Source organism: Odontesthes bonariensis, chromosome 21 (genome assembly GCF_027942865.1).
Source record: "Odontesthes bonariensis isolate fOdoBon6 chromosome 21, fOdoBon6.hap1, whole genome shotgun sequence".
In the NCBI taxonomy this organism is placed as follows: domain Eukaryota; kingdom Metazoa; phylum Chordata; class Actinopteri; order Atheriniformes; family Atherinopsidae; genus Odontesthes; species Odontesthes bonariensis.
The window spans coordinates 28,678,077-28,750,165 of NC_134526.1; the positions used below are offsets into that span (position 1 = coordinate 28,678,077).

The 72,089-nt window shown below is 43.0% G+C and overlaps 1 protein-coding gene across 1 annotated transcript; it reads right to left on the bottom strand.

The window, feature by feature from the left end:
* Positions 1-589: 589 nt before the first annotated feature.
* On the bottom strand, positions 590-44,810 carry rarab (retinoic acid receptor, alpha b). The gene is made up of 9 exons (XM_075453876.1): positions 43,610-44,810; positions 25,434-25,588; positions 24,828-24,969; positions 16,151-16,311; positions 15,823-15,999; positions 15,470-15,674; positions 14,826-14,893; positions 2,926-3,016; positions 590-2,725 (listed from the first exon to the last, which is right to left on the bottom strand). Exons 1-9 carry the CDS (start codon positions 43,806-43,808, stop codon positions 2,490-2,492), a joined length of 1,434 nt encoding a protein of 477 aa, XP_075309991.1. The 5' UTR covers positions 43,809-44,810; the 3' UTR covers positions 590-2,489.
* Between the last annotated feature and the right edge of the window lie 27,279 nt (positions 44,811-72,089).

Below are 72,089 nucleotides of genomic sequence, written 5' to 3' on the forward strand. Positions count from 1 at the left end.
ATTTTTTATTATTATTTTTTTAAGAGTTCAAAATGTGAATAAATAAAATTCATTTTCTCTGTAGCACTTCATGGATTTCGTAAGTAACACAAATTGTTGTTTATACAAAGTGTGAATGTAAAAAAAGAATATCTTCATTTTAGATGTCAAATAGTATTTGCGGCTCTCTCTTTTCCGTGGAAACCGGGTCAAAATGGCTCTTTGAGTGTTAAAGGTTCCTGACCCCTGATCTAGAAGAAGCAGAATGTACAACACTGACATGTGTGGACTAATTAACACAGCAATAAGGTTTATGCTTTATGTTCATCGTTGAGTCATGAGCAGCCTCTACTGATAATAAGGTTAATAATACTTAAATGCAAGCAGCGTAGCAGTGGGATTCAGACTGCTCTACTAAATCCCTGTGTTTCGTAAAAAGATCAGCCAATAACTGAATTTTGTGTTGTGAAATATCACAGAATATATTGTTGAGTACGAAATACACATTTAAATCCGGTTTTAGGATGTTTTTTCTCTGACTTGTAGAAGTCATCAATATACATGCAGCATGTCACGGTGAACACTGCTTTAAACAAACTGCAGCCGTAAGAAGAAAATCACACGCTTTTATTGAACTCCCTGTATTCATATACTGTCCAGTGAACTTTACCTTGCCACACATTAAAAGAGACAACCATAAAATACTTACAGACAACTTGTACCTGACAAAAAGGGGATGTTGCAGTGAGGCAGGGAAGCTGTGTAGACTGACTTTGACATTAAGTGGTGCGGGTTATAAAAACAAAATACATTTAGAGGTTTGGCAATGGAAGAAATCCCTGATGATGCTTTATGACATTTTAATTCAACCTCCTTCAAACCAGGACTTGACTTTGGTTGGACGTGCCCACCATCGTATTTGAGCAGCAGGAGCTGTACCAGAAGTCCACATCATCCCATAAATAATGCTGCAACGTAACACACAGAAATACACCTGCCTAAAGCTTTAAAAACTCTCCAGGTGTTCATTAAATTGATTCGAGTGATGGAAACTTGATGAAGGATTATTTTTTCTCCTAAGTCCTGATGTCTCTGTGAGGGGAGAGAAATTGGGAAGCTGGGAAAGTTGTGTATGCGTGTGTGTGTTTGGTGGGATGTAAATGGCAGGGGTAGCTGCATTTGGGAAACAGTATGGAATAAACACATGTACATTTAGGAAAATAACATTGTGTTTCTGTCTTAGTCTTAACTTCTTTCACAGCCTTTGTTATATTCAACTATATTACATGTAAGGGTTGTGTATATGAAACTTTTTTTTTTTACATTAAAGGTGAGGAATCGTCTTTATACACATCTGATATTTAATATAATTCATTCATCCCATAGGTTTGCTCATAATCAACTGCTTCTGATGAACTTTTTCATCAGCCCAAAATAAGAAAATTGAGACTGTATAGAAAACACAAAAAAAGCACCGAAATCAAATGATTCCTTCACTTACTCTGATTTTTGCTTACATGTAAACAAAGAAACCCCAAGACATTTCATGTTTTGCCTTGTCGATGTCGTTCAATTCATTCATATACATCCATTTTTTGCATTTAAGGTCTGCAGAATACAAGCTATGACCGGGGGGGGATTCAGGGCTAGTGCTGAGTTAAAAAAGAAAATGTATAAATACTTTTTTTTGTTTTTATAAACAGGTGACTTTAATCATGAATTGGTACAAAAGGAGCATGACAGGCTTTGAGGAAAAAAGATGGGTAGATGCTCCAGCTTGTCACGTGTGAGAGAATCATTGAGCTAAGTGAAAAATATGAAAAAACAAAAAGATTGGAAGGGATTTTCAGAATCTCATTAAATGATGAGAATCATTTCAGCGTCTGTGCTGGACCGCTGTGATTTCTGATCCCTCTGAGGAAGAAGAGGGCACAGGTAAAACAGACCCATCGGTAGTCCGGACCTGTTCCCAGTGGAGAACGTGTGGTACATTCAGAAACAGAAAGCTGATGCTGTGTTTGCAGGATGAACTGGACAAAAAGACACCCAGGACTCGTCATCACTTGGTATCCTCGATGCCTGAACGTCTTTTCAGAGTTGTGAGAAGGAAAGACAACATAACAAAGTGGGAAAAGCTTTACTGTCCCAACTGTTTTGGAATGTGTTGCAGACCTGAAATTCAAAACCGGGATGAAATTAAAGGAAGATGACAAGAATAAACATGAGATATGTTGGGTTTATAATGTCTGCAATGAAATAAAATAAAAAAGCAAATGAAAAATCTTGTCCCAGCTTTGACTGATTTGGGGTTGAACGTAACGTGTTTTGCATCTGAACCATGACAACTGAGCATAATTCAGTCCTCACAGTATTGTTGCACGCTGACAAAACATGTCGCCAATATTCCGTTACCAGTTCGGACATCTAGACTCCACAGATGACTCACTGTCGTCCAGGAAATGCTCTGTTTTGTCCTCTAGTTCTCTTGTAATGAGCCTCTGAGAACAGATTCAGCTGAGAGGGGAACGAGGAGAACATGGCTGGGGGCTCGGTTTGGGCGACGGACTCTGATGGCAGCGTTCAGGTTCCATTTTGTCCTCTTCTCTGCCTTCACCTCTTCCTTTTCCACCTCCTTTCCCTCCTGATCCATGCCCCTCCAGCCCCTCAGAGTTCTCCAGCATCTCCTGGATGAGAGGAGGCATGGAGCCGGGGATCTCCATCTTCAGTGTGATCACTCGTTCTGCTCCTGGGAGAGGAAAAGGAGAGTCAAGAATACAGGACAAGTTCATGTAATTAAGTTTAAAAAAAAAAAGCAGCTTACATCTTAGAATGCTTTTACAAGGCTCCCATAAAGAGTCAAGCACTTCAGATAAGAAACACGTCTTCCGTGTCTTTCACTGTATGTATGAGTGAGACTGTGTGTGTGTGTGTGTGTGTGTGTCTCACCCTTCACACTGATGCTCCTCAGGTCAGTGATCTTCATCAGTATTTTGGGGAACATGCAGGGCTTATCGGGCCTCCTCCTCCTCACATAGATCTGAACAAACAGTGATTGTTGGAATAAAAAAATGAATAATTCTAGCTTTTCATTCACTGCTTTGAGAAACTAATTGTAATTCTAATTCACTTCAAAAGCACACTGACCGAATGTGATAAATTTGCCACTTTTCATACAGTTTCATACTTTTCTGACTGTTTCTCAGATAAGGTCCTGGCTTGATATGAAGACCGTCGCGTGGTCACACCTCAACTGAAGAAAACTAATGACAAGTACCAGTTTTAAAACCAACCGTGGCACAAAAACTGTTGGAATCAAAGTCATTTCAATATCAGCAGTGACTCACACAGAACTTCAGTTTTACAACAGTTGGGACGCTGGGTGAAATGGAAATAAAAACAGAATGCGATGATCTGCAAACCTCATAAACCTAGATTTTAGCTGTTTGGTTTTGGAAGGAAATGCTATTATGATTTCTTGTGACCTGAAGTTCTTTTGCCTACCGATGTAGAACGCACTTATTGTAAGTCGCTTTGGATAAAAGCGTCTGCAAAATGACCGTAATGTAATGTAATATTCACAATAGAATAAAGGAAATGTATCAAATGCTGAAAGGGAGATATATTACAGGTGAATGAAAAATATCTTCTCATCTTGAATATGATGGCGGCATCACATTTAACCCTCTGGGGTCAAGAGTATCATTGTAGTATAATTTTTGACTACTTTCTCCTTACCCTGCCTTGTTTTTTCCAGCCTAACCTCCCACATGTGACCTTACAGTTTTCATTTTGACATACTGTGTTGATATATTGCACCGAAGAACCCACAAAAAACATCAAATCCGAGAAGGAAAATGTTCGATTTTTTACTGTGAAAAGCACAGCAAGCACTTTCCGTTTTTTCCATTTGTTCTCGCACCAAACATCACAACAACGTTCAGGACAAAGCACGGAATAAATCATTTATCACAAGTCTGCTTTTACTTGGCCTATCAACACAATTAAAAAAATGGTATACAGATTGAAGCGTCGTGCTGCCACCTCATCTTAAATCAGTCATGTGATTTGGACGCGCTGTCGACTCCAGAGGTTTAACAAACAAAAAGGATGGAAAAGTAAGTGGTTCTACAAAGACAGCTGGAGGAACGTGGCAACTAATTAGGTTAATTGGCAACAGGTCAGTAACATAACTTGGTATAAAAAGAGCGCCTCGGAAATCACTGAATGGGCTTAGGAGCACTTTCAGAAATCATTGTCTGTGAACAAAGTTCATCATGCCATTCAAAAATGCAGGTTAAAGCACCATCATGGAAGGAAGAGGCCATATGTGGACATGATCCAAAAACACTGCCATCTTCTCTGGGCTCATAGAAGAAGAGTTGAGATGCTGGACTGACCTGCCTGCAATCTGGACCTCTCAACAACTGAAAGCATTCAAAGTAACAAAGAAGACCCAGGACTGCTGAGCAGCTACAATCCTATTTCAGACAAGAATGGGACAATGGGCCTCATGCAAGAACCACTTGTACAAACAGATTTGAGTGATTTAAGAGAACTTGCCGCATTCACCAATTTTTTCGTATTTTTCGTAATTGAATCGTCACATGAAATAGTTAAGTTTGCTTGACTAATGGATCGTACATTTAATTACTTTGAAGATATCATAAATAAATATATATATTATACCCCATAATTATGCTGACATTATTCTGTTTGACTTAAATTATGGACTAATTGAAGGTTAATTTGACTCTGTATATAACAATGCCTTAGAAGAGAGTATGTGTTCCGACAGCGTGTAGATATCCTTGCTGAGACAGACGAATGACTGACATTGCAATTTAGGACTGTGCCAAGGACTGTACTGCTGCAAATATGCAGCTTGCTAGAGCCACAACTCCAGAGAGAAACACGCCGATCAAACCCAATTCCACCACACGTCCAGGTCCTCATCACCCTTGGGCACGGCAACCTTTCAGAGGGAGATTGGAGACAGATTAGGTGTGTCCCAGTTGTCACAGCCCGGCTCTAAGGCTGCAACTAAGATGGGAGACAGACAAGAGTTATTAATTTCGAAAATAACTTTTATTCACATAATTATCTAAGCTTTTAAAACATAATCCCCAGGTGTGGCTCAATCAGCCTGATAAGCACTCCACCTTACTCCCTGCAAAAAGGAAAAAAACAACAAAAAAGACAGGGACAACTAGTGGAGCGGAGGGGTCGTCACCCCCCCAACCCAGCACCTGAAGAAGCGAGACACAGCGATGGAGGAAGCATGAAAAACCAAAGTATTAACAATAATGGCACAGTACAAACTTAACAGCAAGGTGCTCTAGATAAAGCGTCCCCCACAATGTTATCTGAGCCTTTAATGTGGCGGATGTCCAAACAATAAGATTGCAAAAATAACACCCATCGCATTAATCTGCGGTTTGGATACTATAACGAATGCAGGAAAGTTATTGGACTATGGTCGGTATAGACCACCAGAGGAACACTGCCAGAATCTAGGTACACTTCAAAGTGCTGCAAAGCCCAGATGAGGGCAAGTGTCTCTTTTTCAATAACAGAGTAGTGAAACTGAAACCGGTTAAAATTTTTGGAGTAAAAACTCACAACACCACAATCATCACTCTGAAATAACACCGCACCTGTACCTAAATCACTCCCATCCACGTGCAGTTGGAAAGGTGGTACACCATGCGTGGAGCTGCAAGCACAGGAGGAGAACAGAGGACAGATTTCATAGTGACCCTATTTACCTTCCGGTAGTCCGTACAAAACCTGGGACTCTTGTCAGACTTATCTACCAACAAGCAAGGTGACGCCCAGCTAGATGAAGAGGGTTAGGCAATACCATTGTCAAGCATGTACTGTATCTCTCTGTCCATCACCTTACGCTTCTCTTTCGACACCCGGGAGAAATGTTGGTGGATCAGCTGCACCTCACCGACATCAATATCATGCTCAATTAGGTGAGTTTGACTTGGTACGTCACCAAACAAACACAGGTACTCATTTATCAGAGCAGACAGCTCAGCGCACCCTACCTCAGACAAATGCCCCAACAGAAGTTTCATATTGTTCAGGGTTTCAGAATTGTTTAACCTCCCACGCTATACAAACTCTCATCAGGTTGGATAACACAGTTAACCTCTGGTACAGACAAAAAACTCAAACCTCCTACTGCAGCAGCCACAGACACGGCCTTACCAGTTGTTGTCTGTTCCTCACTTTTGGATGTGTAGACCTGCCGAGTATAATAAGGTTTCAATAAATTTACATGGCAAAGTTGTGTGGACTTCCTATGCCCTGGTGTTGACTGCAAATAATTTTGGTCTGACAGCTGGCGTATCACTGTAAACGGGCCAGTAAACTTAGCCTGGAAAGGGGAGCTGACAACTGGCAACAACACAAGTACCTGATCACCAGGGCTAAACTGCCGCTGCTCAGCTTTACGGTCATAAAGACACTTAATTTTCTGGGAAGAGGTCAACTTCTCTCTAGCCATCTCCCCTCCAGCATGGCAAAAATCATTAACATAATCAACCAAATTAGTAGGATTAGTTCCGACAGCCCCACAGCATCATGCAACAATTTGAGCGGCCCGCGCACTGTGTGTCCAAATACTAGCTCATTTGGACTAAACCCGGTGCTCTCCTGCACCACTTCATGAGCAGCCAACAGAAGCCATGGCAGCCCATCCTTCCAGTCCTGGTTTAGTTCAACACAGTAGCCACGCAACACAGATTTCCGGGTCTGGTCAAATCTTTCCAGAGCCCCTTGACTTTGAGCATGGTACGCAGAAGCTTGATTATGCTTTCAAAACTTGAGCGAACAGATGAGAAGAAAAGTTTGATCCCTGATCACTCTGGATTATTTTTGGAATGTCAAAGATGGAAATGAACTGCGTCAGAGCCTTTACCGCAGACCTAGCAGTAATGGTGCGCAGCGGGTACGCAGCTGGATACCTTTAGCTCTGACACATTACTGTCAGCAAATAGTTACTACCAGCCTTGGAACGAGGCAAGGGACCATAATTTAAATGTTCAAATGGCTGCAAATTGCTGGAATAGGATACAGAGGAACCGGCTTAATACTCTGGTTCGGCTTACCGGTCATCTGACATGTATGGCATGTTCTAATGTACCTTGACATATCCTTTTTTTAACCAAGGCCAGAAAAAGTACCGCAGAATGTAATTATAACTCTTGTGGACACCCAGATGCCCAGACTGATCATGGGAAGCCTTCAGCACCTCACTGTGAAACTTGGAAGGAACAACAATCTGTCAGACCAGGTCACCAACACAGTTTTTCCCACGCAGCAACCATTTCCACACCAACATCTCATCCTTCAACACGTACCCACTTGCAACACTCTCTGCCTCCTCAACAGTGAGAACCTGGTCAAACAACTGACTCAGAGAGGGATCTGCTCTCTGCTCCACCAGCAGGTCACTGCGAGAAACAGACAAAAGAGACTCAGGGATGTCTACAGCAAAAACCTCACTCAGACTCAACACGGCACATAGCTTGTGTCAACGCACAGGCCATGAAAACTCCAGGAAAACACTGAGCACTCTCATCTGGCTTTCCTGTAACAACACGGGAAGATGTTACTATGGGTGGAGGTGGCAGACCATCAGCCCACACGTCTCCCAGCAAGTTCATTACCAAGAATAACATCCATCCCCTTAAGAGGAAGTGCAGGACGCACCCCCATGACAACCTTACACTGAACCAACCCTCGTGCAGCGTCAGTTTATGCAGTAGAACAGGCAACACTGTTAGCCCCATTCCCCACATCAAAATATAGTCTCCAGTATTAGATTCCTCAGAAAAAGGCAACACAGAGCTCACAATATATGAGTCTCAGAATTTTTAACGGCACAGTGGCATCACTCCCAACCAAGTCTTCCAACAAGTCTTCACTTTATGTTCACTAATGTACACAGCTATATGACCAGGAACAGAGTTCTTAAACTGCTCTAGAACAACCAAATTACAAAGTACACCAAAAGTGCTGACCTCCAAGGATGCACACCACCGATTGAAATGAGTCTCCAGACTTCTCCCAGCTCCTAAACCTTTGTTGGTAAGCTTCCGGCACCAACTCATAAGCTGTCAAAACATCATCCTTCACAGTGATGTAAACATTACTTTCAGCTACTGTGAGAGCAGAGTACGCTTCCTGCGCTTTACCTGTTAACACACATTGTAGCAACAGTGTTCGGTCTGAATCTGTCCGTCCCCTACTCTCAGCTCAAACAGGGAGAAAAATGTGTCCGGATCTTGCTCATCAAACTGAGGAACCAAGCGCAGGTTGCTGGCAGCATCAAACGAACCAGAATTTGACCTACCAGAAGCATAGCCAGCACCCTCTAAACTCAGCCTACGCTCCTCCACTTCCAGCCATTTCACTTCCAGCCTTTTAAGTTTCACCTCAGCTTGCAGTAGAAGCAACTCACGCTTCTGTTCAAAAGTCAAACTGCCATTACTAGACACAACAGCTTCCGAAACTGTACCAGCAGCCTACAACTCACCAGGTTTGATAACCTCTGACTTAGCCTTGATAATAGCTTTGATACTTTCCTTAGACCACCTATCACTGACCTCCAATTCAAAATGATCAGGAATCCTCAGCAACTGATCGCGTGTGTAGCGCTCCAGCCCCTTCTCAGACGGATCACTCAAAAAATCCTCCACACTAGCCAGGTAACACACAATTACCTGTCCAAAACACACTACACCAACCAATGCAACTGAACCAGATTACTATAGCCTACTTACCTGAGTTGAGCCCCCACAAAGACAGCCACAACGTCACAGTTGAACCGTCCCTCTAAAGCCTGATTTATACTCAGAAACCAGGTCGTCTGCGTGTGTGTCGCAGTTAACGCAGACACTCTGGTGCACCTCCTCAAAATTGTAACTCACCGCAGACAGTGCCGCAGACATCGCCGCAGGGAGGAGAGAAAGGAGGCCTCTGATTGGTCAACTCTACATCCGCTCTACACTATGCGTATTTCCGGTTTGCTAACCGGCTGACGCTAACCGTGACGATTCTTTCGCCTCTCTGCCAGCTCCAGTAGTAGTAATATTTCTTCTATTTCTAGATCGATCAGCTGCATCTCAATCAAAGTGCTCATTCGTCCAGTCGCCATTGTTGTTGAATGACCTCCGTAACCGTAACACCCACAATCCTAGCTTGTTCGTGATCGTCCCTCTTGCGTTGTGGCGTGGGATTAACATAGCGCAGACATCGCTTCAAGGCATAAATCAAAAATAACTGCGTCGTGTCTGCGACAAGCTCACTGCGACACACTGCTGCGAAGTATACACGAGCCTTAACTGCCTCACCAACATCTAGCTAAGCGCCCCCCTAGTCTTCGAATGTTACTTGTGGTAGCTTTTTAATGCACCAACGCCCGCGAGCCCGGTAAAGCAACTGATATATGGCGACTAACCTGCAGCTCCGGATGTGCTCCCGAGACAATTGCTCTGACCACGTTCACAACACCATAAACCCCCACCCCACGAACTTCAAAAGGGAACTTGCTCTAAAGCCTAACGGGGACAGAACAACCGTGATTTACTACGGCCGCGTACGGGACCCAACAACTCGGTGCCGAACAAAACACACGATCTCCAAACAGACTTACAGCAGCTGCTTCACTAACCAAAACAACCAACAGGCTAATCACTTTCGTCAACTTCTCCCAAAAAAAACCAAAACAATCTCACCTTAATCCACAACAGAAGACGTACCGCTCACTATAGCTACAGCTGATCTCTAGCGTCACAGAATAAGCGGGACGAACGGACGAGCCCCCATTTGTCACAGCCCGGCTCTAAGGCTCCAACAAAGATGGGAGACAGACGAGAGTTTTTAATTTTGAAAACAACTTTTATTCATAAAATTATCTAAACTAAGGAAATGTAGAAGTCAATTGTCAATAGTGTATGCATGCATGAGTGTGTGGATGTGTAAGTGAAAACAGAACAAAACAGCAGCCGCCCCATAACCTGGTCTAACCAAGTCAATCCAAGAGAGGGACCATAACTGGCAGGGGAGGAGCTTTTAAAACACAAGCCCCAGGTGTGGCTCAATCAGCCTGATGAGCACTCCGCCTTACTCCCTGCAAAAGGGAACAACAACAACAAAAAAGACAGGGACAACTAGTGGCTCGTCACACAGTCCTCTGTGAGTCGCGCGCTCCCCTTGGTCATCAAAGCTCTCATTAGTTTATCACCCATGGTACATCAAATTTCCATACACCGCTGTTGAACAAGTACAAATTAAGATGGACTTTCATGCCATGGCTGAACTGCCAAACATAATTGGAGCAATAGACTGCACACATATGCATCAAAGCACCTTCACCTGACGCGTTCCCTTTCCTCAACCGCAAACAGTACCACTCCATCAATGTCCAAATCATATCAGATTCCAAATACAACCTTGTTGTTGCTCGATGGCCAGGGGAGCACACTTTGTGTTGCAAAATAGCGCAGTTGGCACGTGTCTTGCGCATGGAGATGGCTGTCTTGTTGATAATGACTTGTCTGATTGTTAATAGCAGCGGCTGGCAAATAGAGGGCGCTAGGGAGCCGCCCTCCCAACAGAAAGCATCATTCATAAGAATTTTACGAAAATGTCAAAATTTCAAATTTTTGTGTTTAAAATATTTATATACCTAGTAGCATGTGTAAAATATAATTAAAAAAAAATACAAACTACTGTGTAAAATCTGTTCTTCCTGCACATCCACTATGTGTATGTCTCAAGTTCAGCTCTGGGGCGATGGAAAAATCGCCCAGAGGTGGGGTTTTGTAGCAGATTTGCCAATAGTATAATCACATTGTCAAACATATGATACAAATTCATCCTATCAGCGCTTTCAAAATAATTCCACGAAGGGCGAGAATATTATCGTCAAGCCTAAATAGGCGGCATCTTTCTACATGACAGCAAGCAAAATGACAACCCGATAAGACCAAGACCTAACTCTGTAAGATCTCTCCTTCAAGACCCATTTGAGAGGAGAACTTTGATGGAAAAGCTGTGGGTAAAAGAGTTGGGCCCGGATCAACCTAACCTTGCTATTAAACAGCCGGCAAGCGAGAAGGTAAAGCGATACGTGAGAGGCTTCTCTCCTAACTGGTACACCAGAAAGGCTTGGCTATCTGGATTTTCCGTGTATGCTTTTAGAAACAACTGGGACAGATCCCGCCACAATACTATTATTATTAATATTCAGAATTTTCCTTTGTGAGTTACTAAATTAAGATGTTCTGGTATTGGTCAGTGTTATAGTGTTATTTCATGATGGAATAAAGTAATTGTTGAATGCATGAACGAGGGTCTCCCCCTACCTGAACCAGCCCAGGCAGACAACATTCCAGAAGAGCCCCCACATGGACCACCCTATCAAAGTGCCATCAAGATGAGGCAACAACTGATTGGACAGCCTTAGGGTAGGCTATCATGCTGTAATTAATTGAAAACAATCAAGAACTTGACTTAGGCTATGTACACACGTAGCCAGGTATTTTTAAAACCGAATATTTCCCTCCCTCCGTTTATAAAATAATTTGTATCTACATTACCTCGTTTTCGAAAAAAACGCCTTCCACACATAACCGAACATCTGCGTTTTCACCTGTCTTAACAACCCAAATGCATTTGCTGTTTTGCGCAATCTGCCCTCGTCAGCTAAATAATAAAGTGTGCACGCAACTTTTTTGAGCACACTGACAGGTGATCGCATGACAGTGGACTGCCCCTCGATATGAGGACGTAATAATTCCAACAGCGACAGGAGTGAGGACCGGGACATTGTCACGCCATTCCTCTGGGAGTACGACTTGGGCGTGTAAAATCAAGGCAGTAAACAGCGCCTGCACAATAATAACCACCACAGTTCTCAAGGCATCCATGCTTATTCAGTAAACAAAGGTCGCACTTTAGACTTTAAAGCAGATTTGTTGTTGTTTTGGCGCATATTGTGACGTTCGAAAACGCAAAACTCCGGTTATCTCAGTCTACACGCAGCTGCATAAACGGAGTTTTCAAAAATCTTCACTTTGCCCAGAGTTTTTAAAAACATTCGTTTACGATGCGGTTTTTATGCGTTTTCATGTGGATGACAGGTCCAAACGTAGAACATTATATTTGTTTCAGCAGATACCCGGCTACGTGTGGATGGGGCCTTAGAAAGGTTTTTCTTTTACATTTTATCATTCTGAAAAAATTTGAACACATCGGCTATGTATGCAAGACTATTTGATATCTTCTCAAACGTCCCAGACATATTCTGAAGAAATTTTTATGCTCTTGGTTTTTCAGAACTGCATCGGATACCACTTGTGTGCGTGGGAGACGGTGGTGAGCTGGAGCATCAGATGGTCCTGGCTGTGGTGTAATGCTGCATGTAATTGCTCTTCTTACTGTACCATTATGTAAGGGCTGGATAGTGTAAAGGTAAGATTGCCACCTTTCATGTGGGTGACCTGGGTTCAAATCCTGTTACTACCAGATCTTTCAGGATCTGGTAGTAACAGGCGAGTGAAAGGCGAAGAAATAGACAATGACATGGACAGGAGGTTCAGCACCATCACAGACTACATTAACTTCTGTAGGGACACTGTGATTCCAGTCAGGACTGTAAGGTGCTATCCAAATAATAAAACTTGCGACTAGTTAACTTTATAAAGAAGGCGTAATCGCTTGTTTGCTATGGGTCGGGTCGGGACGGGACAACATTGTATTAAAAATATAAAATATTTTTATGGGACCAGCCGTCTTCTTTCGGTTGAGCTAATCTAACGTGACGCTGAAGCTAGCAAGCTTCCAGGCATGATCTCGCCTGGAGGCACTAAATCTAAACTAAACCAGTCTAAACTGAATTCTATTTATTTCTATGGCCATAGAGCCATATACAGATACAGAAAAACTCGCCCAATTCCCATTTTTACCCGCAGACGGTCATCCAAAACAGCCCAATCTGGCAACACGAGTTTACGGAGACGAGTGCTTTGATGTGATCTTCCCGCAAACGTGGTCACTTGATTCATATGAGGCTCTAGCAGGGACTTTGCAAATGATAACGTATTGTTGTGTTTGCATATCATGATATTATCATGATATTTTTTTTTTGGGGGGGGGGAGACACGTCATCAATTGATCCGCAAAAAGTCCGATCCCCCCGAAGCCCGGTGGATAATTCGAACACTGAGTCACAGCATATTATGTGATAGGGCCACTGAAACATGTTATGGCTCGTTTGAAAGCTGAGACTTTAAACTGTTTGTGGGTCAAAACTGCGTGTCTCTAGGTGCCACCATTAGCGAGCTATCCTTAGCTAAACCAAGGCGGGTCTCCACCAAAATCAACAACAAACTGAGATATCTGGGCTTTTGTGAAACGTGCGCTCTTTCAGCCTGTCGCACTTTAGATACTTACATATCCGGGTCAGAGGATTTGCGTCGTGTCGCATGTTGCAAAGCTAACCTGTTCATAAGACCGCCTCCTTAGACTTGTCGCGTGTCTTCTTCTCCTTCTTGTTGTTTGTTTATGTTACTTTACCGTCACCCTCTGGAAACCAACACGTGCGAATGGACAAAATGCGGAAATGCACAACAATCAATGCAGCGTTATCAAAATTGTTCTTGAGTTGACGCAAAGCCATTGGCGTAATGATCAAAATGTCCAGATGATGACACCAGTTTTTGACTGCCATCTATGTCAGTTCTGTTCATCACATAATTACAAAAATCACACAGAATGTGCATTAGAATGTATAGATTCAGAATCCATAAAAAAACGTAAAAACGTATTTTTACCATTTGGGAGCCAACGCATGGGCAGTAAAAACGTAGTTTTATGTGACTTGGGAGTCAATGTGTTAACAGTGAATGCTGAGTTCTTCTGAAATTTATTTATTTAGTCAATTATAATTATTATTATTGGTGTTGTTGTCTAATATACAATCATTATAAATGCTACTTGACTAATTTGAATTTCCCCCATTGGGGGATGAATAAAGTATTTTTCTATTTATATTCTATTCTATTCTATGATGAGGCAACAACTGATTGCACGGCTTTAGTTGCAGATGTTTTTTTTTTAAAGCCACTTTCATATGAAACCATTTCTTCTTTGTTTTGGTGACATTACGAACTACAGGTGACACGGAATTAACAGCACTCGTAATTTTTTCCCCATTTCTTCGCTTTAACGGGTCCCGTAATTCAACTGCTGACACTGCTGAAAATGACAGATTTTCCTTTTTGGATCTCTGAAAGCAGGACTTCAGTCTCAGAGACCGTGAAGTTTTTCTTTTTGCACCTTGGCATTCTCATGACTCAACACTCAACACTTCCTGGCACAGGAAATAGGAAGTATAGCCTTATATGGTATTATTTTGGGCGTTGATTATGCAAATTTACTATTTACTATCCTCGTGCACGTGTACTTAAATACGCACGGGTGGCATTCATCATGTTTACGCAGGTCGTTTACACACTTTTCCAAAGTTAAGAGCGTTTGTTGAATCTGAAGTGGCGTGTTCGTACGAGACCTTCGTACAAAAGAAGTGAGAGAAATTTACAATAAGAATACGAAAATGTTCTTGCATGAGGCCCATTGTTTTTGTTTGCCATGTGGAAAACTTTTTTTATGTATATTAATGTTGTTTTATTTAAACTACTTAATAATTATTAATAATATAATAATAATAAACTGATGGTGTCTTTGAATAGAATAGAATCACATTTATTGTCATTACACCTTACAGCATAACGAAATTGTAATACCAGAATAACAATTTGATACCAAACCTTTAATGCTTCTAGCATTGGCTCCTGAAGAACATCCACCTTCTCTGATTCCTCCAGGTCCTGACGGTCTGCACATGCGCACACACACACACACACACACACACACACACACACACACACACAAAACAAAAACTATTTATAACACTCAATAGGACAGAAATCTTTACAGTCCGCTGCACAAAGCTTCAAGTATATACGAATATCCTCTTCCATCCGGAAAGAGGTACAGGAGTATCAAAACCCACACCAACAGACTGAGACACAGCTTCTTCCCCAGAGCTGTAAAATCCATCACCCCATACCCCCACACATCCACCCCTCCACCCCCACCCATAGACTGATTATTAAAAACCCCTGCAGACAGACACTCGCACTGCACTTTTATTTGACTGACTTACTTATGCTGCAACATGTGCAATACAGTCACAAAACAATAGGATTGCACTGTAACTTTTTACTTTAACTTTAACTTTTTTTATTATTTTTTGTATAACTTAGATATCTTTATACTGTGTCCCTTATATCTTTTTGTGTATCCCAAGCCAAGAGCTCCTGAACTAAATTTCATTATGCCTGCATAGTGACAATAAAGATTCTTGATTCTTGATATGTTTTACTAAAATTCCTGAGACTGATTGCAGTACCTCCACAGAGCAGACAAATGGCGCTCAGTAATCCTGTTTCTGCATCGTCCATTTCAAGCGGGAGCAGTTGGTTGGCGAAGGAAAAAACCAGGTCTGTAAGAGGTCCGAACCCTGCGTTGTGCATCTGGGTGCGGTTCAGGGTTAGGCCATCGGAGAACGTCATGGTGTCCTGGTCGGGGGTGTAGCGTGTGCAGATCCTCAGAATCTAGGCAAAGGAAGCAGAGAAGCCACATAGGGAAGTTGAATAACTATTATCCTAACGTCCCAGCTCTGTCACGAATACATTCTCTCGCGGGGTAGATTTATCTGGACAGAATTATTTAATTTAATAAATGTGTGCATAAACAACTCACCAGTATGTCGAGGCAAGCCGCCTTGAGCAGGGTGATCTGATCAGCAATGGTTAGTGTTGTGAAGCCAGGAAGCTGCTTGGCAAACTCCACTGTCTTAATGATGCATTTGGTGGACAGCTCGCTGAACTTGTCCCACAGACTGACATCCAGAGCAACACGGTGCTCAGAGCTGTTGTTCTGCAGGTTCAGGAGAGAGAACACAGACAGTTCTGTTTCTTTCTCCAAAAAAGCTGAATTTATCAGAATTATTTTTAGTTATTTTCATCTGAATTTCTGGATTGAAATATGCTTAACTGTGCTAGCAGAGTGCCAGTGTGTGTGTGAGTACCGTGGTGTATTTTCCCAGCTGGCAAAGGGAGGGGAATGTGTCCAGATGCGCCCTGCGAACCCGTTCAATCATCTGCTCTGTGTCTGCCGACAACACATAGATCTCTGAATCCCCTAGCCGTTTCTCCTCCTTCTTCTTCTTTGTTCTGTCATTTCGCACCACTGTCGGTGGAAATAAAAGACAAAAAGATTATGCTCAGACGTTTCAAACTTTTTCTCAACTTCATCTGCTTCAGTTCTGAGGTTTCACATATTGGAAAAAATATTTGGTCCTCAAGATTTTAGAATCAGGCTAATACAAGCTCGGATGAAAAACAACCCTTCCCTCACCCTCCAGCAGGTCTGTTATCATAATGCTTTTTTGGAAACATCAAAGAGGCACGAGGGTTCTGCAGCAGACAGTCGATTACTCACCTTTCTCTCTGTCATGTGTGTTGCATGTTTTTTTTTTTGCTATTTTCCTTTTTCAGGTTTTTCTCTGTCCTATCCCCTGACCTCATCTCTTGCTCTGCTATTGGTTGTAGCTCCTTAATGATGGCGCAACTTCACCCACTCCGACTCTTTAGAAATATCAAACATGCAAGATATTTAGTCAGGGACTAGCCTTTCAAATCACATCTTTACTCGTCTGTCCCACACCTGCATTTGTCAGTGATGTCAAAAATCCGTCTTTGAATCTTGATGTCTAAATTAGGCATTAAAATTAGAAGAGGCTTTCTCTTGGCAAGCCATATTTGTCTTACTCTCTTTGTCTTTTTCTAATTGTACTGTCATGAACTTTAAGATTTAACATGCTAAGGCTTGTAGAGTCTGAGATGTACTCTTGGGTTCTTGAGTTTTGGGTTTTTTGTATTTCCTCCTTGGCATTGTGTTAACACATACAGCTGAATGTTCCAGAGCAGCAAATTACCAAAACAAACCAAGAATCTTTCTGCCATTTACCCTCTTGATTTGTATGGAAACAGGATGTACTTACTATACTCACACATTGCATGTTATCTAAGTTTTATTAGATAAATAATGAAATGTTGCTGTTGTTCAGCTGAGGTTGTATTACCTCATTTTAAGATCTCCAAAGGATCAGATGATTATCTTCTCTGTTCAGATCCATAAAACCTCAGAATTGAAAAAAAGTGGACTTTCTGTTTAGCACGACTGTATGTGTTCATCTCTTTCATTAAATTAGTCAAAATAAACAGATGATTAAATTACTTCATGTTTCAAATTGCAGCAAAATCCACCAAACAGCAGCTCTAAATATTATTAAGTAGCATAATATATGTCACTTGTTAAATATTAACAGAAAAAGGACAGGATCCTTTTTTTTTGGAAATATTCCACAGCTGAAAACTTCCTGAAGTCTCAGCCAGTTGCTTTGCAACATCATTGTTATGACAACTAAATCAAACAAACAAGGCTGCTTTCCAGCTGCCTGAAGACATTTGATTTACCTTTAAACGGAGAGTAGCTGGGTCTTTACCCTTGTTTTCCTGACTTTATGTTAAGCTTAGCTATGTCTGGATTTTACTGAACTGGGGGAGTGGTGTGACTTCAACTTTTCTGCAAAAAACATAATAAATTATTCAATAAAACATTGGTCTATGAACCATGACCACTACCTTTTCAATAACTTTTAAAGGGTGCCGTGTGATAAACAGTGCCTGCTGGGGTATTCAAGATGGCGGCGTAGTAAGTGGTTGACTTTTTCTAAACTACACCACCGCACTCATATTTCATACAAAACTCCTTTGATAGACAGGTTTCCTTTAGGTGCTTTAGCCATATCAAAACAGTCAAAGCAAATCATTGGTCTCTGTGAGGACTTAGGACATGTGGAGGTTTGAAGGACACCCAACCCTGCAGATAAAGAATTCCCCTTCTTTTCTAACCCTCACAAGTGTTATACAAGAATTGATTACTTTTTTGCCTCAAAACAGCTTATAGAATCTGTTGTCTCCTGTTCAATTGGAAACATAGCGCCACATTCAACAACAAAACAAAACAAAACCCGGTAAAAGTAAGGAGAGAACAAAAAACACCACAAAGAAGCTAATATGTAGAGCGGGGAGGCCACCGTGTTCATGGTGATATTAATCATGGACGATCACATCAGGCGTCTAATATCGAGGCTGGAAGAGCACACAGAGAGAGTCAGGAGACGAAGGATTGAGCGCAGGCGATACTTTTTCATTTCATGAAGTAAGAAAGGAGAGCAGAGCGCCGCAGACAAAGGAGACAACGTGTAAGTTTAACTTATTAAACACCTGCCGGTTGTGTCCGTGTCGTATGAGTAAACATTTCAGCCGTGACAGCATGACATGGGGCGTAGCTACCGACCACCAAACACCTCCGTCAGATGTGTTCTATAGAACCCTGAAAAGACCAGACCTCGGAGAAGGAGCTAAAATGGTTATAGGAACTGAGGGAGATGGTCCCGAGTTCCTGTATGTCCGAATGCGGGAGAAAACGGCCCCGCGGATTAAAAGGTTATTAAAACTGCCAAAGGTTCCTACAGTCCGAAAGCGGCTAATGGCTCTGTGGACTTAGATCCACAAATGTCTAATCCAGAGGGGTACCAGACAGGGCTGTCCTCTGTCGCCACTTTTATTTGCAGTGACTATTGAGCCTCTAACGGAAGCCATTAGGAGAGACCCTTTAATGGCTGGATTGCATGTGGGTGAAAAATCCCATAAAATCCCAATATATGCAGACGATGTGTTGTTGTTTATGTTAAACTCCTCTGTATAAATCCCTCGTCTTATTCAGATTATTGACTCAGATTATTGATTCAGATTATTGATTATTGCTGCCTTTTCTGGATATAAAGTTAATTTTTCCAAATCAGAGGCAATGCCTCTGGGTAATTTACAACAACCACCAAATATTCCCAATCCCAATCAAATGGTCCTCTACAGGTTTCATATACTTAGGTGTATACATTACTCCTAAATTCAAACAGTTGTTTCAAGCCAACTTTAACCCACTATTTGATCAAATTAAATAAGATTTGGAGAGATGGAATAATCTTCCCATCTTATACAATCATAAAATAGTGAAAAAACTTCAAGGGGAAGTTTTTTTTTTAAAACCTGGACCTTATCTCTGGCATAAAATACGTTCATCTACTAACAGATAACAGTTTGGTGAAAGTTAAGATTTCTCGAGATCCGCGAATATCATTATAACAGGAGTGAACAGGTTATTTACAATACATCCTATAAGGCACTGTCTTTATTTCACCAATACTTTAAGACGAATGAATGAATGAATGCATACTATTGCACCGTTAGCTCAGAGCTGCCGTGTTGTTGTTATTGGGGGCTATCGGGGGGCTTATGGGGGCTTTTTACACACGCGTCCAGTGAGATAACGTCATCGATGCGCGCCGCTGCAGCACAGCTTATTTACATTGTGCTCTGTGACGGTCAGCTAACAGAGTTTGCACAGAGTTTGCTACGGCTAGTTTTGTGCAACATGGCAGAAATTTATCAGATTTTGACGACTCAATGGGGTCTGTTGGGGGGGTCCAGAGTGTTGTTACCCCAAGTTGGAAAGTCTATGCGCTGTTGCACAGTCTTGGGGTTGGTATAATTAAAATCACCGGCCAAGATGAGGAGAGCATCTGGGTGGGTTGATGACATCACAGATGTGGTGGTAAAGTTAATTCAGTGCCACTCCTGTCGTTGTTGTTGGAGTTCAGGGGGAAATGTTCACCGCGACGATCATAACAGCTGTAAATTCCCTCAGCAGGTAGAATGGCCGACACTTCATGATCATGAGGTGAGCAGCATAGGCGCCGATTCCGTGTGTGCTTCGGGGCTGGAGCACCCACAGAGATTCCCGAGCACGCACGGAGATTCCAGAGTACCCACGTGTGCCATACATCCTACACTTGTCATTGATTTGCTAATGACCACTCCGCTACCTATTAACGCATTGATTTGTGAGGTCAGAGAAACTGCCAAAAAGGCTGGAAGGCAACTTGCTGTTAAACTAGCATAGTGGTTGATTTAGCCAACAAAATGGACAAATTGGTCACAAAAACACCAAAAATATCCACCGACCCGACACTGTCTTCCAGTGAGAACTCTACCATGTCAACGACTGAGGATAGAAGCAGTGTAGATTTTAGGCAGAAAAAAGGTTGGACTTTTCAAGCTAGCTGGAAAGGTAAATACCCATGGAAAGACTAACAAAGTATTTTGTGAGGTTTGCACTGTTGGATTGTGGATTTTGTTTTTCCTTTTTCTTCATCGGAGCCTTTTGCGTTAGGTTACATTGACATTAACTTCTCGTATGCATCACCAGTGTGTAGTGTCATGCAAGCACGGTGAGCACCCACCAGCAGAAACATGAATCGGCGCCCCTGGCGAGCAGTGTTTGTTCACCACAACAGTGCCATGCGATGGCACAGGACAATAATGGAATACAGGAATACATACCTCTGTCCTTTCTCACTCTCTGTCCCGTCTTTTACACTCGAAAATGAATGTCTTTAATAGAACATGGAAACCATTTCTTGATTATATTAATGTACTTAATACACTTTATTTCACTCTGTGTTGCATAATGTACCTGTCGCATTTACCTATCACACATTTCTTTTTCGGAACTTATCTTTTTGTTTGGTTTTTCTTGTTGCTACTCCCAACTTGTTGTTGTGTGGTTTTGTTTGTCTCGTCCTGTCTTCTGTATGTTTGTTTATGAAGAAAATTAATAAACACGTTTTAAAAAAACAACAGGGCCTGCTTTGGCCAGAGGAAAGTCAACACCGTCAGACTCTTTGTGTTTGCTGGCTTAATAAAAACTAAACCTCCTCTCAGAGATGGAAGTTGTTTTATGCATCATTTGACACTTCTTCTACTGAACATATGCCTGACTCTTCACCTGACACCTCAGTCATAACAAGAGATGGAAGTTAAAGGGATAGGTGAAAAAAATGTATAAAAATCATTAAGGAGAACACGCAGGAGCTGCAAATATGACCAGAGAGGACTGCAGCCAGAAACCTTTTAGTAGTGCAAATTAGCAGGTTCATACATGCCTGTTGTTTATGTAATGACAGCTGAACATAAAGTTCCTAAACCTGTGAGCTCATAAGAGGTGAATTTAACTGAAATACTGTCTCATGATAACATGGAACGTCATTGACCACAGGCAGAGGAGGAGGAGTGGCAGCTATTTTCAGATCAGGGTTACTCATCAGTCCCAGACCCAAGATTAGTTTGAGCTCTTTTGAATCTCTGATTCTCAGTTTTTCCCATGCAAAGTGGAAATCCCAGAAACCTCTTGTGTTTGTTGTTGTGTATCGTCCACCTGGCCCTTATTCTGAGTTTCTGTCTGAATTCTCAGAGTTTTTATCCCAGTTAGTGCTGAGTACAGATAAAGTCATTGTAGTGGGTGACTTTAATATTCATGTAGATGTTGAAAATGACAGCCTGAATATGAACTTTAATTCTATATTGGACTCTATTGGATTTTGTCAGAGTGTTCACGGACCGACTCACTGCCTTAATCACACCCTTGATCTTGTGCTGACTTATGGCATTGAGAGTGAACAGTTAACAGTGTTCCCTCATAACCCTGTCTTATCTGACCATTTTCTGATAACCTTTGAGTTTACATTCCTTGACTATACAGTTTCTGAGAAGAAATTTACGTATAGAAGGTGTCTATCAGAGGATGCTGTAACCAGATTTAAAGAATTAATTCCATCATCCTTTTCTTCACTGCCATGTGCAGATATGACAGAGGACAACTACCTAAACTTTACTCCAGCAGCACTTGACTCTCTTGTTGACAGCACTATAGTTTCAATGCGTACAGCACTGGACAGTGTTGCCCCTCTGAAAAGGAAGGTAATCAGTCAGAAGAGGTTGGCTCCTTGGTATAATTCACAGCTGCATGCTTTAAAGCAGACTGCAAGAAAGCTGGAGAGACAGTGGCGTTCCTCTAATTTAGAAGAGTCTCAATTAGTCTGGAAAGATAGTTTAATAACATATAAGAAAGCCCTTTGTAAAGCTAGAACTGCTTATTATTCATCATTGATAGAAGAGAATAAGAATAATCCCAGGTTTCTTTTCAGCACTGTAGCCAGTCTGACTAAGAGTCCGAGCTCTGCTGAGCCAGTTATTCCTTTAACTCTCAGCAGTGATGATTTCATGAGCTTCTTCATCAATAAAATTGTTTCTATCAGAGAGAAGATTGATGGAGTCCTTCCCACTATTATCAGTGATGTATCATCAAGTACAGCAGCTTTAGAAGTATCTTTAGAACCTGATTTGTATTTAGACGGCTTCTGTCCAGTTGATCTCTCTGAACTAACAACAGCAATAGTCTCTTCTAAACCATCAACTTGTGTTTTAGACCCAATCCCAACCAGACTGTTCAAGGAGGTTTTCCCATTAATTGACACTTCCATATTGGATTTGATCAATCTGTCTTTGTTGACAGGATATGTACCTCAGACTTTTAAGGTTGCTGTAATTAAACCTTTACTTAAAAAACCTACTCTTGATTCAGAAGTGTTGGCTCATTATAGACCTATATCCAATCTCCCTTTTATGTCTAAAGTTCTTGAAAAAATAGTTGCAGCTCAGCTTTGTGATCATTTACACAGAAATAATCTGTTTGAAGAGTTTCAGTCAGGATTCAGAGTGCATCATAGCACAGAAACTGCACTGCTGAAAGTTACCAATGATCTCCTCTTAGTCTCTGATAGCGGACTTGTGTCTGTGCTTGTCCTGTTGGATCTCAGTGCTGCATTTGATACGGTCGATCACAGTATCTTATTACACAGACTTGAACATGTTATCGGGATTAAAGGAACTGCATTAGGCTGGTTTAAGTCATATTTATCTGATAGATTTCAGTTTGTTCTTGTAAATGAAGAATCTTCCTCACACACCAGAGTAAGTCATGGAGTTCCCCAGGGTTCTGTGCTTGGACCGATTCTTTTCATTTTATACATGCTTCCATTAGGTAACATTATTAGACAGCATGGCATAAATTTCCATTGCTATGCTGATGATACTCAGCTGTACTTATCTATAAAACCAGATGAACCCAATAGGTTGGTCAGACTACAAGCATGTCTTAAAGACATAAAGACCTGGATGACTCAGAACTGTCTGCTTCTAAATTCAGACAAAACTGAAGTCGTTATCTTTGGACCTGAGCGTTTCAGGGAGAAATTGTCTAGCTATATAGTTACTCTAGATGGTATTTCCTTGGCTTCTAGTTCTACAGTGAGGAACCTTGGAGTTATTTTTGACCAGAACTTATCATTTGACTCGCATATAAAACAGGTTTCTAGGACTGCCTTCTTTCACCTTCGTAATATTGTTAAAATCAGGAACATCTTGTCTCAGAGTGATGCAGAAAAACTAATTCATGCATTTGTTACTTCAAGATTGGACTACTGTAATTCTTTATTATTGGGCTGTCCCACATATTCTCTGAAAAGCCTTCAGTTGATCCAAAATGCTGCAGCCAGAGTTTTGATGAGAACTAACAGGAGAGATCATATTTCTCCAGTTTTAGCTTCTCTTCATTGGCTCCCTGTTAAATTCAGAATAGAATTTAAGATTCTTCTCCTTACATATAAAGCTCTTAATGACCGAGCTCCATCATATCTTAAAGATCTCATTATAAGATATTTTCCTAACAGAGCACTTCGTTCCCAAACTGCAGGTTTACTTGAGGTTCCCAGAGTTTCTAAAAGTAGAATGGGAGGCAGAGCCTTCAGTTATCAGGCCCCTCTATTGTGGAATAAGCTGCCAGTAAATGTCCGGGAAGCAGACACCCTTTCCACTTTTAAGACCAGGCTTAAAACTTTCCTTTTTGATAAAGCTTATAGTTAGGGATGGCTCAGGTGATCCTGAAACATCCCATAGTTAAGCTGCTATAGGCCTAGACTGCTGGGGGGCCTCATCTGTCACACCTTTCCTCACTTTACTCTCTTTATGTATATGTGATATTATTGTGGTCATTAACTCATGTTTCCCTGTTCCAACAGATATCCTTTGAATGGTGTTACAGTGCCGCCGCCGCCGCCGCGGCCCCCTCCCCCCCTCCCCCCCTCCCCCCCTTTCTGTCTTCTCAAAGCCCAGCTGGTCGAGGCGGATGGCCACCCTTCCTGAGTCTGGTTCTGCCAGAGGTTTCTTCCTGTTAAAAGGGAGTCGTTTCTCTCCACAGTCGCCTCAGGCACGCTCAGGCCGGGAGATTGGACCGAAAAACAAAAAGTTTTCAGTGCAATCTGTTGGTTTTCTTAGCTAGGAAATTGTTTTTGAATTGGCTCTATATGAACGAATTGGATTATTTTATGAATTATGATTATTATTAATTAATTGAATTCCAATTGGCTTGAATTGGACTTACTATCTAAGTGCCTTGAGATGACATTTGTTGTATTTGGCGCTATATAAATAAAAATGAATTGAATTGAAAGTGAATGCTTATTTATCGAACGTGAAAATGTTAATTATTTCCAACCACCAGAGGGAGACAAATACCAAGGTGCCTCAATATAGAGGTGACCGCAACTGGGTCCCCATCTTTACAGGACGTCCCCATGAAGCTGGTGTTCCATAAAGTTTTTGTCCCCATCATGACAGAAGAAACATGCACACCAACACACACACACACAGAATGGAAGTGGATTTACACAAATTACTCACACTCTTTAGACATTCCAACATCAAGGCATTTCTGAAGCCGACAGGACTGACACCGGTTCCTCGTCACTTTATTTATGACACACACTTTGTCTCTGTGGCACGTGTACACCATGTTCTTCTGGATGCTCCGCCTAAAGAAACCCTGCCAGAGAGGAAGAAGAGAAGATAATGTAACATAACAAAATGTACCGAAAACAGACACAATCTTGTGATAGAAACTGAGTTGAACATTGCACCACCACTGAAACGTATGAAGTGTAATTAATTTTGTTGATGTAGGTAGGGGGTCATATTCTAATAAGACAAGAGCTTGACCACAAGCAAATAAAGACAAACACTCTAATATCAAAGCAGATGCTAAATGAATGTGCATATTAATTGTGTGTGTGGGTGTGTGTGTGTTTAGGATTAGATGAAGCAAAGAGGCTTATAGATCCTGTATAAAGGTTTTGACCTCTTTTCTGACACAATATGCAAATATCTGGTTATCTCTCTGTAGCTGTTTCATTCAGGTGTTTGAGCCATAGCCTGGATCTCGCCATGCATGTGGCCAAGTTACTCAGAATGAGTGTGTGTATGTGTGTTTTTATACGTAAGTTTAGCCACCTTGCAGCCTTCACAGGCACTGACTCCATAGTGATATCCGGAAGACTTGTCCTGGCACACAAAGCAAGGCTTGTAGATGCGGGGCGGCGGTGGGGGTGACGGGGGGCTAGGAAGAAGCAGGTCCTCCCCAGAGCTCGTGCTCTCAGTTTCTATAGCTGCGAGAGGAAAGACATTTACAATAAGTCAGGCTGCAAGAAAATGTGTGTTTCTGCGAGGGAATCCACATCAAACATTGTTTGTTTTTAGCTTTAGGTTTATTTTATTTATTTCCTGGAAATAGCAGATATGAGTACTTCCACTTTGCACCAATTCTGACCTCACAATTCTGTATGAAATGTTTTGGATTTTTTGAAGAACATTTCCATACACTAAAAAATATGCTGATTAGCCTTGCTACTGCACTGATAATTAGATGAAACCGTCAATCCCACCGTCAAGTTTATAGTATGAATATGAAGCAACCTGGTCATGTTAACTTAAAATCAAAATATTGCAATCAGAAATCCCAGTTAGCTGAGGTGTCAACCGTTCCAACTGGTATTGAATCTGTAGCGAAAGAATGTCACTTCTGGGAGCTTCAAAGTAAGATGAGGGTTGATCTACTACTGTAGACAACAAAGTATATGCTATATTCTACATGGTTTTTTATGAATTTTTATGTTGTAGAGTTGTGAATTTATTTTATCAATGGAGAAATTGAGCAGCCTTGCTTTGTTGTCTACAGTAGTAGATCAACCCTCATCTTACTCTGAAGCTCCCAGCTCCCAGAAGTGACGTCGACGCAGCTTTAGCAGCAGAGAAGCTATTAGGCTTGTGTTGATAATAATAAACTCCTGGACTATTTTCAAACTTCCAAATGCATCGTTTTGTGAGTACAGACCATATTTGTACTACTGTAGAAGTTTGGTGTCATGGCATGTGATTTTAGTGTGGTAATTTTGGAGATACGGACCAGGTTCAATTAACCCTTGTACGAAGCTATTCGGGATAACTCAGTAACTCAGCTGATGTTCAGCCAATATCGAAAAAACTTCGGGTGGGCTACTTGGCTGGATATCACGGTTCAAATGACCCCAGGTTGAATCTACTCCGGACTATCACTTTAAGATAAGAAAAACTAAGCCAGAATGGACTCTTCTTTACAATATTACTTTATAAGAAGCCCAAATCATCAGCCCTCCACCCCATGCTTAACAGTTGGTATGAGGTATTTGTGCTGATATGCTGTGTTTGATTTACTCCATATGCGGTGCTCTGCATCACGAATAAACATCCTCCTTTTGGTCTTGCCTGTCCAAAGGATATTGATTAAGAGGTCTCGTGGTTTATTCAGATGCAATTTTTCACACCAAAGGCATCTCTTTTTAGAGAACAAGCTTTCTCCTGCGACCCTTTAATACAAGCCATATTTGTTCTGTCTTTTCCTAATTGTACTGTTGGTACAATTGATGGTTGACAGGGACCAACTACTGCTTCTCTATGATCACTGCTGATGTCTTTCCTCCTTGACATCGTGTTAACACACACCCGAATGCTCCAGAGCAGCAAACTGACAAAACTTCTGCTTTCACAGGAGTGCTCATATTTGCTGATCAATTTATCATAGATTATACTAACTTTGTGACACACTGCTTATACACTTTGTTTTAATTTTTCTTAAATAAATTAAACGATGTAATATGTCAAGTGTTGTTGTCTATCTGAAGTTGTATTTAGCCAACTTTATGACCCGTTTATGACCAGATGATCTTTTTAAAAATGATCTTGATTCATAAAATCTTTTGTTGTGAGCTATTAATTTTTGCCATAATCCAAAACATCATCAGATTCGCACTTAAGTCATACTAGTAATAATTTCAGATACAAATATTAAGCTATTCTGGATGGCAAACACTTGCAGATATGTAACACTGGATAATTTTTCTCAGAAAGTAAATTATTATTAGTATGTAACCTTTTCATTTTGGTAACTGCAGTGACCTACTTGTGCAGCAGTCCTGCACATCAGTTTGAAGGAATTTTAAGTCGTTCCTCTCCACAGAGCAGCTTAAGTTCTATGATGTAGATGATTCTGAACGTTTCCACCTGCCATTGCAGCCAATAATTTCCAAACTTAGTCATGTATTTATTCAGGAAAATTATCCAATATCACGTATCTATGAGTGAATCCTGAGGGTTTGCGGTTCATTTTAGAGTGAAATAAAAGTCAGGTGTTTTCAGTCAATATCATTCAAGGCATGGATAGGCTTTTGTTTAAAAAAAATCTAAGTCTGATAGTCACAACGCATTTGTTGCACGAAAATTTCTGAGGAAAAAAAACATTGATGCGTGCATCAATTGTGAAAAGAATGCTTAAAAAAAGTTGTTTTTTTTAGTTCAAAGTCAGAGATGTGTGAAAATTAAGGAAATTAAAGACCATTGTTACTCTCTCTGGAAGCTGTCTACACATAAAGATCGCACTAAGAGCAAATAGTCTGTGCAGGCCAAAGCAAACCTGAATAACAGTCAGGAAAAGGAAAGCGACAGTTATGTATGAATAAACTATCATCACAACAGCAAAGGTGAGCAGAGCAGGGTTAAAAGGAGAAAAACAACTGTTCACATCAAAATACACATTCATTTAAAGCATGAAAGTAGGGGTGAGACTGAACTTGTGTTAACCTCCCATACTATTTCTGTAGATGTTAATTTTGTCATTTTTTTACTATCAAAAATAGTTCAGTGCATCCATTCTCCATAACTATCTTTGTCTTTGGTGAATGGCCCACACACACACACACTCAACGTTTCACTGGCCCAGCTCCACTATATACACAGATACACCAAATCAATATGCACAGAAGCTAGGCTTTGGGTTACACTGTGCTACCTGAGCACTATTTTTGAAACATTTAAGTTTTTACGGACCCTTTATTATTGTGGGTGTCTGAATAGACAACAGAGCTGTCTATTCAGTGGGTAGAGCAGCCGGTACCTGACAAGGACATGTGCAATGTAAATATACCTGTAAATACATATGAATATTATGGCTGCACAACATATATTTAAATGCTATTGTGATCACAATATCAACAAGTTCAATATCATAAACAAAAATGGCTTTGACTGCAATAAACGGTAGACTGTAAACTTTTTCGACAGCAGGCATTTTGACTTGAAACAGTAGGACAAGCAAAGGTGTATGTATGAGGGCTGTATTCTACTTAGAAGAAGTTAGGCTTTTATACATGTTCTACAACTAATCAGCATTCAAAAACTTTGAATAGGAATGCAGTCCTTTTTTTTTTTTTACACTAAACACTCTCGTATTTGTTTATATGTCGCAAGTCGCAATTATTGCGACATTCAAAAATGATATCGCATATTACAAGTTTTTCCTAAAACCGTGTACACGTAGCTGGAAACTACGAATTAATTGAACACCAGATGATTCCACCAGGGGGCGCACTAGTAAGCACAAACTAGAGGCCTGAGCAGGACAGAATTTACAGTCCCGCTCCCGCCCACAATTCCCGCATGATTCAGACGTTCGCGTTACTTCTCACGGAAGTTCTTGTCATTGGCTTGAGGAAAGAAACATGATCTTAGCTGCGCACACCACTGTCCGATCCTTCACGTGGGGCACATAGTGCAGGAGCGCATTAGATGGCACAAGCAGCTGAGGCTTTACAGCAATAAGCCTACCCAACATACCTACCAAAATCTACCGTGAATATTAAGAATAATACATTGTACATATGTTATATGCCACTCCTCACATTTCCATTCTTGGAAGTAAAAGTATATATTTTTAGTATATGATTTTAAACACAGCGTGATGGAGCCCCGCCCCCTACTTTGAGTGGATTTGAGCATAAATATCTAAGCCTACAGCTCACGTTACATTGATTTAAATGCAAACAAGTGGAATGAAAACAATATGTGTTATTAATTACCCTACCTTTTCTAAACCCAGAATGTTGAAAATGTAACATGTAATCCAATTATTATTTAAGTAGGTTAACCATGCCCTGTCCCTCGTCGTTGTGCAATGCGCATCTCCTGAATAAAAGGAGGGATGGATCGCGCTTTTGAACTTCTTTTAGTTAGGCTTTATTTCTTCTCAGTTGTTTTCAGCAGCAGGAGATCATTATAGCTTTTATATTAAACACGTTTTTAGTTAGCGGGACTGCAGCTTATCACCGCTCCCGCCCACTCCCGCACTGGGCACTCCCCCTCCCGCCCGCACCCGCAATGAGCTTTCAAAATGTGTCCCGCACCGCACTGCTTTGCGTTGGGTCCCGCGAGTCCCGCGGGAGTGCAGGGCTCTAGCACAAACCATAAGTATTTGGCTTATGCTAAGGTGACAGTAAAAAAAAGAAAAGAAAAAGGGAGAGCTGTGACATTGTAGATGATACTTGAGGCAACTGGACATGTGCTAACATTTGCCCTCACCACTGCCTCGACTGGTCATCTCTATTTAGCATCTTGCATAATGAACATATAGCGCTAATTTCTGAGCAGGTGTGCAATCGGCGCTCTAGGGCTAAAACGATTCCTCGAGTAACTCATAAAAGTTGATTAAAAAAAAATCCTCTATGCTAATTATTTGGGGTAAATCATCATTCAACCCAGACAGATATGTTCTGCTCAGTGGACACCCTCTTTCACATGGCCAATTAATACTGTCACACAATGTGTGCATGTGCTGCGTTTGTGGCAAGTTTGATTTATAGGGGGATGGAGGAAACCGGAGAAAACAGAGAGCATAATCAGAGAAAAAGACGAAAAATGTCAATTTCAAACAAAATACCGTCCAGTGTTTCCACTGTAAAACCAAATTAGCATTGACGTTGTACTATTGTGATAAACAATAGTACAACGTCAATGCTACAGCATCTCAGCAGAAAGCAGCCAGTTAACTAAGTAAGACTGATGTTAGAATCTTAATATAAATCAGAGGGATTGTCAGTTGAGAGGGACACTAGTAGAGAACATAGCCAAATAAGGCTTGGGCTGGGCTGTTTTGCCACTTTTTCATTTTTGTGCATATTTGTTCAGAAATGCAAATGCAAATGTTTATTGTGTTGGAAAAATGGTGCCTTTCAGTTGAATTTCGGTTGTAATGTCGCCAGAACTACCCTGCTAGTGCAAGCACACTATCAGATTTTCCTTCATCTCCCACTGCCCATCAGAGCAGCTTCAGCCTGTAAACTGTTAATGTGAACTAATATTCTCAGTCACATCAAAGTCCAGACAGAATAAAAACGCACATTTGCCAAAGGTAACGTTATCAGACAATGTTGTATCTGTAAAATCAGACATTGCTAGTTCAGGATGGTGTCCTGTTAACTGCTTTTATTCAAGTCTCCATTTCTGATTCACTGTGTTGTCTAACAGATAATAAAGAAATAAGAGGCTTTATTAGGATTTCAGCTGCATTAAAATACAGTATATGAAAACAGAGAGAGAGAAGCCAACAGATGTTACATGTTGACACAGCTTGACATTAGGTAGACAGAAAATACCTAGTGTTTTAGATTTAGTTTTTTTATGTTTTAGTTTTTTTTTTATTGTACTGTCAATATCATAATGAAAAGATGCTTTTGGAAAAGTAAATTTTTTGGTCATAAAACCAACTCTGGCTTTATATAAATGCTAGTTCACAATGCAAATGTTTCTCCTTTGAATAGTATTTCTTATACGATTACTTGAATCATCGATGGAATGATCAAAAGAATACTCGATTACCTAAATAATCGTTTACTACAACTCTAAAACAAATGCAGGATATGTGAAGTAGTCATAATAAAGCATCCACAGAATCAAATACAGGAATACTCCCAGCCTTACACCAGTCTGTTACTTTAACCTGACTCCAAAGTAATGTCAATTTTACAGAAAAGTCCAGTGTTGAAAAGGGAAAGGTTAGTTTGTAAAGATGGCACCACAGCGCACAACTGTGCTCAGATTACTCATTTCAAATGTCATTAATTGGAATACGTTAAACAAGCTGCCTAGAGGTCTGACCTCAATGATCAGACCTGCTGTAGAGCAAGTGAACCGTCACATCCCACTCCAGATTCTGCCTCCAGCCTCTCCGTGTCAGCCTGTTGTTTTATTTTTATCTAACGAGCGAGTTGAAATCCTAGTTTGAAGTCCTAACTTGTCAGAATAAAAACCATGAGTATGAGTAACTCCTACCCTACTCGCTCTTTCACTTTGCCTCATTTAACCTCCAATCTAACATACACACACGTCCCCTCCCCCTGCTTTAAAAGCCATACCAGACATTCCACTAAGAAGGCGATTCAACTCCCCTCCACTGCTCTTCTGTGTTTACACAGAGAGGGAGAGACACAGAGATATACAGTGAAGAGATCTTCCTCCTCCTCCTCAGCCGTCACACCCCTCCATCTTCCTCTCTCCTCTATTTGCCTTTGCTCTCTTCTCACTGACTCACTAGCCAACAGTTCCCTAAAGCACAGTCTGACCTCTTTTAGACTCAATTCTTCTCCCCCTCTCTGCTCCCTGTGTGTTTCCCAGTGCCTCTGTTTTCATCCATCTGTTTATGAATCCCTTCCTACTGCTTCCCACTTCGGTGTTAGTGTGGGCATGACACAGACACCGACATGTCCAAACAAAATGTGCTGCTTTTACTGTAGATATTCCTGAGAATTATTTATCCTCTTATTGAGAAGAAGGATTCCACTTTATTCCCACAGAGGGATACCGGTGATCTTAAGATCATCTCTAGATCTTAAGAGGAAGATAAGGATTGCATTTATGGAATTTCACTTAACATCTGTAATCATTTAAAAAAAGAGTGTAATAGCTTGTTTCAGAAAATCACTTTTTTGTTTTAGATAGTGATGTTTAGATAGTGAAACACTGATAAATGGAGGCAAAGGTAATGGCACTGCAAGCAGCCTCAGATGTACAGAGTGCTGACTGATTTACATTTGACTGAGTACCAGTTCACATTAGTCATAAGTTCACAATCCCAATTTCTTTTTAAGAGGGGTTGCGTGTTCCAAAACGTCTGCATTTCAACACTGTGTCGCAGTGTGGACCGTGTCATGCATACCAAGACAGTATAACCATCTGCTGCAGACCAGATGTGGTGTAAAAATCCACAGTTTAGCATTTGTTTGAACATCTATGACAATTTTATGGTTGGTGTCCTTCTAAGTAGGTTTTAGCCTCAGCTCGCCTATAAGGAAACACTGTGTTCCTGACAGATGTTCTGAGGTTGAGAAAGTGTACAAGCAGCATAAACAACTGCCTGACGCATGAAGCAGTGTAAAAATTCATACAATAGCTCTTGTTTGTCTTGCTATGATATTTTATCAGGTTTGAGTTGTTTTAGATGGTGGAAAATGTACTCTTGTCATGGCCCTGTTCTGAGTAGCTTTTAGCTTTAGCTCCCACGCCAGCAAATCTAATTCTCCAAACAGACTGCTGAGGCTGCTTTCTTCTGCTGGTAAGACACTGAATATTTAAAAGTACTTTACACAACTCCATTTAGAATAAAAAAAAAAAATTCCATTTAAATTAATATGCATGCAATGTAATGATTTGCAATCCCCATAAATCAATATTTTATTCACAATCAAATGTAGAAAACACATCAGATGTTAAAAGATAGAGATTTTAAAATTTCAGGAAAAATATTAGCTTATTTTCAATTTGATGGAAGCAACATGTATGAAAATAGGTCCATGTTTCCCACGGTGAAGCATCTGCCCTTATTTTAACATCAGTCTGTAAACATCTGGGGGCTGATGAGACCAGCTGCTTGACCTTTGGGAGATGAATATCATCCCATTCTAGCTGGTGTGTCATATTTTTTTTGTGTAAACAATGAGCCAAATGTTCTTTCTATCGGTGAATGGTTGGGCAGGCCAGTCTTTACCTCGAAGAGACTCTGCCTCTCTAGGGTGCTCTTTTTACACCCAATCATAAAACTGGTCTGTTGCCAAGTAACATAATTATCCCAACTTTTTTTTTTTTAATTCAAACTAACTTTAACAGCTTTAATTTTTCATGAAATTGTCTCACTTTCAACATTTCATAAGTTGTCTATAATATTGTTACAGGAGACGCAAATCGTTGCATTTGTTTTTTAATTTACATTTTACAAAATCTTTTGGAATTGAGGTTGTAATCTGACCACATTTTTTTTCAGCACTTCATGTTTTGTTTGGTCAAACAAGTAACGGACAGATCATTTCAGCTCTTATAAGTAGTGGAAGCCATTTGGACATAGCCATCGATTTGTGTACAGGGTTACAGAAAAGAAAGTGAAGTCTGGGCACACGTTCTCCTGTACTCCGTCCCTCATATTTCAAGCCCCTGGAGGATATCTCCAACAGAAAGCTTCCTGCTGCGATGTGCTTATGTGAACACAAACTGCGGTGAAAGACTTGTTTTGTTGCAGCACTGTGCACAGTCTAATGACACTGAACACTGACCAGATAATAACTACATAAAAAAAATAAAAAAATAAATAAATATAAGAGTCAGTGAATGTAGCCAAACACAAATATACAGAGCATGTAGAAAAATGTTAAATGCAGAACCAGAAAATGTCAAAAACAGGGTAAAAGAGTGGATTAATTCGAGCCTTGGGGTTTACGCAAGTCAATGAAAGGTTAAAACCTTTCATAGTCTGGTCCATTTTTCGCTCAGAGGCATGGCAGACTGTTTGTGTTCTCAGGTCACTTAGTTCAAATCCAGTGACACGAATGTTAGCCAAGGCTGGAGTAAGCGGTTCACCAAATCTGATGGAAAACACTATCAAATGGTTGCCTAGAGTGATGGCTGGCTGAAAGCCAGAAAACTGTCCCGAACAGGGAACAAGATGCAGCTGGAAATTCTTAAATATTTTTCACACATTTTCTGCTGTGTCTGGCTGACATGGCAAACAAACACAAACAAGGTTTTACATGTCAGGACATAATATAAAATCAGTTGGTCCTTATCAGGTTTTAAAATGAGGTGAATACAGTCTCAGATGAACAGTACACAATGTATTACAATGTGTCATCACTTATTTAACGAAACACAGAAGTGTATGAAATATTAAGTCCATGCTTACTGCTTCCACAGAAAATAAGTAAATGCAATAATAATCAAATACACCTGATTAACTGATCATCCTCAGTGCGAGCACCTCTTTAAAAGCATAAGGGTTGTCAGTTTGCGGCTCTGGAGCATTCAGGTGCGTGTTAACACAATGCCAAGGAGGAAAGACATCAGCAATGATCTCAGAGAAGCAATTGTTGCTGCCCATCAATCTTGGAAGGGTTATAACGTAATTTCCAAACGGTTTGGAGTCCATCTTTCTACAGAGAGAAAGATTAATCCCAAGTGGAAAACATTCAAGATGGCTGTCAATCAACTGTACTTATCCCATCACACGCTGATGCTACATTTTGGATTTGTTTTAGTTCTTTAAGAATTTAAAAGGGGAAATGATAAAGCTTATAGTTAGGAATGGCTCAGATGGCCCTAAAACATCCCGTAGTTAAACTGCTATACGCCGAGACTGATGGGGGGCCTCTTATGTCACACCTTTCCTCACTTTGCTCTCTTTTTTCCCCCCCATTTAATTTATCATATGACATTATGTACATTTGGCTTTATTGTTGTCATTACCTCGTGTTTCCCTGTCTCAACAGGCATCCTTTGAATGGTGTTATGGTGTTTTGTCCCCTCTTTTCTGTAATAATTTCTCAAACCCCAGCTGGTCGAGGCGGATGGCCACCCTTTCTGAGTCTGGTTCTGCTAGAGGTTTCTTCCTGTTAAAAGGGAGTCGTTTCTCTCCACAGTCGCCTCAGGCATGCTCAGGACAGGATTGGTCCAACTTCTCTTGGACCAAGAGAAGTTTCGGTGCAATCTGTTGGTTTCCTCAGGAAGTACATTTTTTTTTTTAAATAGGCTCTGTATGTATGAATTGGATCAATTTTGAACTTAATTAATTGGATTTGATTGGATTCTGATTATAATGAATTAAACTCCAATTGGCTCGAATTGGACTATTATTTAAGTGCCTTGAGATGACATGTTGTAATTTGGCGCTAAATAAATAAAACTGAATTGAAATGTCGTGTTAATGTTAATGTGGGCTTTGATTCACTTAATTTTGCTGGTAAAGACCATTTAGGCCTGTAACACCGCATTATGTAATAACGCCGCATTATGTAATAATGTAATAAATTTGCACGCCATTATGTAATAACTGCCGCATTTTGTAATAATCTGCCGCATTATGTAATAAACTTCTTGAACGCAATATGTAATACATTTTGCCGCATTATGTAATAAGTTATTACATATTGTGGTTGTTATTACATAATGTGGTGTTACAAGGCCATTTTTCTGATGAGGTCTTGATATTTAAAGCTTATTAATAAAAGAGGGAGTGCTTTATTGAACTGTTAACCATGCTGATTTGAAGTCTCAGGGCTTAGAGGGGTGCACTGCAAGGGAAGTGGACCATGTCACTGTAAGCAACGCAAACCTTAACTGACGAGCATGTGTCGCACATTCAATTAATTTTTTTAACTCAAGTTTGGAAGTGAGAAAGATCATGAAAAAAAAATAAAAATAATTCAATCAATCTAGATGGGTGCTTCCTCTGCTGTCTCTCCACCAGCATCAGTCCAGGGATAGAGGGGCCCCTCACGGTGCACTTACACTTTCGCTTGTTTTTTTTTCATTTCTAGTATACAGGTGTAGAAGTATTCATCCAGAAATCTTCTTTTCAAAGATGTTTTTTCTTAGAAACATGAAAAAAATACAAACTGAATAAATTATTATCTAATAACCTAGAAAAATACATTATAATGAGGAAAAAGGTAAAAAAGACACTGACTGGCATGAATAATCAGTACAGGCTTTAAAGGACGGGAACATATAGTCAGGTGTCACCAACAAGTGAAAAACTCCTCAAAAACACAACCCTGGTATTTTTTTAGTTCCCCTTTGTTTGATGTTCCTCATTTAACGAGCCAATCCACTTTTCAATTCAAAATTACGTCACTTGTTCCCTCAGAGGATATAACAGTGGATAAACTATATTTGAGGGTAATGTTGCAGCAGTTAGCTAAAGACAGCTAAAGACAGCGTATGCTCAGCAATTACTTTTCATCCGACTGTTTTAACGACTTCATGCATTTCAACACTAGACTGAAGAAACTGAGCCACAAAGGGGGATCAGTTCCAACTCTCCGTAGCTGAAATTCAGACCAGGGAAATTAAGTATCTGAGAAATTATTCATCACGGTTTATTCATATATTTATTTTCGTTTAGCAGTAGCTAACGCTAAGAGCTTCGGTAAAGACAATGATGTACACCAACTTCTAAAGAGTTATTGCTGTTAGTTTTTAGCTTCGCTAACTGAAGCTTTCCAGTTGAACGGCTACGCTCTGTAATTCCAACATTCAGCAATTGTATGTTTAAAGCTGTTTTTCAACACAGCATCGGTCAACCCTTTCTTCACTCTCGTTGCTACATTAAACATGCTGAATGAGTAGCTGCTGACCTCACCAAAAGGGCGGGGTTGATTACTTGCCAAGACTCCAACCAGAAAACAGACGGTCAACAGAGGTGTCAAAACAGGGCTGAGACAGAGAGGTATTGTTCTTAACCAACAGGTATTTTGGCCAAAGCCTGTCTCTTATGTCTCAATAAGACCTAAAAAAGTGTGTGGAATTGTTAAAAAGAACATAATATGTTAAGGCCAACTTCCTGTTAATTTGGTTGTTGGGATCAAAGGAGTAGCTCATGAGGAGTGATAGCTGGCAACTGGGAAGGTGTGTGGGGGTGTAAACATCTACTAATCTTGGAGATCAAAGACAAATTAAGGGGGGGTTACTGCTTTCAGGAAGCTCACATGTATCCATGGCTGGATTCTAACTGAGTTTTTCTTCTGCTAGTCCATCTCAGTTACTTTAAAGCCCCTCAGCTTGTAAAATCAGTTAAAATCGAAGTTGGAGCAGAAGAACTGTTGCTATTGTTTGTAAACACAACATTTGTGCGTAGGTCAACCAAAGGCGAGGGAGGTGGAGATCGCTGGAACAAAGCAGCAAATCAAAGCAATAAAAACACAGCCAGATTTTGTGTAAATGCAGCTGAGCTTCCTCATTGCTCTGTGTCTGTGTGTCAAAGCTCAGCCTTGCCATCGCACAGACCTGTAGCTCACTGAGGAGCGACGTTGTTTTTCCCATACCTCAGAACACAAAGCTGTCCAATCTTCCATGACTCAAAACCACACAGGAGATGCAGCCAACTACAAGCCCCTTTCACACTGAGGAATAACCCGCGTTTAATCCGCGAATTTAGCGTGTCCGCTGTTGCGTTCACACTGCCGACCCGGGCTGCCGCGCCAACTCGACTCGCCTTTCGACCCCCGTCGGACCCTAGTCTTTTTGCCGAGCCGAGTTTGGTGTGAACGCAATTGACGCGGGTCGGACGTGGGCGTGGCTTGAGGAGTTTAAAAGACAGAATGGACAGCTGATTCAGAACAACAGCGACAGGTGAGGACAAGTTTCACTCTGTTTTAGCCTACATCAAGTTCGAGACATTTTTGAAGATGGCCAACTGGGGAGACAAGGAGGTCCGCGAGCTCCTCAGCCTCCGAGCAGAGGACGTTATTATTTACCGCCACATTTCGGGGACTATAGTGCTCTTGTATTCTCCGCATATGTTCTTCGGCGGCATCCCACGTTGTAACCATCCACACCCCGTAAAATAACATCTCCATGAACTGCATATACAATTGCAAAAACAAGTCCTCAAGGTGTATTTAACCCTACCTCCGACGCATGGCTTGTGCCTACGTCATTGTACACGCCCAGCATTTTATGTGTTTTGTGTGACGCTCTGCCACTAAGCAACGCCCCCTGAACTCGGCTTCAGGCGACACGGGTCACCTAACACGCCAAGCATTCACATTGCTCGACGCGGGTCGAAGGTGCAATTTGGGCCCGCTAAGGTAGCGGGTCGCAGTGTGAAAGGGGCTACAGCCTGAAGTAACTGAAGGTCACTGGGTAATTTTGGTCAAAACACAGCCAGAGACGGACTGCTCACTGCTACCTCACCTATGTTAGCTCGTAAATCCCAGTACCCGATTTCTGCTCCAGATTTATTGTAAAATATCTGACCACAGCTCGAGATTCAGATCTGGGCTGCTCCTTCACTTGTTCAATTTCCATCTTGCGGTTTTTCTTTCTTTTTCTTAATTAGCGGAGGAAATTACAGAAATTACAATCCCACCAAAAGGAAGCTCTATTTGTGTTTGTGGAGGGGGCGTGGTGCATCAGCTGAAGGAGAGAGGTGTGGAGAGAGCTCAGGGGAGCAGCACCAGGTGAGTGATTAGTACACCAGCATCCACTTGTCTAATCACTCTCCTTTATAACCACATAAGCGTGCTGGAACCAGAAAGGAGGAGAACAAGCCGGCCGACAGCGCAGGAAGCGCAGGAGGCAGGCCGTGCTGAGAGAATCACTGGAAGGATCACTGAAAGAGTGAATAAAATAAAGCATTATACCTTCATCTCAGATCTCAGTCGTACTTGCCAGCTGAAAGGAACCCGCAGTGGCTGTGATTACGCCACAGTGTTGCATCAATTATGAACAAACATAAGTGTTTAGCAGAAACCAGCTCCACAAACAGCCTCTTTGACGTCTGCACAGTTATTCCATGTAATCCATGAACTAGGAGAATAAAAGGAAAGCTGACACAAATGGCGTCAGCAGTGTCTAAATTCACAGCTCACGCAGTCCCTGACACAAGTAGGGCTGGGCGATATGGGAAAAAGTCATATCACGATATATATATATTTTTTTATATCAGTCGATATCGATATATATCACGATATAAAACAAATAACCATTTTGTGAATTTTAAATGTTCCCTGTTACTGTTACCATCATAATTGTGTCATAACCTGTCAGTCTTTTCATTATTATACTCAGCCGAGTTCTCTTATTTCTGTCACTTCCATCTTTCTTAGCAGTAAGGAAAACATCCGCCGAGAGGCATTGAATTTTTGCGGGTTAAATTGGCAAAAAAACTATCACAACTTAATACCAGTTGGGTTGATATTTATTCTGCTTAAAGCTGTTCTGATATGCAACACAGGAGAAGCAACAAAGAAGAAAAGCCATAAGCCACAGGACCGTCCGTCAGTGGGGTTACATAGCACTGAAAGGATCGGATTATTGGCTAAATTACAATAAGATAACGATTACAATCGGATTACTCGCGATCGGATTAAGACCCCGAGATAACTTAGTTGAAAGTCAAATTAATAAGCATGCAATAAGCATGCTCATCACAAACGAAATGTAGATGGACGTAGCTTCATCTTGCTCTTCGTTCGCCATTTTCTCAAATACCTGAGTTTGCTGTTGTTGATGAAGCGGTCAACCGGAAGTGGCTCTATTAGCAATAGTTTAAATGGGTACAGCGCCACCTATCGTACCGGAGTATGACATGCTTTGGGCCTATGATTCGATTCATTCACCGCCATATATCCAAGGAGAATTACCCTTTCTCAAATAAGGAGCAACTCAGTCTTATTGTAATTTAGCCAATAATCCGATCCTTTCAGTGCAGTGTGACCCCACTGAGTGGGACAGGTAACCTCATATTCACTTTAAAGTAACAACTGTTCAGGGGTTTTTTCCGGATATTTTTCTGAGAGCAATGCACACACACACACACACGTGTAGAAAAGAAAACACTGACGTGCAACCATCTGCCTCCTCCTCTTTTCACACTCTCAGGTCAAACTCAGTTAGTATACCCTCACATTCCCAGACAAACTGCAAGTAAACGTGTGTGTGTATGTCTCCACTAAACAGAGAGGAAGGTTATTCAGCATGGAGAAGTGATGACTGGGCAGCTGACACAGGAAAGAAAAGAGGCGGATAGAGGGAGAAATAAGGAGAGTCACAGATGTAGGTTACTTCCCAATTGTCAGTGAGTCATTGCTCTGTCTCACAACCAAACAAACACTGCATACGCACACAGAGACATGCACACAAACACACACAGCACTCACACACTGTGACCCCGGTTTCTGTGTAAACGCGGCTGCTGAATAGGCGTGCAAGACTGTCCCTATGCAAGACCTTTGACCCTGTTTGACACTCTTTATTACACACACACACACACACACCAATCCTCCCAGTCCGTACTGCTTGAATTTATGAGCACTTTTGCTGCCATTGGTCTCCCTTCCCCCATTTTTGCTTTTCTACCAGCTGACCAAAGACCACTTTGCACCATCTCTGACTTTAAGCCAGTTGCGCCAGGGTCGTGTCACAGTGACCACACCATGTCATCACCGTTGGGTTACTGTCTGCCTTTGAGCTAAGAGTCTCTAGCATCTGATTCTGGGGTGGGATCAGATGCTGATTCAGCACTGTCACATCATGGAAATAATGTTCTGTATTAGTGTACTTATATGGAAACATTTCCATATGATCTTCTGTGTACTGAGGTTTATATTTTCTTCTACTGAGCAGGCATGACTTTAAAAAAAAAGTCTGTCTCTGGAACTATGTAAAAGTTTGTAATGTGCTCTTAAATCTGTTGACTGTAAAGTCCCCTAAAACTTGTAGAAGCTAGAATATGACACTAATGGGTTTTTTTTTTCTTTTGTTTTTTTTCCCCCACCAGAGGTTTCAGTGCCTGTTTCCACAGCCAAAGCTCTGGCTCCAGGATTCTGTAGACCCATTTAGACCAACTAAAATTTTGTGTCTTCTGTGTTGTCTGATTATTTAAGAAAGAACAATAAAAAAAAATTAAAAATGAATTAAAAAAAAAATGGTGGGTAATGTTTGGAGCATTTCCCAGCTGTCACCAGGCAAGAGGCACAGTACATCCTGGTGGACAGTTCATCACAGGGTCACACAGAGACAAATGAGATAAACAATCATACACACTCCCAGGGTCAATTTAGAGTCACCAATCAACCTATGTCTTCAGACGGTGGAAGGATGCCAGAGTAGCCAGAGGTGAACATGGAAACTCCACACAGGGACTCACCACACCACCCTACAACCCAGCTGTGAGAATTAAATGGTACACAGAGCGGATTCCCCTGCACATTGAGATAAAATATGATGACATCTGCTTGTCTGAGCTGTCAGAACTATATGCCCTGCAGTGTAGGGCAGTGAACGACTTTGGATTGTCATAAATGGTCTGGACAAAATGTGTTACTTGCTTGTGTTGCTCTGGTTGGGTTTTGCGTTTCAATATAAACGGTTAAAAAAAAAATATATAATAATAATAAACAGGTTTTTTTTTCCCGGACAAAGGAGGGAAAAAAAAAAAAACATTTTTAGAAATACACATATTTCCAGCTTTTTAATGAATTAAAGGGGAACTCCGGGGCATTTGAAGCGCAATCCCATTGCAAGAGGTTGTCAAATACTGACAGTAGGACACAGACTGGTGCAAATCGGCGCTCCCTGTCCCGCGATTGCGCTGTTTGCGCAGCCTGTCATGCTAGCCAACCACGTGGTGGCTAAGGGGCAAGTGCTAAACCTTCCACGTAAAACAACTTGCACACAGCAGAAACGTCACACCACTTTATAAACCATCCGACAATAAAGTCACAAGGCTTACCATCAAAACCATATGCATGGTTCTCACATTACTGGCATGGGGACGTTACAAAACCACTTTATAAACAGCATGTCACTTACCTCTTGTCGGTATGCTCGCGCATGTGAAAGCCCAAAAGAGTCAATGGATGATACTCCCAAATACAAAGCAATTATTTTCTCTAGAAAAACTGCGTTCAAGTATTTAAAACATTACAACAATATTACTGGGCATGTATTGTTGTAATGTTTTAAATACTTGAACGCAGTTTTTCTAGAGAAGATAATTGTTTTGTATATGGGATTATCGTCCATTGACTCTTTTGGGCTTTCACATGCGCGAGCATACCGACAAGAGGTAAGTGACATGCTGTTTATAAAGTTGTTTTGTAACGTCCCCATGCCAGTAATGTGAGAACCATGCATATGGTTTTGATGGTAAGGCTTGTGACTTTATTGTCGGATGGTTTATAAAGTGGTGTGACGTTTCTGCAGTGTGCAAGTTGTTGTTTTACGTGGAAGGTTTAGCACTTGCCCCTTAGCCACCACGTAGTTGGCTAGCATGACAGGCTGCGCAAACAGCGCAATCGCCGCACAGGGAGCGCCGATTTGCACCAGTCTGTGTCCTACTGTCAGTATTTGACAACCTCTTTAATATCCCCAGCTGCGTTTGTGATCGTTGTTCATTTTGCTGCACAGAGCGGCATTCACAAGTGCCGTTCTGACTAAATCTGAGAATCTGAGTTTGGGTGTTTTCATATTGCTTGCTCGTGTTTGTAGCTGTCTAACCAGTGTGAATTTGCAGTGTTGTTCATAAGTACAGTTCAGAGTTTGAACAGTGGTGTGAAAGGTGGCTTACCCTCATGCGGTCGCACCCGTTTCAACCCCTGATCAGTACAAATCAGTTCAAATGAAAATTTGTCTGTGACATTTTGAAACAACTTGGTTTGTCCAACCAGCAGCCCAAAATTATTTGGTTTAGAAGTAAATATATATATATTGCTGCAAACTAAGCAGTTCCTTAGTCCAAAATACTTTGTAGTTTACAAAATGGTCTTAAATCTAAATTGGGAACATCTAAGTAAAGGCAGGTTGCAGGTCAGATACAACACAGAGTGCAGAAATATAGCATATCAGCTCTATGTAACACTGCAACAAAGAATTGTGCTCTTAAACCCACTGGTAAACAGCAGTATTTGTACAAAAAAAATATTGCTGGATATCCGGCAAGGTGAGAAGAACTGAAAATGTCAAAAATCACGAGAACAAATGTTACAAACAGCTGAAGAATGCCACTAATCACGTGATTATTTGTGAGAAAACAGTTCAATACAGTGAACAAAATAAAGAGCAATGTCAGCAAAGAGATTGTAAAGTACTACAACCCCTATGTTTATTTCTCATAGAACATATTAAAAAGGAACTGTGAGCAACTGATACTGCAAGACGGGGTAACATTAGTCACAGTCGGCACTTGTTAATAATAATTTATCACCCCCAATTTGAAGGGTTTTTAAATTAAATGGGGGGGGGGGGGGGGGTAATCAATCATTTATTTAAATGGGACTCACAGTGGCTCGATCCGCTCCAGCGCCTGCCGGTCACCAGTGACCCCCCGAATGGACGTTGGAGTCCTCCCACACCGGAAAGGAGCCCCTTCTCCGGCCCTAGCCCTGGGGGTCTATGGTAGTAGTCCATGCTAAGAAAAGAGCCCGGGTGTGGGCTACTGGGGCCAGGGCTCAAACCCACAATATCCACGCTTTCGTACATCCCCGAGAGACGGCAGTCGCGTTTTATGTATTTGTAACACACGGAGAGAGAGAGAAAAAAATAAATAAAAAAAATCAAAGCGTACGGGATGGCGAGGAGAGAAAGAGGAAGGGAGGGAAGAGTTCACATCTTCACAACGGAGTGAAAGGAAAAGAAGGCGGAGGACGGGGAGGGGGGGCACGGGTCCCGGGTCCCGGTGACCTCTCAGCTACTGGAGAGCCCGTCAAACTTTGTCGTCTTTTGTGTCGTTTCTCACAGCTGGAGCGAGCTTCCAGTAAAAAATAAATTAAACACCACCGTCTTCTAATTACAGCCCAAATGCTACAAGTGCTACCAACCTTACTACCGTGCTGCTTGGATTTTGAGTCTTCAAAAGATTACAGAGAGGGCAACCAAAGAAAAATAAAGACTCCACCATCACGGATTATCATCTTCGAGTTCAATGAACGCGGCGTGGAAAGTGTAGCTTCCCCCGGATTAGTAGCTTACAATTTGCTACCGACCGCCGCTAAAGAGGGCAGAAAAATGATGGCATAAATGTAGGCATGCCAGATAATTTGATAATTCCTGTTGCAACTAAAGCAACAAAAAGTCTATTTTCTAGACAATCGGCTCCTCCATGCCACTGCCAGTGCTGTTTCTCCTTAAATCGCCCGAATGATGTCAATGGATGCAGTATAACCTGCACCGAGAAGTAAAAAGGGTCGGTTAGGGCTGCTCGCCCCGGTTCATAGAGTCCAAAAGCTCACAGCAGTAAGGATAAAACCACAATCCTGGCATATTAATGCCGTATAGGCGCTGTCATATGACTTTGACCCGTCACTACATGTCCGAGTACAAGAATATCCGCGGGTGAAAGTGGCGGCGGTGGGTCGGGGAGATACCCGACACAGCTGGGATTTGTGGGCGCCGCTTGTTGCTCGTTGTTGAAGTCCAGCACCGGTTCTGAGCAGGAGTGTCCTGTGATAACCTCTGCTCTGTACCCGGTGGCCTCTCGCTCTTATTCTCTCTCTCTGGTTGATGAGCGACACCAGCTGCACACGAGCTCCACCTACCTGACCTTCCCTGCGCATGCCACCAAAAGTCTCTCGTGCCTACACTTTTGGCCACATGCGGCAGTCCTGTCAAATATTCGATGAGATGAGAAGCGATTGTTGTTGCTGCTTATGATTTTGGGAAGGGTTAAAAGGCAATTTCCATACTATTTGGACTCCATCATTCTACAGCGACAATGATCACTGATAAGCAGGGGCGGTCCTAGAAAAATAAAATATACGATCCAAAAAAAAAAAATTGGTATTTTATTGATATTGGAGGTGTTTCTACGTGCCAGAGGGCGACGAACGTGGTATCAATAATAGTACTAATGGGAAAGTGAAGAAGACAGAATGAGCCAGCACAGTATTGCAGGTGGTGATGGACCAAACGGGTGAAAACGGAGAAGGAAATAATGACAGGTCAGTCTGCTAACCTAACACTACAGTACACTGATGCTCCCACCACAACGCACAGTGAAGTACAACATCTCTCTGTGAGCAGTAGGGGGGTTGGGGGCGCCAGCACCGGGTTTCGCCCGGGGCGTAAAGGGCGGATTATACTTCTGCGTCTATCGTCTTGACGTGTTGCTTTGCTCTGGTCGCGAACCACTTTTCATGTTATGGTTCTGCAACCTCGGTCCGGAATTTCTCGGGACGCACAGCAGTTTCCCCTCGCGAGAATTTCGGTGGGCGGTGACGAGAACTTTCGGTGGCGCCGGCGGAAGTGTTTATTTTTCAAAAATAAAAAAGTGTATGCAAGATATGGATCTGGAGTTGCTCGACATCGAAGAAGAACAGCTTCTTTTATTGGAGTTGGCGAAAATGCAAAGGAGGAAGCCACACAGACAACCGGAAAGGCACACCGAGGACCAATCACAGCCGCTTTTGTCTGCGCACTTCCGTTGGTGGTCTGCGTGCGTCCGACGTGTAGTCAGGATTTTTCTGAGGTGCACGACAACGCGCGCAGAGCCTCTGCGTGGGGGAGTGGTCAAGATTTTGACGCTCGCAGAGGCTCTGCGTCCGAGCGTCAGAGGCTTTGCGCCTGAAGCATAAATCAGGCTTAAATCAGTGTCGGACCGCCACTGCTGACAAGTGGAAAACATTCAAGACAGATGCCAATCTTCCCAGGAGTGGACGTTCCAGCACGTTCACCCCAAGGTCAGACCATGTTGTTCCGAGAAATTATAAGTAAACACAAAAGCAACATCTCAGACTCTACGGCCTTCAGTTCGTATTTTAAAGGTCCTATGGCATGAAAATTTCACTTTTTAAGGTTGTTTAACATTAATATGAGTTCCTCTAGCCTGCCTGTGGTCCCCCAGTGGCTAAAAATGAAGATAGACCTAAACCATGCACTGGAAATTATTCTCCGCCTTTGGAAATGTGACCATGCAGATGGCCTGATCGGGAAAGCCGCCACTTATGACGTGGGCGCCGCTTATGATGTGGGCGCCGCTTATGACGTGGAGGTTGTTTCCACCCAGAGCCAATAAACTGCCTTTCCCCGCCCACAGCTCTTTGGCCAGCTCATTGCGCTGTACATGGATGTAAAAAATCTGTTTGGAGCTCCCGCATCAGAACCTCTAAAGAGCCAGTGGACAGATTTTGTTTTTTTCTGGGAAAGTGGCGACAGAACCGAAGAGATTTGTGTATGTGTGCGCCAAATATTTCAGCTACGAATGTTTTCAGAACTTGGGCCAATACCGAGCCCAAGGGAGAGCCCAGACACCCTGCAGAGGAAACTCATTTCAGCCGCTTGTATTCGCGATCTCATTCTCTCGGTCACTACCCACAGCTCGTCACCATAGGTGAGGGTAGGAATATAGATTGACCGGTAAATCGAGAACTTCTCCTTCTGGCTCAGCTGATTTTTCACCACGACGGCCGGTGCAGAGACCACTGCAGACACCGCACCGATCCGCCTGTCAATCTCCTGCTGTATTATTGTGTTGCTTTCCTGTATGTACAGTATAGATGGCTTGTTACCACAGGAAAGGGTTTGTATTTTTAGCAGCTAACGTTAGCTAACGGTTAGCTATGCAGCTAATAGCATCTGCAAGCTCTTATCTCTGTCAACTGGGCTGTTGGAGGTGTTTGCATGCCCATGAGATGGTTAGCTCGCTCATTTTAGACCAAACCCCCTACTTCAACCTTCCTGAAGAACAATGAATCCGCAAATTCAGTGCATTTAATCAGGATAATGATTCATTCATGGTTCCAGTCAAAACGGTCAGTCTGTCTGTGTCGTTAGCTCTGCAGCTAATAGCTCGGTCACTGTCGCTAATGTAACGGTAAATAGCATGAGGTATGCAAGTGGACACCTCATTTACTGTAACGCGAGTGTTGTGTACTTATTTGTTGTTTTGATAGCCGTCCTGCTGTTGGTGTTATGGTGCGCACGATATCTGCCTTTCCCCTGATTGAAATGACTCGCGCTACGTGCATCTTTGCAAACCTGGGGCCCGTTGCACAAAAGTAGGATAAGGGATTAAGCGGGGATATGTTGGCTATCCTGGATCAACTTATCCGTGATCCGGTTGCACAAAAGTAGGATAAGGGAAGTGGGATATGTTCAGACGTAAGTTACCATGGAGATTTATTCTGTGAAGCTAGCCTGCTCCAGACCAGGCTAAGTTCCAGGATCTATTTAATCTCATTCCTTATCTCAGTCAGCGGTCGCCACAATTGGAAACCAATATTTATTCCACTGCCTAGAACATATTGTTAAAACATTTAACTATACCCACTATCATTATTGAAACATTTGTGATCATTAATTACAATCATTTTAGATAACTGATGATTTTAGATGAACCACTAGATAATTTAGTTTCCCACAGACTACATATAAAGTACATCACCATATAAATATAAATACACATTAGAGAATACCATGATGTTCCTTTATTGAACAAGGATGAATCAAAGCAAGTAAACCATCAGCTCCTTTCAAAACTGAAGTCACACAGTGCTCTACAAGACAAAAAGCACAGAATCAAAGCATGCAGTTTGAGACAAACTGTTTGTAAAAATGGGCTATACAAATAAAATTGCCTTGCCTATACAGCACAAAAACCTAACAAAGATTCCTCTGCCATTGCAGGCCCAACTTAAATCAACATGCATATTAATTAAAATAATTTAACACATATTGGTCTCTGACCAGCCGACCACAGTCGTCATCCGGGAAGATGGCAGGAATGTCCCAGTCTATGAGAGCTGGCACTCTGGGGGCCCTCTCCTTTCACAGGCAGGCCACATTGTGGAGGACATCACAGGCCACAATGATATCACATGCCCTGACTCTCAGGTGGTTCAGACACTGAAAGCGTGCCTTCAGTAGGCCAAATGTCATTTCGATCCGGGCCCTTGTTCTGGCATTGGCATGGTTGTATGCCAGTTGTGCCTCCAGAGGCTCTGCAAATGGAGTGAGCAGAAAAGGCTGGCAGGCATACCCTCTGTCACCCAGCAATACACCCAGGAATTCACCTGTGAATACAAAATGTTACCATCACAACCTCATAAGTAGTGACAGTCTTAACACAGCCATGATGTTAAAAGTGGTTATCAATAGAGGTTCTGTGGCTCACCTTGTGATAGGCACCGATAGATCTCTGAGTTCTAAAACACTCGGGAGTCGTGGACCGAGCCGGGCCACTTTGCCACAACATTACTGATCAAATAGTTAGCATTGCAGACCATCTGAAATGATAAGATGTTAAACCAATTAATGCACATCACAGGCAATGTACAGTGTTCATTAAATAACTTTATCAAAAGTCATGTTCACCTGTACATTGATGCTGTGGAAGTTTTTCCTGTTCACAAAATCTATTTTATTTTGATGTGTGTGCAGTCCACTGCACCAATGACATTGGGGAAACCTGTAATATGATGCAATGAGTATCTTACTCTGAATGTTAACATTGTAATTGTAACTGTAATTTAAAAAAAAAATAATTCTTACCTGCAATTTTGAAAATTTCTAGGGGGCGCCACTGAGCCATTTTTCTCCGCCCACACACGATACCCTTTACATACGTACGAGGTCGTCAGGGTGGACGTGTGTACCAAGTTTCATTACCTTGAGATGATGATAAGGCTTTCAAATCACAAACGTCATCACACGATTTTCACCGCATGGCCACGCCCACACCGTTCAGAGTTTGGAAAAGTCTCTCCATGAATTGTTGCCTCCATGTCTTAAGAGTAACTTGGCTAAGTTTGAAGTTTGTAGCATTAAATCTGTGGGAGGAGTTTGATAAAATGTGAGGTATGGAAAAAAAAGACGTTTCTGACCACCAGCAGGTGGCGCTGTTGGTGGATGTCACTATTTTATCTATGCGCGTTCAGGCTGGGTCCAGATATCACCATATGAAGTTTGGGACAGATTGGATAATGTATGTGGAAGTTATAAGCGACTTAATTTTTCATGGCGAGTCATAACTTTGAGGCGTCGCCACGGCCACGCCCTTTGAGGTTTGAAAAAGTTTCTCCATGACTCTTTCCCCCCATGTCTTAAGAGTAACCTGGCCAAGTTTGAAGCTTGTAGCATTAAATCTGTAGGACGAGTTCGATCAAATGCGAGATGTGGAAAAAAAGAGATGTTTCCGACCACCAGCAGGTGGCGCTATAGGTGGATGTCGTTATGATAATATGTACGCGTTCAGGCTGGGTCCAGCATTCACCGTATGAAGTTTGGGACAGATTGGATAATGTATGTGGGAGTTATAAGCGACTTCATTTGTTGTGGCGAGGGATGGCGAGTCATCGAACTTTGAGGAGTTGCCACGCCCACGCCCTTTAAGTTTTGAAAAAGTTTCTCCATGAATTTCCCCCCCCCATGTCTTAAGAGTAACCTGGCCAAGTTTGAAGTCTGTAGCATGAAATCTGTAGGACAAGTTCGATCTTATGCAAGGCGTGGAATCGGCCAAAAATGGCACGAAAACGCACTTTCCATCCAAAATGGCCGCCTTCCTGTGTACGTGGCACCGTGATGGCATGAGACTTTTTGGTGCGTCTGGGCATGATGAATGAGTGTACCGAATTTCGTCGTCTCACGCGAAACTAATCCTATTAAGGGGACCATTTTTATGCACCGTAGGGGGCGCTACAGAGCCAATGAGCGACTCCTAAAAATATAAAGTTTAGATTCTTTCATGTCGTCGACTGGCAGGTGGCGCTCGCAAAATTTCGTGAGTTTTCGCATACCTTTTGCAAAGAATCGGAAATAATAATAATAATAATAATAATAATAAACCTTACAGATACAATAGGGTCCTTGCAGTTTCACTGCTCGGTCCCTAATAATAAACCTTACAGATACAATAGGGTCCTTGCAGTTCCTGCTCGGTCCCTAATAAACCTTACAGATACAATAGGGTCCTTGCAGTTTCACTGCTCGGTCCCTAATAATAAACCTTACAGATACAATAGGGTCCTTGCAGTTTCACTGCTCGGTCACTAATAAAAATAATAAACCTTACAGATACAATAGGGTCCTTGCAGTTTCACTGCTCGGTCCCTAACTAGAAAGCTGCAAGCAGCTGTGAGCGGGACCGAGTGTGCGTACGTTGGATGTGCGCACGTTGGGGCATGCGCTGGACCCCGTAGTCGCGCAGCTCTGCCCACACGCACGATACCCTCTGCGTACGTACGAGCATATAATAACCCCAATGCGGAGAGGTTTTTGAAAATTTCTAGGGGGCGCCACTGAGCCATTTATCTCCGCCCGCACACGATACCCTTTACTTATGTACGAGGTCGAGAGGGTGGACGTGTGTGCTAAGTTTCATGACTTTGCGATGATGATAAGGCTTTCAAATCATAAACGCCATCACACGATTTTCACCGCCTGGCCACGCCCACACCGTTCAGAGTTTGAAAAAGTTTCTCCATGATTCTTTCCCCCCATGTCTTTAGAGTAACCTGGCCAAGTTTGGAGCTGTTACCATTAAATCTGTAGGAGGAGTTCAATAAAATGCGAGTTGTGAAAAAAAAAAGACGTTTCCGACCACCATTAGGTGGCGCTGTAGGTGGATATCACTATTTTATATGTGCGCGTTTAGGCTGGGACCAGCAATCACCGTATGAAGTTTGGGACAGATTGGATAATGTATCTGGAAGTTATAAGCGACTTAATTTTTTATGGTGAGTCATAACTTTGAGGTGTCGCCACGGCCACGCCCTTTGAGGTTTGAAAACGTTTCTCCATGATTCTTTCCCCCCATGTCTTAAGAGATACCTGGCAAAGTTTGAAGGTTTTAGCATTAAATCTGTAGGAGAAGTTTGATAAAATGCGAGGTGTGGGGAAAAAAAGACGTTTCCAAAAACCAGCAGGTGGCGCTATAGGTGGATGTCACTATTTTATATGTGCGCGTTCAGGCTGGGTCCAGCATTCACCGTATGACGTTTGGGACAGATTGGATAATGTGTGTGGAAGTTATAAGCGACTTAATTCTTCATGACGAGTCATAACTTTGAGGCATCGCCACGGCCACGCCCTTTGAGGTTTGAAAAAGTTTCTCCATGATTGTTTCCCCCCATGTCTTAAGAGTAAGCTGGCCAAGTTTGAAGTCTATAGCATTAAATCTGTAGGACGAGTTCGATCAAATGCGAGGTGTGGATAGAAAAAGACATTTCCAACCACCAGCAGGTGGCGCTATAGGTGGATGTCACTATGATAATATGTGTGCTTTCAAGCTGTGTCCAGCAATCACCGTAAGGAGTCTGGGACAGATTGGATAATGTATGTCGGAGTTATAAGCGACTTAATTTTTTGAGGCCAGTGATGGCGAGTCATCAAACTTTGAAGCGTCGCCACGGCCACGCCCTTTATGTTTTGAAAAAGTTTCCCCATGAATTTTTCCCCTCATGTCTTAAGAGTAACCTGGCCAAGTTTGAAGTCTGTAGCATGAAATCTGTAGGACAAGTTCGATCTTATGCCATGCATGGAATCGGCTAAAAACTGCACGAAAACGCACTTTCCATCAAAAATGGCCGCCTTCCTGTGGATGTGGGACCATGGCGGCATGAGACTTTTTTGTGCGTCTGGGCATGATGAATGAGTGTACCGAATTTCGTCGTCCCACGCAAAACTAACCCCAATGTGTGGACCATTTTTAAGTACCCTAGGGGGCGCCACTGAGCCACTTTGCTCCGCCCACATACGATACCCTTCACATACGTACGAGGTGTTCAGGATGGACGTGTGTGCCAAGTTTCATGACGTTGTGATGATGATAAGGCTTTCAAATCACAAACACCATCACACGATTTTCACCGCCTGGCCACGCCCGAATTGTTCAGAGTTTGGAAAAGTTTCTCCATGAATTTTTGCCCCCATGTCTTAAGAGTAACCTGGCTAAGTTTGAAGCTTGTAGCATTAAATCTGTAGGAGGAGTTTTATAAAATGTGAGGTGTGGCAAAAAAAGACATTTCCGACCACCAGCAGGTGGCGCTATAGGAGGATGTCACTATGATAATATGTACGCGTTCAAGCTGGGTCCAGATATCACCGTATGAAGTTTGGGACAGATTGGATAATGAGTGTGGAAGTTATAAGCGACTTAATTCTTCATGGCGAGTCATAACTTTGAGGCGTCGCCACGGCCACGCCCTTTGAGGTTTGAAAAAGTTTCTCCATGACTCTTTCCCCCCATGTCTTAAGAGTAATCTGGCCAAGTTTCAAGCTTGTAGCATTAAATCTGCAGGACGAGTTCGATCAAATGCGAGATGTGGAAAAAAAGAGATGTTACCAACCCCCAGCAGGTGGCGCTATAGGTGGATGTCGTTATGATAATATGTACGCATTCAGTCTGGGTCCAGCATTCACCGTATGAAGTTTGGGACAGATTGGATAATGTATGTGGGAGTTATAAGCGACTTCATTTTTTGTGGCGAGTGATGGCGAGTCATCGAACTTTGAGGAGTTGCCACGCCCACGCCCTTTAAGTTTTGAAAAAGTTTCTCCATGAATTCCCCCCCCCCATGTCTTAAGAGTAACCTGGCCAAGTTTGAAGTCTGTAGCATTACATCTGTAGGACAAGTTCGATCTTAAGCAAGGCGTGGAATCGGTCAAAAATGGCACGAAAACGCACTTTCCATCCAAAATGGCCGCCTTCCTGTGGGCGTGGTACCATGGCGGCATGAGACTTTTTTGTGCGTCTTGGCATGATGAATGAGTGTACCGAATTTCGTTGTCCCACGCGAAACTAATCCTATTAAGGGGACCATTTTTAAGCATTATAGGGGGCGCTACAGAGTCAATGAGCGACTCCCAAAAATATAAAGTTTAGATTCTTTCATGTCGTCGACTGGCAGGTGGCGCTCGCAAAATTTCCTGAGTGTTCGAGTACCTTTTGCAAAGAATAAGAAAGAATAACGGAGAAAAATAATAACTAGAAAGCTGCAAGCAGCTGTGAGCGGGACCGAGGTGTGCGTACGTTGGGATGTGCGCACGTTGGGGCATGCGCTGGACGCTGGAGCCGCAGCTCTGCCCACACACACGATACCCTCTGCGTACGTACGAGCACATAATAACTCCAATGCGGAGGGGTTTTTGAAAATTTCTAGGGGGCGCCACTGAGCCATTTTGCTCAGCCCACACACGATACCCTTCACATACGAACGAGGTCATCAGGGTGGACGTGTGTGCCAAGTTTCATTAAGTTGCGATGATGATAAGGCTTTCAAATCACAAACGCCATCACACGATTGTCACCGCCTGGCCACGCCCACACCGTTCAGAGTTTGGAAAAGCTTCTCAAGAGTTTTCTTCCCCCCTAGCTTAAGAGTAACCTGGCCAAGTTTGAAGATTTTAGCATTAAATATGTAGGAGGAGTTTGATCAAATGCGAGGTGTGAAAAAAAAAGATGTTTCCAACCACCAGCAGGTGGCGCTATGGGTGGATGTCACTATGATAATATGTACGCGTTCAGGCTGGGTCCAGCATTCACCGTATGAAGTTTGGGACAGATTGGATAATGTATGTGGGAGTTATAAGCAACTTAATTTGGTGTGGCGAGTGATGGCGAGTCATCAAACTTTGAGGCGTCGCCACGCCCACGCCCTTTGAGGTTTGAAAAAGTTTCTCCATGAATTTTTCCCCCCATGTATTAAGAGTAACCTGGCCAAGTTTGAAGTCTGTAGCATTAAATCTGTAGGACAACTTCGATCTTATACAAGGTGTAGAATCGGTCAAAAATGGCACGAAAACGCACTTTCCATCCAAAATGGCCGACTTCCTGTGGACGTGGGACCATGGCGGCATGAGACTTTTTTGTGCGTCTGGGCATGATGAATGAGTGTACCGAATTTCGTCGTCCCACGCAAAACTAACCCCAATGTGTGGACCATTTTTAAGTACCCTAGGGGGCGCCACTGAGCCACTTTGCTCCTTCCACACACGATACCCTTCACATACGTACGAGGTGTTCAGGATGGACGTGTGTGCCAAGTTTCATGACGTTGTGATGATGATAAGGCTTTCAAATCACAAACACCATCACACGATTTTCACCTCCTGACCACGCCCGAATTGTTCAGAGTTTGGAAAAGTTTCTCCATGAATTTTTGCCCCCATGTCTTAAGAGTAACCTGGCTAAGTTTGAAGCTTGTAGCATTAAATCTGTAGGAGGAGTTTTATAAAATGTGAGGTGTGGCAAAAAATGACATTTCCGACCACCAGCAGGTGGCGCTATAGGAGGATGTCACTATGATAATATGTACGCGTTCAGGCTTGGTCCAGCATTCACCGTATGAAGTTTGGGACAGATTGGATAATGAGTGTGGAAGTTATAAGCGACTTAATTCTTCATGGCGAGTCATAACTTTGAGGCGTCGCCACGGCCACGCCCTTTGAGGTTTGAAAAAGTTTCTCCATGACTCTTTTCCCCCTTGTCTTAAGAGTAATCTGGCCAAGTTTGAAGCTTGTAGCATTAAATCTGTAGGACGAGTTCGATCAAATGCGAGATGTGGAAAAAAAGAGATGTTTCCAACCCCCAGCAGGTGGCGCTATAGGTGGATGTCGTTATGATAATATGTACGCGTTCAGGCTGGGTCCAGCATTCACCGTATGAAGTTTGGGACAGATTGGATAATGTATGTGGGAGTTATAAGCGACTTCATTTTTTGTGGCGAGTGATGGCGAGTCATCGAACTTTGAGGAGTTGCCACGCCCACGCCCTTTAAGTTTTGAAAAAGTTTCTCCATGAATTCCCCCCCCCATGTCTTAAGAGTAACCTGGCCAAGTTTGAAGTCTGTAGCATTAAATCTGTAGGACAAGTTTGATCTTAAGCAAGGCGTGGAATCGGCCAAAAATGGCACGAAAACGCACTTTCCATCCAAAATGGCCGCCTTCCTGTGTACGTGGGACCATGGCGGCAAGAGACTTTTTTGTGCGTCTGGGCATGGTGAATGACTGTACCGAATTTCATTGTCCTACGCGAAACTAACCCCATTGCGGGCACCATTTTTAAGCATCGTAGGGGGCGCTACAGAGCCAATGAGCAACTCCCAAAGATATAATGTTTAGATTCTTTCATGTCGTCGACTAGCACGTGGCGCTCGCAAAATTTCCTGAGTTTTCGCATACCTTTTGCAAAGAATAAGAATAATAATAATAATAACTAGAAAGCTGCAAGCAGCTGTGAGCGGGACCGAGGTGTGCGTACGTTGGGATGTGCGCACGTTGGGGCATGCGCTGGACGCTGGAGCCGCAGCTCTGCCCACACACACGATACCCTCTGCGTACGTACGAGCACATAATAACTCCAATGCGGAGGGGTTTTTGAAAATTTCTAGGGGGCGCCACTGAGCCATTTTGCTCAGCCCACACACGATACCCTTCACATACGAACGAGGTCATCAGGGTGGACGTGTGTGCCAAGTTTCATTAAGTTGCGATGATGATAAGGCTTTCAAATCACAAACGCCATCACACGATTGTCACCGCCTGGCCACGCCCACACCGTTCAGAGTTTGGAAAAGCTTCTCAAGAGTTTTCTTCCCCCCTAGCTTAAGAGTAACCTGGCCAAGTTTGAAGATTTTAGCATTAAATATGTAGGAGGAGTTTGATCAAATGCGAGGTGTGAAAAAAAAAGATGTTTCCAACCACCAGCAGGTGGCGCTATGGGTGGATGTCACTATGATAATATGTACGCGTTCAGGCTGGGTCCAGCATTCACCGTATGAAGTTTGGGACAGATTGGATAATGTATGTGGGAGTTATAAGCAACTTAATTTGTTGTGGCGAGTGATGGCGAGTCATCAAACTTTGAGGCGTCGCCACGCCCACGCCCTTTGAGGTTTGAAAAAGTTTCTCCATGAATTTTTCCCCCCATGTCTTAAGAGTAACCTGGCCAAGTTTGAAGTCTGTAGCATTAAATCTGTAGGACAAGTTCGATCTTATACAAGGTGTAGAATCGGTCAAAAATGGCACGAAAACGCACTTTCCATCCAAAATGGCCGACTTCCTGTGGACGTGGGACCATGGCGGCATGAGACTTTTTTGTGCGTATGGGCATGATGAAAGAGTGTACCGAATTTCGTCGTCCCACGCAAAACTAACCCCAATGTGTGGACCATTTTTAAGTACCCTAGGGGGCGCCACTGAGCCACTTTGCTCCGCCCACACACGATACCCTTCACATACGTACGAGGTGTTCAGGATGGACGTGTGTGCCAAGTTTCATGACGTTGTGATGATGATAAGGCTTTCAAATCACAAACACCATCACACGATTTTCACCGCCTGACCACGCCCGAATTGTTCAGAGTTTGGAAAAGTTTCTCCGTGAATTTTTGCCCCCATGTCTTAAGAGTAACCTGGCTAAGTTTGAAGCTTGTAGCATTAAATCTGTAGGAGGAGTTTTATAAAATGTGAGGTGTGGCAAAAAATGACATTTCCGACCACCAGCAGGTGGCGCTATAGGAGGATGTCACTATGATAATATGTACGCGTTCAGGCTTGGTCCAGCATTCACCGTATGAAGTTTGGGACAGATTGGATAATGAGTGTGGAAGTTATAAGCGACTTAATTCTTCATGGCGAGTCATAACTTTGAGGCGTCGCCACGGCCACGCCCTTTGAGGTTTGAAAAAGTTTCTCCATGACTCTTTTCCCCCTTGTCTTAAGAGTAATCTGGCCAAGTTTGAAGCTTGTAGCATTAAATCTGTAGGACGAGTTCGATCAAATGCGAGATGTGGAAAAAAAGAGATGTTTCCAACCCCCAGCAGGTGGCGCTATAGGTGGATGTCGTTATGATAATATGTACGCGTTCAGGCTGGGTCCAGCATTCACCGTATGAAGTTTGGGACAGATTGGATAATGTATGTGGGAGTTATAAGCGACTTCATTTTTTGTGGCGAGTGATGGCGAGTCATCGAACTTTGAGGAGTTGCCACGCCCACGCCCTTTAAGTTTTGAAAAAGTTTCTCCATGAATTCCCCCCCCCATGTCTTAAGAGTAACCTGGCCAAGTTTGAAGTCTGTAGCATTAAATCTGTAGGACAAGTTTGATCTTAAGCAAGGCGTGGAATCGGCCAAAAATGGCACGAAAACGCACTTTCCATCCAAAATGGCCGCCTTCCTGTGTACGTGGGACCATGGCGGCAAGAGACTTTTTTGTGCGTCTGGGCATGGTGAATGAGTGTACCGAATTTCATCGTCCCACGCGAAACTAATCCTATTGCGGGGACAATTTTTAAGCACCGTAGGGGGCGCTACAGAGCCAATGAGCGACTCCCAAAAATATAAAGTTTAGATTCTTTCATGTCGTCGACTGGCAGGTGGTGCTCGCAAAATTTCCTGAGTTTTCGCATACCTTTTGCAAAGAATAAGAAAGAATAATAATAACTAGAAAGCTGCAAGCAGCTGTGAGCGGGACCGAGGTGTGCGTACGTTGGGATGTGCGTACGTTGGGGAATGCGCTGAACGCCGTAGTCGCGCAGCTCTGCCCACACGCACGATACCCTCTGCGTTAGTACGAGCACATAATAACCCCAATGCGGAGGGGTTGTTGAAAATTTCTAGGGGGCGACACTGAGCCATTTTGCTCCGCCCACACACGATACCCTTTACATACGTACGAGGTCGACAGGGTGGACGTGTGTGCCAAGCTTCATGACTTTGCGATGATGATAAGGCTTTCAAATCAGAAACGCCATTACAAGATTTTCACCGCCTTGCTACGGCCACGCCCTTTGAGATTTGAAAAAGTTTCTCCATGAATTTTTCCCCCCATGTCTTAAGAGTAACCTGGCCAAGTTTCAAGTCTGTAGCATTAAATCTGTAGGACGAATTCGATAAAATGCGAGGTGTGGAAAAAAAGAGATGTTTCCAACCCCCAGCAGGTGGCGCTATAGGTGGATGTCGCTATGATAATATGTACACATTCAGGCTGGTTCCAGCATTCACCGAATGAAGTTTGGGACAGATTAAATAATGTATGTGGGAGTTATAAGCGACTTCATTTTTTGTGGCGAGTGATGGCGAGTCATCGAACTTTGAGGCGTCGCCACGGCCACGCCCTTTGAGGTTTGAAAAAGTTTCTCCATGAATCTTTCCCCCCATGTCTTAAGAGTAACCTGGCCAAGTTTGAAGTCTGTAGCATTAAATCTGTAGCACAAGTTCGATCTTATGCAAGGCGTGGAATCGGCCAAAAATGGCACGAAAACGCACTTTCCATCAAAAATGGCCGCCTTCCTGTGGATGTGGGACCATGGCGGCATAAGACTTTTTTGTGCGTCTGGGCATGATGAATGAGTGTACCGAATTTCGTCGTCCCACGCAAAACTAACCCCAATGTGTGGACCATTTTTAAGTACCCTAGGGGGCGCCACTGAGCCACTTTGCTCCGCCCACATACGATACCCTTCACATACGTACGAGGTGTTCAGGATGGACGTGTGTGCCAAGTTTCATGACGTTGTGATGATGATAAGGCTTTCAAATCACAAACACCATCACACGATTTTCACCGCCTGGCCACGCCCGAATTGTTCAGAGTTTGGAAAAGTTTCTCCATGAAATTTTGCCCCCATGTCTTAAGAGTAACCTGGCTAAGTTTGAAGCTTGTAGCATTAAATCTGTAGGAGGAGTTTTATAAAATGTGAGGTGTGGCAAAAAAAGACATTTCCGACCACCAGCAGGTGGCGCTATAGGAGGATGTCACTATGATAATATGTACGCGTTCAAGCTGGGTCCAGCATTCACTGTATGAAGTTTGGGACAGATTGGATAATGAGTGTGGAAGTTATAAGCGACTTAATTCTTCATGGCGAGTCATAACTTTGAGGCGTCGCCACGGCCACGCCCTTTGAGGTTTGAAAAAGTTTCTCCATGACTCTTTCCCCCCATGTCTTAAGAGTAATCTGGCCAAGTTTCAAGCTTGTAGCATTAAATCTGTAGGACGAGTTCGATCAAATGCGAGATGTGGAAAAAAAGAGATGTTACCAACCCCCAGCAGGTGGCGCTATAGGTGGATGTCGTTATGATAATATGTACGCATTCAGGCTGGGTCCAGCATTCACCGTATGAAGTTTGGGACAGATTGGATAATGTATGTGGGAGTTATAAGCGACTTCATTTTTTGTGGCGAGTGATGGCGAGTCATCAAACTTTGAGGAGTTGCCACGCCCACGCCCTTTAAGTTTTGAAAAAGTTTCTCCATGAATCCCCCCCCCTATGTCTTAAGAGTAACCTGGCCAAGTTTGAAGTTTGTAGCATTACATCTGTAGGACAAGTTCGATCTTAAGCAAGGCGTGGAATCGGTCAAAAATGGCACGAAAACGCACTTTCCATCCAAAATGGCCGCCTTCCTGTGTACGTGGGACCATGGCGGCAAGAGACTTTTTTGTGCGTCTGGGCATGGTGAATGAGTGTACCGAATTTCATTGTCCTACGCGAAACTAACCCCATTGCGGGCACCATTTTTAAGCATCGTAGGGGGCGCTACAGTGCCAATGAGCAACTCCCAAAGATATAATGTTTAGATTCTTTCATGTCGTCGACTAGCACGTGGCGCTCGCAAAATTTCCTGAGTTTTCGCATACCTTTTGCAAAGAATAAGAAGAACTAGAAAGCTGCAAGCAGCTGTGAGCGGGACCGAGGTGTGCATACGTTGGGATGTGCGTACGTTGGGCATGCGCTGGACGCTGGAGCCGCGGCTCTTCCCACACGCACGATACCCGCAGTGTACTTACGAGCACATAATAACCCCAATGCGGAGGGGTTTTTGAAAATTTCTAGGGGGCGCCACTGAGCCATTTAGCACCGCCCACACACAATACTCTTTACATACGTACGAGGTCGACAAGGCGGACGTGTGTACCAAGTTTCATGACTTTGTGATGATGATAAGGCTTTCAAATCACAAACGCCATCACACGATTTTCACCGCCTGAACACGGCCACAACGTTCAGAGTTTGGAAAAGTTTCTCAAGATTTTTCTTCCCCCCTAGCTAAAGAGTAATCTGGCCAAGTTTGGAGCTGTTACCATAAAATCTGTAGGAGGAGTTCGATCAAATGCGAGTTGTTGAAAAAAAAAAGACGTTTCCGATCACCAGTAGGTGGCGCTGTAGGTGTATATCACTATCTTATATGTGCGCATTCAGGCTGGGTCTAGCAATCACCGTATGAAGTTTGGGACAGATTGGATAATGTATGTGGGAGTTATAGGCGACTTAATTTTTTATGGCGAGTCATAAATTTGAGGCGTCGCCACGGCCACGCCCTTTGAGGTTTGAAAAAGTTGGCCAATGATTTTTTCCCCCCATGTCTTAAGAGTAACCTGGCCAAGTTTGAAGCTTGTAGCAGGAAATCTGTAGGAGGAGTTTGATCAAATGCGAGGTGTGGAAAAAAAAAGACATTTCCAACCACCAGCAGGTGGCGCTATAGGTGGATGTCACTATTTTACATGTGCGCGTTCAGGCTGGGTCCAGCAATCACCGGTTGAACTTTGGGAAAGATTGGATTATGTATGTGGAAGTTATAAGCGACTTAATTTTTTGTGGCGAGTGATGGCGAGTCATCAAACTTTGAGGCGTCGCCACGGCCACGCCCTTTAAGTTTTGAAAAAGTTGGCCAATGAATTTTTCCCTCCATGTCTTAAGAGTAACCTGGCCAAGTTTGAAGTCTGTAGCATTAAATCTGTAGGACAAGTTCGATCTTATGCAAGGCGTGGAATCGGCCAAAAATGGCACGAAAACGCACTTTCCATCCAAAATGGCCGCCTTCCTGTGGACGTGGGACCATGGTGGCATGAGACTTTTTCGTGCGTCTGGGCATGATGAATGAGTGTACCGAATTTCGTTGTCCTACGCAAAACTAATCCTATTAAGGGGACCATTTTTAAGCATCATAGGGGGCGCTAAAGAGTCAATGAGCGACTCCCAAATATATAAAGTTTAGATTCTTTCATGTCGTCGACTGGCAGGTGGCGCTCGCAAAATTTCCTGAGTTTTTGCATACCTTTTGCAAAGAATAAGAAAGAAAGAAAGAAAGAATAATAATAATAAACCTTACAGATACAATAGGGTCCTTGCAGTTTCACTGCTCGGTCCCTAATAATAACTAGAAAGCTGCAAGCAGCTGTGAGCGGGACCGAGGTGTGCGTACGTTGGGATGTGCGCACGTTGGGGCATGCGCTGGACGCTGGAGCGTACGTACGAGCACATAATAACTCCAATGCGGAGGGGTTTTTGAAAATTTCTAGGGGGCGCCACTGAGCCATTTTGCTCCGCCCACACACGATACCCTTTACATACGTACGAGGTCATCAGGGTGGACGTGTGTGCCAAGTTTCATTAAGTTGCGATGATGATAAGGCTTTCAAATCACAAACGCCATCACACGATTGTCACCGCCTGGCCACGCCCACACAGTTCAGAGTTTGGAAAAGCTTCTCAAGAGTTTTCTTCCCCCCTAGCTTAAGAGTAACCTGGCCAAGTTTGAAGATTTTAGCATTAAATATGTAGGAGGAGTTTGATCAAATGCGAGGTGTGAAAAAAAAAGATGTTTCCAACCACCAGCAGGTGGCGCTATGGGTGGATGTCACTATGATAATATGTACGCGTTCAGGCTGGGTCCAGCATTCACCGTATGAAGTTTGGGACAGATTGGATAATGTATGTGGGAGTTATAAGCAACTTAATTTGTTGTGGCGAGTGATGGCGAGTCATCAAACTTTGAGGCGTCGCCACGCCCACGCCCTTTGAGGTTTGAAAAAGTTTCTCCATGAATTTTTCCCCCCATGTCTTAAGAGTAACCTGGCCAAGTTTGAAGTCTGTAGCATTAAATCTGTAGGACAAGTTCGAGCTTATACAAGGTGTAGAATCGGTCAAAAATGGCACGAAAACGCACTTTCCATCCAAAATGGCCGCCTTCCTGTGTACGTGGCACCGTGATGGCATGAGACTTTTTGGTGCGTCTGGGCATGATGAATGAGTGTACCGAATTTCGTCGTCCCACGCGAAACTAATCCTATTAAGGGGACCATTTTTATGCACCGTAGGGGGCGCTACAGAGCCAATGAGCGACTCCTAAAAATATAAAGTTTAGATTCTTTCATGTCGTCGACTGGCAGGTGGCGCTCGCAAAATTTCGTGAGTTTTCGCATACCTTTTGCAAAGAATCGGAAATAATAATAATAATAAACCTTACAGATACAATAGGGTCCTTGCAGTTCCTGCTCGGTCCCTAACTAGAAAGCTGCAAGCAGCTGTGAGCGGGACCGAGTGTGCGTACGTTGGGATGTGCGTACGTTGGGGCATGCGCTGGACGCTGGGGCTGTAGCTCTGCTCACACGCACGATACCCTCTGCGTACGTACGAGCACATAAAAACCCCAATGCGGAGTGGTTTTATGAAAATTTCTAGGGGGCGCCACTGAGCCATTTAGCACCGCCTACACACAATACTCTTTACATACGTACGAGGTCGACAAGGCGGACGTGTGTACCAAGTTTCATGACTTTGCGATGATGATAAGGCTTTCAAATCACAAACGCCATCACACGATTTTCACCGCCTGAACAAGCCCACACCGTTCAGAGTTTGGAAAAGTTTCTCAAGATTTTTCTTCCCCCCTAGCTAAAGAGTAATCTGGCCAAGTTTGGAGCTGTTAACATAAAATCTGTAGGAGGAGTTCGATCAAATGCGAGTTGTTGAAAAAAAAGACGTTTCCGATCACCAGTAGGTGGCGCTGTAGGTGTATATCACTATCTTATATGTGCGCGTTCAGGTTGGGTCTAGCAATCACCGTATGACGTTTGGGACAGATTGGATAATGTATGTGGGAGTTATAGGCGACTTAATTTTTTATGGAGAGTCATAAATTTGAGGCGTCGCCACGGCCATGCCCTTTGAGGTTTGAAAAAGTTGGCCAATGATTTTTTCCCCCCATGTCTTAAGAGTAACCTGGCCTAGTTTGAAGCTTGTAGCATGAAATCTGTAGGAGGAGTTTGATCAAATGCGAGGTGTGGAAAAAAAAAGACATTTCCAACCACCAGCAGGTGGCGCTATAGGTGGATGTCACTATTTTACATGTGCGCGTTCAGGCTGGGTCCAGCAATCACCGGTTGAACTTTGGGAAAGATTGGATTATGTATGTGGAAGTTATAAGCGACTTAATTTTTCGTGGCGAGTGATGGCGAGTCATCAAACTTTGAGGCGTCGCCACGGCCACGCCCTTTAAGTTTTGAAAAAGGTGGCCAATGAATTTTTCCCTCCATGTCTTAAGAGTAACCTGGCCAAGTTTCAAGTCTGTAGCATTAAATCTGTAGGACAAGTTCGATCTTAAGCAAGGCGTGGAATCGGTCAAAAATGGCACGAAAACGCACTTTCCATCCAAAATGGCCGCCTTCCTGTGCACGTGGGACCATGGCGGCAAGAGACCTTTTTGTGCGTCTGGGCATGATGAATGAGTGTACCAAATTTCGTCGTCCCACGCGAAACTAATCCTATTGCGGGGACCATTTTTAAGCATCATAGGGGGCGCTACAGAGTCAATGAGCGACTCCCAAAAATATAAAGTTTAGATTCTTTCATGTCGTCGACTGGCAGGTGGCGCTCGCAAAATTTCCTGAGTTTTCGCATACCTTTTGCAAAGAATAAGAAAGAAAGAATAATAATAATAATAATAATAAACCTTACAGATACAATAGGGTCCTTGCAGTTTCACTGCTCGGTCCCTAATAATAATAAACCTTACAGATACAATAGGGTCCTTGCAGTTTCACTGTTCGGTCCCTAATAAACCTTACAGATACAATAGGGTCCTTGCAGTTTCACTGCTCGGTCCCTAACTAGAAAGCTGCAAGCAGCTGTGAGCGGGACCGAGTGTGCGTACGTTGGGATGTGCGCACGTTGGGCATGCGCTGGACGCCGTAGTCGCGCAGCTCTGCCCACACGCATTATTCCCATTGCGTACATACGAGCACACAATAACCCCAATGCATAGGGGTTTTTGAAAATTTCCAGGGGGCGCCACTGAGCCATTTTACTCCGCCCACACACAATACCCTTTACATACGTACGAGGTCGTCAGGGTGGACGTGTGTACCAAGTTTCATGACTTTGCGATGATGATAAGGCTTTCATATTACAAACGGCATCACGCGATTTTCACCTCTGGCCACGCCCACACCGTTCAGAGTTTGGAAAAGTTTCTCCATGAAGTTTTGCCCCCATGTCTTAAAAGTAACCTGGCCAAGTTTGAAGATTTTAGCATGAAATGTGTAGGAGGAGTTTGATCAAATAAGAGGTGTGGAAAAAAATGAAGTTTCCAACCACCATTAGTTGGCGCTGTAGGTGGATATCACTTTTTTATATGTGCATGTTCAGGCTGGGTCCAGCATTCACCGTATGAAGTTTGGGACAGATTGGATAATGTAGGTGGAAGTTATAAGCGACTTAATTTTTTATGGCGAGTCATAAATTTGAGGCGTCGCCACGGCCACGCCCTTTAAGTTTTGAAAAAGTTGGCCAATGATTTTTTCGGCCCATGTCTTAAGAGCAACCTGGCCAAGTTCCAAGGTTTTTGCATTAAATATGTAGGAGGAGTTCGATCAAATGCGATGTGTGGAAAAAAAAAGACATTTCCATCCACCAGCAGGTGGCGCTATAGGTGTTTATCACTATGATAATATGTACGCGTTCAGGCTGGGTCCAGCAATAACCATATGAAGTTTGGGACAGATTGGATAATGTATGTGGAAGTTATAAGCGACTTAATTTTTAATGGCGAGTCATAAATTTGAGGCGTCGCCACGGCCACGCCCTTTGAGGTTTGAAAAAGTTTCTCCATGAATTTTTTCCCCCATGTCTTAAGAGTAACCTGGCCAAGTTTGAAATCTGTAGCATCAAATCTGTAGGACAAGTTCGATCAAATGCGAGGTGTAGGAAAAAAAAGAAGTTTCCGACTACCAGCAGGTGGCGCTGTAGGTGGATGTCGTTATGATAATATGTACGCGTTCAAGCTGGGTCCAGCATTCACCGTATGAAGTTTGGGACAGATTGGATAATGTATGTGGAAGTTATAAGCGACTTTCATTTTTGTGGCGAGTGATGGCGAGTCATCGAACTTTGAGGCGTCGCCACGGCCACGCCCTTTAAGTTTTGAAAAAGTTTCCCCATGAATCTCTCCCCCCATGTCTTAAGAGTAACCTGGCCAAGTTTCAAGTCTGTAGCATGAAATCTGTGGGACAAGTTCGATCTTATGCAAGGCGTGGAATCGGTCAAAAATGGCACGAAAACGCACTTTCCATCCAAAATGGCCGCCTTCCTGTGTACGTGGGACCATGGCGGCGATAGACTTTTTTGTGCGTCTGGGCAAGATGAATAAGTGTACCGAATTTCGTTGTCCTACGCAAAACTAATCCTATTAAGTGGACCATTTTTAAGCATTGTAGGGGGCGCTACAGAGTCAATGAGCGACTCCCAAAAATATAAAGTTTAGATTCTTTCATGTCGTCGACTAGCAGGTGGCGCTCGCAAAATTTCCTGAGTTTTCGCATACCTTTTGCAAAGAATAAGAAAGAAAGAAAGAACTAGAAAGCTGCAAGCAGCTGTGAGCGGGACCGAGTGTGCGTACGTTGGGATGTGCGTACGTTGGGGCATACGCTGGACGCTGGAGCTGCAGCTCTGCCCACACGCACGATACCCTCTGCGTACGTACGAGCACATAATAACCCCAATGCATAGGGGTTTTTTGAAAATTTCTAGGGGGCGCCACTGAGCCATTTTGCTCCGCCCACACACAATACCCTTTACATACGTACGAGGTCGTCAGGGTGGACGTGAGTACCAAGTTTCATGACTTTGCGATGATGATAAGGCTTTCATATTGCAAACGCCATCACACGATTTTCACCTCTGGCCACTCCCACACCGTTCAGAGTTTGGAAAAGTTTCTCCATGAAGTTTTGCCCTCATGTCTTAAGAGTAACCTGGCCAAGTTTGAAGATTTTAGCATGAAATATGTAGTAGGAGTTTGATCAAATAAGAGGTGTGGAAAAAAATGAAGCTTCCAACCACCATTAGGTGGCGCTGTAGGTGGATATCACTTTTTTATATGTGCACGTTCAGGCTGGGTCCAGCATTCACCGTATGAAGTTTGGGACAGATTGGATAATGTATGTGGGAGTTATAAGCGACTTAATTTTTTATGGCGCGTCATAAATTTGAGGCGTCGCCACGGCCACGCCCTTTGAGGTTTGAAAAAGTTGGCCAATGATTTTTTTCCCCCATGTCTTAAGAGTAACCTGGCCAAGTTTGAAGCTTGTAGCATGAAATCTGTAGGAGGAGTTTGATCAAATAAGAGGTGTGGAAAAAAAAAGAAATTTCCAACCACCAGCAGGTGGCGCTGTAGGTGGATATCACTTTTTTGTATGTACACATTCAGGCTGGGTCCAGCAGTCACCGTATGAAGTTTGGGAAGGATTGGATAATGTTTGTGGGAGTTATAAGCGACTTGATTTTTTATGGCGAGTCATAAATTTGAGGTGTCGCCACGGCCACGCCCTTTAAGTTTTGAAAAAGTTGGCCAATGATTTTTTCGGCCCATGTCTTAAGAGCAACCTGGCCAAGTTTGAAGGTTTTTGCATTAAATATGTAGGAGGAGTTCGATCAAATGCGAGGTGTGGAAAAAAAAAGACATTTCCATCCACCAGCAGGTGGCGCTATAGGTGGATGTCACTATTTTATATGTGAGCTTTCAGTCTGGGTCCAGCATTCACCGTATGAAGTTTGGGACAGATTGGATAATGTATGTGGGAGTTATAAGCGACTTCATTTTTCGTGGCGAGTGATGGCGAGTCATCAAACTTTGAGGCGTCGCCACGGCCACGCCCTTTAAGTTTTGAAAAAGTTGGCCAATGAATTTTTCCCTCCATGTCTTAAGAGTAACCTGGCCAAGTTTGAAGTCTGTAGCATTAAATCTGTAGGACAAGTTCGATCTTATACAAGGTGTGGAATCGGTCAAAAATGGCACGAAAACGCACTTTCCATCCAAAATGGCCGACTTCCTGTGGACGTGGGACCATGGCGGCCTGAGACTTTTTTGTGCGTCTTGGCATGATGAATGAGTGTACCGAATTTCGTCGTCCCACGCGAAACTAATCCTATTGCGGGGACAATTTTTAAGCATCGTAGGGGGCGCTACAGAGCCAATGAGCGACTCCCAAAAATATAAAGTTTAGATTCTTTCATGTCGTCGACCGGCACATGGCGCTCGCAAAATTTCCTGAGTTTTCGCATACCTTTTGCAAAGAATAAGAAAGAATAATAATAAACCTTACAGATACAATAGGGTCCTTGCAGTTTCACTGCTCGGTCCCTAATAATAATAATAATAATAATAAACCTTACAGATACAATAGGGTCCTTGCAGTTTCACTGCTCGGTCCCTAACTAGAAAGCTGCAAGCAGCTGTGAGCGGGACCGAGGTGTGCGTACGTTGGATGTGCGCACGTTCGGGCATGCGCTGGATGCCATAGTCGCGCAGCTCTGCCCGCACGCACGATACCCTTTGCGTACGTACGAGCACATAATAACCCCAATGCGGAGGGGTTTTTGAAAATTTCTAGGGGGCGCCACTGAGCCATTTTGCTCCGCCCACACACGATACCCTTTACATACGTACGAGGTCGTCAGGGTGGACGTGTGTGCCAAGTTTCATGACTTTGCGATAATGATAAGGCTTTCAAATCACATACACCATCACACGATTTTCATCGTCTGGCCACACCCACACCGTTCAGAGTTCGGAAAAGTGTCTCAAGATTTTTATTCCCCCATGTCTGAAGAGTAACCTGGCCAAGTTTGAAGATTTTAGCATGAAATCTGTAGGAGGAGTTCGAAAAATGCGAGTTTTGGAAAAAAAAAAGACTTTTCCGACGACCAGCAGGTGGCGCTGTAGGTGGATGTTACTATGTTATATGTGCGCGTTTAGGCTGGGTCCAGCAGTCACCGTATGAAGTTTGGGACAGATTGGATAATGTATGTGGGAGTTATAAGCGACTTAATTTTTTATGGCGCGTCATAAATTTGAGGCGTCGCCACGGCCACGCCCTTTAAGTTTTGAAAAAGTTGGCCAATGATTTTTCGGCCCATGTCCTAAGAGTAGCCTGGCTAAGTTTGAAGCGTTTAGCATTAAATATGTAGGAGGAGTTTGATCAAATACGAGGTGTGGAAAAAAAAAGACATTTCCAACCACCAGCAGGTGGCGCTATAGGTGGATGTCACTATTTTATAGGTGCGCGTTCAGGCTGGGTCCAGCTATCACCGGTTGAACTTTGGGAAAGATTGGATTATGTATGTGGAAGTTATAAGCGACTTAATTTTTCGTGGCGAGTGATGGCGAGTCATCAAACTTTGAGGCGTCGCCACGGCCACGCCCTTTAAGTTTTGAAAAAGTTGGCCAATGATTTTTTCGGCCCATGTCTTAAGATCAACCTGGCCAAGTTTGAAGGTTTTTGCATTAAATATGTAGGAGGAGTTCGATCAAATGCGAGGTGTGGAAAAAAAAAGACATTTCCAACCACCAGCAGGTGGCGCTAAAGGTGGATGTCACTATTTTATATGTGAGCTTTCAGTCTGGGTCTAGCATTCACCGTATGAAGTTTGGGACAGATTGGATAATATATGTGGGAGTTCATTTTTCGTGGCGAGTGATGGCGAGTCATCAAACTTTGAGGCGTCGCCACGGCCACGCCCTTTGAGGTTTGAAAAAGTTGGCCAATGAATTTTTCCCCCCATGTCTTAAGAGTAACCTGGCCAAGTTTGAAGTCTGTAGCATTAAATCTGTAGGACAAGTTCGATCTTATACAAGGTGTGGAATCGGTCAAAAATGGCACGAAAACGCACTTTCCATCCAAAATGGCCGACTTCCTGTGGACGTGGGACCATGGCGGCCTGAGACTTTTTTGTGCGTCTTGGCATGATGAATGAGTGTACCGAATTTCGTCGTCCCACGCGAAACTAATCCTATTGCGGGGACAATTTTTAAGCATCATAGGGGGCGCTACAGAGCCAATGAGCGACTCCCAAAAATATAAAGTTTAGATTCTTTCATGTCGTCGACCGGCATGTGGCGCTCGCAAAATTTCCTGAGTTTTCGCATACATTTTGCAAAGAATAAGAAAGAAAGAAAGAAAGAAAGAATAATAATAATAATAAACCTTACAGATACAATAGGGTCCTTGCAGTTTCACTGCTCGGTCCCTAATAAACCTTACAGATACAATAGGGTCCTTGCAGTTTCACTGCTCGGTCCCTAACTAGAAAGCTGCAAGCAGCTGTGAGCGGGACCGAGGTGTGCGTACGTTGGGATGTGCGTACGTTGGGACATGCGCTGGATGCTGGAGCTGCAGCTCTACCTAAACGCACGATGACCTCTGCGTACGTACAAGCACATAATAACCCCAATGCGGAGGGGTTTTTGAAAATTTCTAGGGGGCGCCACTGAGCCATTTTGCTCCACCTACACACGATACCCTTTACATATGTACGAATTCTTCAGGGTGGACGTGTGTGCCAAGTTTCTTGATCTTGCGATGATGATAAGGGTTTCAAATCACAAACGCCATCACACGATTTTCACCGCCTGGCCACGCCCACACCGTTCAGAGTTTGGAAAAGTTTCTCCATGAAGTTTTGCCCCCATGTCTTAAGAGTAACCTGGCTACGTTTGAAGCTTGTAGCATTAAATTTGTAGGAGTAGTTTGATAAAATGTGAGGTTTGGAAAAAAAAGACGTTTCCAACCACCAGCAGGTGGCGCTATAGGTGGATGTCACTATTTTATATGTGCGCGTTCAGGCTGGGTCCAGCAATCACCGTATGAAGTTTGGGACGGATTGGATAATGTATGTGGAAGTTATAAGCGACTTAATTTTTCATGGCAAGTCATAAATTTGAGGCGTCGCCACGGCCACACCCTTTGAGGTTTGAAAAAGTTTCTCCATGAATTTTTCCCCCCATGTCTTAAGAGTAACCTGGCCAAGTTTGAAGTCTGTAGCATCAAATCTGTAGGACAAGTTTGATCAAATGCGAGGTGTAGGAAAAAAAAGAAGTTTCCGACCACCAGCAGGTGGCGCTATAGGTGGATGTCACTATGATAATATGTACGCGTTCAGGCTGGGTCCAGCATTCATCGTATGAAGTTTGGGACAGATTGGATAATGTATGTGGAAGTTATAAGCGACTTCATTTTTTGTGGCGAGTGATGGCGAGTCATCGAACTTTGAGGCGTCGCCACGGCCACGCCCTTTAAGTTTTGAAAAAGTTTCCCCATGAATATCTCCCCCCATGTCTTAAGAGTAACCTGGCCAAGTTTGAAGCTTATGCAAGGCGTGGAATCGGTCAAAAGTGGCACCAAAACACACTTTCCATCCAAAATGGCCGCCTTCCTGTGGACGTGGGACCATGGCGACCCCAGACTTTTTTATGCGTCTGCGCATGATGAATGAGTGTACCGACTTTCGTCGTCCCACGCGAAACTAATCCTATTAAGGGGACCATTTTTATGCACCGTAGGGGGCGCTACAGAGCCAATGAGCGACTCCTAAAAATATAAAGTTTAGATTCTTTCATGTCGTCGACTGGCAGGTGGCGCTCGCAAAATTTCCTGAGTTTTCGCATACCTTTTGCAAAGAATCGGAAATAATAATAATAATAATAAACCTTACAGATACAATAGGGTCCTTGCAGTTTCACTGCTCGGTCCCTAATAATAAACCTTACAGATACAATAGGGTCCTTGCAGTTTCACTGCTCGGTCCCTAATAAACCTTACAGATACAATAGGGTCCTTGCAGTTTCACTGCTCGGTCCCTAACTAGAAAGCTGCAAGCAGCTGTGAGCGGGACCGAGGTGTGCGTACGTTGGGATGTGCGTACGTTGGGACATGCGCTGGATGCTGGAGCTGCAGCTCTACCTAAACGCACGATGACCTCTGCGTACGTACAAGCACATAATAACCCCAATGCGGAGGGGTTTTTGAAAATTTCTAGGGGGCGCCACTGAGCCATTTTGCTCCACCTACACACGATACCCTTTACATATGTACGAGTTCTTCAGGGTGGACGTGTGTGCCAAGTTTCTTGATCTTGCGATGATGATAAGGGTTTCAAATCACAAACGCCATCACACGATTTTCACCGCCTGGCCACGCCCACACCGTTCAGAGTTTGGAAAAGTTTCTCCATGAAGTTTTGCCCCCATGTCTTAAGAGTAACCTGGCTACGTTTGAAGCTTGTAGCATTAAATTTGTAGGAGTAGTTTGATAAAATGTGAGGTTTGGAAAAAAAAGACGTTTCCAACCACCAGCAGGTGGCGCTATAGGTGGATGTCACTATTTTATATGTGCGCGTTCAGGCTGGGTCCAGCAATCACCGTATGAAGTTTGGGACGGATTGGATAATGTATGTGGAAGTTATAAGCGACTTAATTTTTCATGGCAAGTCATAAATTTGAGGCGTCGCCACGGCCACACCCTTTGAGGTTTGAAAAAGTTTCTCCATGAATTTTTCCCCCCATGTCTTAAGAGTAACCTGGCCAAGTTTGAAGTCTGTAGCATCAAATCTGTAGGACAAGTTCGATCAAATGCGAGGTGTAGGAAAAAAAAGAAGTTTCCGACCACCAGCAGGTGGCGCTATAGGTGGATGTCACTATGATAATATGTACGCGTTCAGGCTGGGTCCAGCATTCATCGTATGAAGTTTGGGACAGATTGGATAATGTATGTGG

Coding starts and splice junctions, on each gene's coding strand:
- rarab (XM_075453876.1), bottom strand. CDS start 43,808: ATGTACGAAAGCGTGGATATTGTGGGTTTGAGCCCTGGCCCCAGTAGC. Junction 24,970..25,433: donor GTGCCTGTGAAGGCTGCAAG/GTGGCTAAACTT, acceptor CCTCTCTGGCAG/GGTTTCTTTAGGCGGAGCAT. Junction 16,312..24,827: donor TGTTGGAATGTCTAAAGAGT/GTGAGTAATTTG, acceptor TTCCACCGACAG/TGGTGCGAAATGACAGAACA.